Source organism: Manis pentadactyla, chromosome 6 (genome assembly GCF_030020395.1).
Source record: "Manis pentadactyla isolate mManPen7 chromosome 6, mManPen7.hap1, whole genome shotgun sequence".
Taxonomy (NCBI): Eukaryota; Metazoa; Chordata; class Mammalia; order Pholidota; family Manidae; genus Manis; species Manis pentadactyla.
The window spans coordinates 71,549,675-71,621,763 of record NC_080024.1 but is presented as its reverse complement, the minus strand read 5'-3'; positions in this window follow the sequence as shown (position 1 = coordinate 71,621,763).

The window sequence follows — 72,089 nt, the reverse complement described above, 5'->3', positions numbered from 1 at the left end:
CACACACACTCACAGACTCATTCGCACTCACACACTCACACACTGCTGCACTCACACATCTACACACACAGAGACACCAACACACATTCACAGAATGTCACACACACACACTCACACACTGGCACAAGCTCTCGCACACCTACTCACACACCAACACACACAGATTCACATGCACTCACACACACTCACACAATGTCACACGCACACTCACACACCTACACACAGAAACACCCACATATTCAGACTGTCAGGCACACACATGCACACACACACAGTCACCCACTCATATACACATTCACTCACTCACTCCCACTCACACACCTGCACGCTCACATACACCCTAACACACTCTCACCGTTACTCACAGACACACACACACTCAGACAGAAATGCACTCCCACATAGACTCACACAATGTCACACACACACCTAAACAAAAACACACTCACACACACACAAACACAATGACACACTCATATATACACTCACACTCATTCCCAATCACACCTACACTCTCACAAACTCACACACACACACAGACACATGAGCACTCACGCACATTGACACAGTGCTATAAACAGTCACACACCTACACACATGTAGACACACCCACAAACACACAGACACACAGACTCACACGCATTCACACACACAATCACCCGGTCACACACACTCACACACCTACTCACACAAACACTTACAGACACACACGCACTAACACTGAAACACTGTCAAACAACCTCGCACACCTACACACACAAACAAACCAACACACAAACACAGGCTCACATGCAATCACACACACACTCACAAATAGTCACACACTCTCTCCTGCACACACAGACACACTCACACCCACTCACAGACAAAAACACTCACACACAATCACACACTCGTATACACACTCTCTCCCACTAACACACCTACACACACACACACTCACATACAGAAATCACACAGGCACTCAGACACTCCTACACTCACACACACTGTCACACACACTCACAAACACACGCAATCACACAGATTTCTGCACAATCACGCACCTACACACACAGACTCACTCACACACATTCTCACACACAATCACACACACACAATCACCCAATCGTATACACATTCACACACTCACTCCCACTCACACAACTACACACACACACTCACAGAGTCACATGCACTCACACCCACACTAAAACTCTCAGACACTCACACCTGCACACAGACGCTCAGAAACTCAACCACAAACACAATCACACACAATAACACACACGTACACACACTCCCACTCTCACTCACACTCACACTTACACACACACACTCACACACACACATATATTAACCACAAAGGCCCTCAAAAAGAAACACCTACACTCAAACGCTCACACACACTCTCACACACCCACACAAAATCACGAAGACTGAGACACTGTTTCACACACTCACACACATACACACAGACACATTCACTCACATTCTCACACACAATCACACAACTCTGACACAATCACACACCCGTATACACACTCACACACACACAAACACTCACACAACTACACTCTCACAAACACACTCACACATTCACACACCTACACACAGAAACACCCACATACTCACACACAATTGCTCACACACAATTACGCACCTACACATAGACACACACACATACTAACACACAATCACACACACTCACACAATCGCACACTTATATACAAACTCACACAATCACTCCCACTCACACAACTAAAATATCACAAAGAAACACACTCACACCCACACACACTCACAGACTCATTCGCACTCACACCCTCACACACTGCTGCACTCACACATATACACACACAGAGACACCAACACACATTCACAGAATGTCACAAACACACACACTCACACACTGCCACAAGCTCTCGCACACCTACTCACACACCAACACACACAGATTCTCATGCACTCACACACACTCACACAATGTCACACACACACTCACACACCTACACACAGAAACACCCACATATTCAGACTGTCAGGCACACACATGCACACACACACAGTCACCCACTCATATACACATTCACTCACTCACTCCCACTCACACAGCTGCACTCTCACAAACACCCTAACACACTCTCACACTTACACACAGACACACACACACTCAGACAGAAATACACTCCCACATAGACTCACACAATGTCACACACACACCTAAACAAAAACACACTCACACACACACAAACACAATGACACACTCATATACACACTCACACACTCATTTCCAATCACACCTACACACTCACAAACTCACACACACACACAAACACATGAGCACTCACGCACATTGACACAGTGCCATAAACAGTCACACACCTACACACATATAGACACACTTCACAAACACACAGACACAAAGACTCACACGCATTCACACACACAATCCCACTGTCACACACACTCACACCCCTACTCACACAAACACTTACAGACACACACGCACTAACACTCACTCAAACACTGTCAAACACACTCGCACACCTACACACACAAACAAAACAACACACAACACAGGCTCACATGCAATCACACACACACTCACAAATAGTCACACACTCTCACCTGCACTCACAGACACACTCACACCCACTCACAGACAAAAACACTGACACACAATCACACAGTCGTATACACACTCTCTCCCACTAACACACCTACACACACACTAACAAACGCATCATCAAACACACACACACTCACATACAGAAATCACACAGGCACTCAGACACTTCTACACTCACACACACTGTCACACACACTCACAAACACACGCAATCACACAGATTTCGGCACAAACACACACCTACACACAGACTCACTCACACACATTCTCACACACAATCACACACACACAATCACCCAATTGTATACACATTCACACACTCACTCCCACTCACACAACTACACACACACACACTCACAGAGTCACATGCACTCACACCCACACTAAAACAGTCAGACACACACACCTGCACACAAAGACGCTCAGAAACTCAACCACAAACACATTCACACACAATAACACACTCGTACACACACTCCCACTCTCACTCACACTCACACTTACACACACACACACTCACACACACACATATATTAACCACAAAGGCCCTCAAAAAGAAACACCTACACTCAAACGCTCACACACACTCTCACACACCCACACAAAATCACGAAGACTGAGACACTGTTTCACACACTCACACACATACACACAGACACATTCACTCACATTCTCACACACAATCACAAAAACTCAGACACAATCACACACCCGTATACACACTCACACACACACAAACACTCACACAACTACACTCTCACAAACACACTCACACATTCACACACCTACACACAGAAACACCCACATTCTCACACACAATTGCACACACACAATTACGCACCTACACATAGACACACACATATAGACACACACACACTAACACACAATCACACACACTCACACACAATCGCACACTTATATACACACTCACACATTCACTCCCACTCACACAACAAATATTTCACAAAGAAACACACTCACACCCACACACTCTCACAGACCCATTCGCACTCACACACTCACACACTGCTGCACTCACTCATCTACACACACAGAGACACCAACACACATTCTCAGAATGTCTCAAACACACACTCTCACACACTGCCACAAGCTCTCGCACACCGACCAACACACAAACACACACAGATTCACATGCACTCACAAACACGCACACAATGTCACACACACACTCACACAATGTCACACACACACTCACACACCTACACACAGAAACACCCACATATTCAGACTGTCAGGCACACACATGCACACACACACAGTCACCCACTCATATACACATTCACTCACTCACTCCCACTCACACACCTGCACTCTCACAAACACCTTAACACACTCTCACACTTACACACAGACACACACACTCAGACAGAAATGCACTCCCACATAGACTCACACAATGTCACACACACACCTAAACAAAAACACACTCACACACACACAAACACAATGACACACTCATATACAATCTCACACACTCATTCCCAATCACACCTACACTCTCACAAACTCACACACACACACAGACACATGAGCACTCACGCACATTGACACAGTGCCATAAACAGTCACACACCTACACACATGTAGACACACCCACAAACACACAGACACACAGACTCACAAGCATTCACACACACAATCAACCGGTCACACACACTCACACACCTACTCACACAAACACTTACAGACACACACGCACTAACACTGAAACACTGTCAAACACACTCGCACACCTACACACACAAACCAACACACAAACACAGGCTCACATGCAATCACACACACACTCACAAATAGTCAAACACACTAAACTGCACACAAAGACACACTCACACCCACTCACAGACAAAAACACTCACACACAATCACACACTCTTATACACACTCTCTCCCACTAACACACCTACACACACACAAACAAACGCATCATCAAACACACACACTCACATACAGAAATCACACAGGCACTCAGACACTCCTACACACACACACAGTCACACACACTCACAAACACACACAATCACACAGGGTTCGGCACAATCACACACCGACACACACAGACTCACTCACACACATTCTCAAACACAATCACACACACTCACACACAGTCACCCAATCGTATACACATTCACACACTCACTCCCACTCACACAACTACACACACACACTCTCACAGAGTCACATGCACTCACACCCACTCTAAAACGGTCAGACACACACACCTGCACACAAAGAGGCTCAGACACTCAACCACAAACACAATCACACTCAATAACACACTCGTACGCACAGTCCCACTCTCACTCCCACTCACACTTACACACACACTTTCACACACACACATATATAATAAACACAAAGGCACTCAAAAAGACACACATACACTCAAACGCTCACACACACTCTCACACACCCACACAAAATCACAAAGACTGAGACTGTTTCACACACTCACACACATACACACAGACACATTCACTCACATTCTCAACACAATCACAAAATCTCAGACACAATCACACACCCGTATACTCACTCACACACACAAACACTCACACAACTACACTCTCACAAACACACTCACACATTCACACACCTACACACAGAAACATCCGCATTCTCACACACAATTGCACACACACAATTACGCACCTACACATAGACACACACACATATAGACACACACACATACTAACACACAATCACACACACTCACACACAATCGCACACTTATATACACACTCACACAATCACTCCCACTCACACAACTAAAATTTCACAAAGAAACACACTCACACCCACACACACTCACAGACTCATTCGCACTCACACACTCACACACTGCTGCACTCACACATCTACACACACAGAGACACCAACACACATTCACAGAATGTCACAAACACACACACTCACACACTGCCACAAGCTCTCGCACACCTACTCACACACCAACACACACAGATTCTCATGCACTCACACACACTCACACAATGTCACACACACACTCACACAATGTCACACACACACTCACACACCTACACACAGAAACACCCACATATTCAGACTGTCAGGCACACACATGCACACACACACAGTCACCCACTCATATACACATTCACTCACTCACTCCCACTCACACCCCTGCACTCTCACAAACACCTTAACACACTCTCACACTTACACACAGACACACACACACTCAGACAGAAATGCACTCCCACATAGACTCACACAATGTCACACACACACCTAAACAAAAACACACTCACACACACACAAACACAATGACACACTCATATACAAACTCACACACTCATTCCCAATCACACCTACACTCTCACAAACTCACACACACACAGACACATGAGCACTCACGCACATTGACACAGTGCCATAAACAGTCACACACCTACATACATGTAGACACACCCACAAACACACAGACACACAGACTCACAAGCATTCACACACACAATCAACCGGTCACACACACTCACACACCTACTCACACAAATACTTACAGACACACACGCACTAACACTCACTCAAACACTGTCAAACACACACGCACACCTACACACACAAACAAACCAACACACAAACACAGGCTCACATGCAATCACACACACACTCACAGTCACGCACCCTCACCTGCACTCACAGACACACTCACAGCCACTCACAGACAAAAACACTCACACACAATCACACACTCGTATTCACACTCACTCCCACTAACACACCTACACACACACAAACAAACGCATCATCAAACACACACACACTCACATACAGAAATCACACAGGCACTCAGACACTCCTACACTCACACACACTGTCACACACCCTCACAAACACACACAATCACACAGGGTTCGGCACAATCACACACCTACACACACAGACTCACACACACATTCTCACACACAATCACACACACTCACACACAGTCACCCAATCGTATACACATTCACACACTCACTCCCACTCACACAACTACACACACACTCTCACAGAGTCACATGCACTCACACCCACACTAAAACCGTCAGACACACACACCTGCACACAAAGACGCTCAGACACTCACCCACAAACACAATCACACACAATAACACACTCGTACACACAGTCCCACTCTCACTCCCACTCACACTTACACACACACTTTCACACACACACATATAATAACCACAAAGGCACTCAAAAAGACACACCTACACTCAAACGCTCACACACACTCTCACACACCCACACAAAATCACGAAGACTGAGACACTGTTTCACACACTCACACACATACACACAGACACATTCACTCACATTCTCACACACAATCACAAAAAAACAGACACAATCACACACCCGTATACTCACTCACACACACAAACACTCACACAACTACACTCTCACAAACACACTCACACATTCACACACCTACACACAGAAACAACCGCATTCTCACACACAATTGCACACACACAATTACGCACCTACACATAGACACACACACATATAGACACACACACATACTCACACACAATCACACACACTCACACACAATCGCACACTTATATACACACTCACACAATCACTCCCACTCACACAACTAAAATTTCACAAATAAACACACTCACACCCACACACACTCACAGACACATTCGCACTCACACACTGCTGCACTCACTCATCTACACACACAGAGACACCAACACCCATTCACAGAATGTCACAATACACACACTCACACACTGCCACAAGCTCTCGCACACCTACTCACACACCAACACACACAGATTCACATGCACTCACACACACACTCACACAATGTCACACACACACTCACACACCTACACACAGAAACACCCACATATTCAGACTGTCAGGCACAAACATGCACACACACACAGTCACCCATTCATATACACATTCACTCACTCACTCCCACTCACACACCTGCACGCTCACATACACCCTAACACACTCTCACCGTTACTCACAGACACACACACACTCAGACAGAAATGCACTCCCACATAGACTCACACAATGTCACACACACACCTAAACAAAAACACACTCACACACACACACAAACACAATGACACACTCATATACACACTCACACTCATTCCCAATCACACCTACACTCTCACAAACTCACACACACACAGACACATGAGCACTCACGCACATTGACACAGTGCTATAAACAGTCACACACCTACACACATGTAGACACACCCACAAACACACAGACACACAGACTCACACGCATTCAAACACACAATCACCCGGTCCCACACACTCACACACCTACTCACACAAACACTTACAGACACACACGCACTAACACTGAAACACTGTCAAACACACTCGCACAACTACACACACAAACAAACCAACACACAAACACAGGCTCACATGCAATCACACACACACTCACAAATAGTCACACACTCTCACCGGCACTCACAGACACACTCACACCCACTCACAGACAAAAACACTGACACACAATCACACAGTCGTATACACACTCACTCCCACTAACACACCTACACACACGCTAACAAACGCATCATCAAACACACACACACTCACATACAGAAATCACACAGGCACTCAGACACTCCTACACTCACACACACTGTCACACACACTCACAAACACACGCAATCACACAGATTTCGGCACAAACACACACCTACACACAGACTCACTCACACACATTCTCACACACAATCACACACACACAATCTCCCAATCGTATACACATTCACACACTCACTCCCACTCACACAACTACACACACACACTCACAGAGTCACATGCACTCACACCCACACTAAAACAGTCAGACACACACACCTGCACACAAAGACGCTCAGAAACTCAACCACAAACACAATCACACACAATAACACACTCGTACACACACTCCCACTCTCACTCACACTCACACTTACACACACACACACTCACACACACACATATATTAACCACAAAGGCCCTCAAAAAGACAAACCTAAACTCAAACGCTCACACACACTCTCACACACCCACACAAAATCACGAAGACTGAGACACTGTTTCACACACTCTCACACATACACACAGACACATTCACTCACATTCTCAAACACAATCACACAAACTCAGACACAATCACACACCCTAATACTCACTCACACACACACAAACACTCACACAACTACACTCTCACAAACACACTCACACATTCACACACCTACACACAGAAACACCCACATACGCACACACAATTGCTCACACACAATTACGCACCTACACATAGACACACACACATATAGACACACACACATACGCACACACAATCACACACACTCACACACAATCGCACACTTATATACACACTCACACAATCACTCCCACTCACACAACTAGAATTTCACAAAGAAACACACTCACACCCACACACACTCACAGACTCATTCCACTCACACACTCACACACTGCTGCACTCTCACATAGACACACACAGAGACACCAACACACATTCACAGAATGTCACAAACACACACACTCACACACTGCCACAAGCTCTCGCACACCTACTCACACACCAACACACACAGATTCACATGCACTCACACACACTCACACAATGTCACACACACACTCACACACCTACACACAGAAACACCCACATATTCAGACTGTCAGGCACACACATGCGCACACACACAGTCACCCACTCATATACACATTCACTCACTCACTCCCACTCACACACCTGCACTCTCACAAACACCGTAACACACTCTCACACTCACACACTGACACACACACACTCAGACAGAAATGCAATCCCACATAGACTCATACAATGTCACACACACAACTAAACAAAAACACACTCACGCACACAAACACAATGACACACTCATATACACACTCACACACTCATTTCCAATCACACCTACACTCTCACAAACTCACACACACACACAGACACATGAGCACTCACGCACATTGACACAGTGCCATAAACAGTCACACACCTACACACATGTTGACACACCCACAAACACACAGACACACAGACTCACAAGCATTCACACACACAATCACCCGGTCACACACACTCACACACCTACTCACACAAACACTTACAGACACACACGCACTAACACTGAAACACTGTCAAACACACTCGCACACCTACACACACAAACAAACCAACACACAAACACAGGCTTACATGCAATCACACACACACTCACAAATAGTCACACACACTAACCTGCACACAAAGACACACTCACACCCACTCACAGACAAAAACACTCACACGCAATCACACACTCGTATACACACTCACTCCCACTAACACACTTACACACACACAAACAAACGCATCATCAAACACACACACTCACATACAGAAATCACACAGGCACTCAGACACTCCTACACTCACACACACTGTCACACACACTCACAAACACACACAATCACACAGGGTTCGGCACAATCACACACCGACACACACAGACTCACTCACACACAATCACACACACTCACACACAGTCACCCAATCGTATACACATTCACACACTCACTCCCACTCACACAACTACACACACACACTCTCACAGAGTCACATGCACTCACACCCACTCTAAAACGGTCATACACACACACCTGCACACAAAGACGCTCAGACACTCAACCACAAACACAATCACACTCAATAACACACTCGTACACACAGTCCCACTCTCACTCCCACTCACACTTACACACACACTTTCACACACACACACATATAATAACCACAAAGGCACTCAAAAAGACACACCTACACTCAAACGCTCACACACACTCTCACACCCACACAAAATCACGAAGACTGAGACACTGTTTCACACACTCACACACATACACACAGACACATTCACTCACATTCTCACACACAATCACAAAAAAACAGACACAATCACACACCCGTATACTCACTCACACACACACAAACACTCACACAACTACACTCTCACAAACACACTCACACATTCACACACCTACACACAGAAACAACCACATTCTCACACACAATTGCACACACACAATTACGCACCTACACATAGACACACACACATATAGACACACACACATACTAACACACAATCACACACACTCACACACAATCGCACTTATATACACACTCACACATTCACTCCCACTCACACAACAAAAATTTCACAAAGAAACACACTCACACCCACACACACTCACAGACCCATTCGCACTCACACACTCACACACTGCTGCACTCACTCATCTACACACACAGAGACACCAACACACATCCTCAGAATGTCTCAAACACACACTCACACACTGCCACAAGCTCTCGCACACCTACTCACACAGCAACACACACAGATTCACATGCACTCACACACACACTCACACAATGTCACACACACTCGCACACCTACACACACAAACAAACCAACACACAAACACAGGCTCACATGCAATCACACACACACCCACAAATAGTGACACACTCTCACCTGCACACACAGACACACTCACACCCACTCACAGACAAAAACACTCACACACAATCACACACTCGTATACACACTCTCTCCCACTAACACACCTACACACACACAAACAAACGCATCATCAAACACACACACACTCACATACAGAAATCACACAGGCACTCAGACACTCCTACACTCACACACACTGTCACACACACTCACAAACACACGCAATCACACAGATTTCTGCACAATCACACACCTACACACACAGACTCACTCACACACATTCTCACACACAAACACACACACTCACACACAATCGCACACTTATATACACACTCAAACAATCACTCCCACTCACACAACTAGAATTTCACAAAGAAACACACTCACACCCACACACACTCACAGACTCATTCCACTCACACACTCACACACTGCTGCACTCTCACATAGACACACACAGAGACACCAACACACATTCACAGAATGTCACAAACACACACACTCACACACTGCCACAAGCTCTCGCACACCTACTCACACACCAACACACACAGATTCACATGCACTCACACACACTCACACAATGTCACACACACACTCACACACCTACACACAGAAACACCCACATATTCAGACTGTCAGGCACACACATGCGCACACACACAGTCACCCACTCATATACACATTCACTCACTCACTCCCACTCACACACCTGCACTCTCACAAACACCGTAACACACTCTCACACTCACACACTGACACACACACACTCAGACAGAAATGCAATCCCACATAGACTCATACAATGTCACACACACAACTAAACAAAAACACACTCACGAACACAAACACAATGACACACTCATATACACACTCACACACTCATTTCCAATCACACCTACACTCTCACAAACTCACACACACACACAGACACATGAGCACTCACGCACATTGACACAGTGCCATAAACAGTCACACACCTACACACATGTTGACACACCCACAAACACACAGACACACAGACTCACAAGCATTCACACACACAATCACCCGGTCACACACACTCACACACCTACTCACACAAACACTTACAGACACACACGCACTAACACTGAAACACTGTCAAACACACTCGCACACCTACACACACAAACAAACCAACACACAAACACAGGCTTACATGCAATCACACACACACTCACAAATAGTCACACACACTAACCTGCACACAAAGACACACTCACACCCACTCACAGACAAAAACACTCACACGCAATCACACACTCGTATACACACTCACTCCCACTAACACACTTACACACACACAAACAAACGCATCATCAAACACACACACTCACATACAGAAATCACACAGGCACTCAGACACTCCTACACTCACACACACTGTCACACACACTCACAAACACACACAATCACACAGGGTTCGGCACAATCACACACCGACACACACAGACTCACTCACACACAATCACACACACTCACACACAGTCACCCAATCGTATACACATTCACACACTCACTCCCACTCACACAACTACACACACACACTCTCACAGAGTCACATGCACTCACACCCACTCTAAAACGGTCATACACACACACCTGCACACAAAGACGCTCAGACACTCAACCACAAACACAATCACACTCAATAACACACTCGTACACACAGTCCCACTCTCACTCCCACTCACACTTACACACACACTTTCACACACACACACATATAATAACCACAAAGGCACTCAAAAAGACACACCTACACTCAAACGCTCACACACACTCTCACACCCACACAAAATCACGAAGACTGAGACACTGTTTCACACACTCACACACATACACACAGACACATTCACTCACATTCTCACACACAATCACAAAAAAACAGACACAATCACACACCCGTATACTCACTCACACACACACAAACACTCACACAACTACACTCTCACAAACACACTCACACATTCACACACCTACACACAGAAACAACCACATTCTCACACACAATTGCACACACACAATTACGCACCTACACATAGACACACACACATATAGACACACACACATACTAACACACAATCACACACACTCACACACAATCGCACTTATATACACACTCACACATTCACTCCCACTCACACAACAAAAATTTCACAAAGAAACACACTCACACCCACACACACTCACAGACCCATTCGCACTCACACACTCACACACTGCTGCACTCACTCATCTACACACACAGAGACACCAACACACATCCTCAGAATGTCTCAAACACACACTCACACACTGCCACAAGCTCTCGCACACCTACTCACACAGCAACACACACAGATTCACATGCACTCACACACACACTCACACAATGTCACACACACTCGCACACCTACACACACAAACAAACCAACACACAAACACAGGCTCACATGCAATCACACACACACCCACAAATAGTGACACACTCTCACCTGCACACACAGACACACTCACACCCACTCACAGACAAAAACACTCACACACAATCACACACTCGTATACACACTCTCTCCCACTAACACACCTACACACACACAAACAAACGCATCATCAAACACACACACACTCACATACAGAAATCACACAGGCACTCAGACACTCCTACACTCACACACACTGTCACACACACTCACAAACACACGCAATCACACAGATTTCTGCACAATCACACACCTACACACACAGACTCACTCACACACATTCTCACACACAAACACACACACTCACACACAATCACACAAATCATATACACATTCTCACACTCACTCCCACTCACACAACTACACACACTCACAGAGTCACATGCACTCACGCCCTCAATAAAACGGTCAAAAACACACACCTTCACACAAAGACGCTCAGAATCTAACCCTCAAACACAATCACACACAATAACACACACGTACACACACTCCCACTCTCACTCCCACTCACACTTACACACACACACTCACACACACACATATAATAACCACAAAGGCCCTCAAACAGAAACACCTACACTCAAACGCTCACACACACTCTCACACACCCACACAAAATCACGAAGACTGAGACACTGTTTCACACACTCACACACATACACACAGACACATTCACTCACATTCTCACACACAATCACAAAAACTCAGACACAATCACACACCCGTATACACACTCACACACACACAAACACTCACACAACTACAGTCTCACAAACACACACATTCACACACCTACACACAGAAACACCCACATTTTCACACACAAATGCACACACACAATTACGCACCTACACATATTCACACACACATATAGGCACACACACATACTCACACACAATCACACACACTCACACACAATCGCACACTTATATACACACTCACACAATCACTCCCACTCACACAACTAGAATTTCACAAAGAAACACACTCACACCCACCACACTCACAGACACATTCGCACTCACACACTGCTGCACTCACTCATCTACACACACAGAGACACCAACACACATTCACAGAATGTCACAAATACACACACTCACACACTGCCACAAGCTCTCGCACACCTACTCACACACCAACACACACAGATTCACATGCACTCACACACACACTCACACAATGTCACACACACACTCACACACCTACACACAGAAACACCCACATATTCAGACTGTCAGGCACACACATGCACACACACACAGTCACCCATTCATATACACATTCACTCACTCACTCCCACTCACACACCTGCACGCTCACATACACCCTATCACACTCTCACCGTTACTCACAGACACACACACACTCAGACAGAAATGCACTCCCACATAGACTCACACAATGTCACACACACACCTAAACAAAAACACAGTCACACACACACACAAACACAATGACACACTCATATACACACTCACACTCATTCCCAATCACACCTACACTCTCACAAACTCACACACACACAGACACATGAGCACTCACGCACATTGACACAGTGCTATAAACAGTCACACACCTACACACATGTAGACACACCCACAAACACACAGACACACAGACTCACACGCATTCAAACACACAATCACCCGGTCACACACACTCACACACCTACTCACACAAACACTTACAGACACACACGCACTAACACTGAAACACTGTCAAACACACTCGCACACCTACACACACAAACAAACCAACACACAAACACAGGCTCACATGCAATCACACACACACTCACAAATAGTGACACACTCTCACCTGCACACACAGACACACTCACACCCACTCACAGACAAAAACACTCACACACAATCACACACTCGTATACACACTCTCTCCCACTAACACACCTACACACACACAAACAAACGCATCATCAAACACACACACACTCACATACAGAAATCACACAGCCACTCAGACACTCCTACACTCACACACACTGTCACACACACTCACAAACACACGGAATCACACAGATTTCTGCACAATCACGCACCTACACACACAGACTCACTCACACACATTCTCACACACAATCACACACACACAATCACCCAATCGTATACACATTCACACACTCACTCCCACTCACACAACTACACACACACACTCTCACAGAGTCACATGCACTCACACCCACACTAAAACTCTCAGACACTCACACCTGCACACAGACGCTCAGAAACTCAACCACAAACACAATCACACACAATAACACACACGTACACACACTCCCACTCTCACTCACACTCACACTTACACACACACACACTCACACACACACATATATTAAACACAAAGGCCCTCAAAAAGAAACACCTACACTCAAACGCTCACACACACTCTCACACACCGACACAAAATCACGAAGACTGAGACACTGTTTCACACACTCACACACATACACACAGACACATTCACTCACATTCTCACACACAATCACAAAACTCTGACACAATCACACACCCGTATACACACTCACACACACACAAACACTCACACAACTACACTCTCACAAACACACTCACACATTCACACAGCTACACACAGAAGCACCCACATTCTCACACACATTTGCACACACACAATTACGCACCTACACATAGACACACACACCTATAGACACACACACATACTCACACACAATCACACACACTCACAAACAATCGCACACTTATATACACACTTACACAATCACTCCCACTCACACAACTAGAATTTCACAAAGAAACACACTCACACCCACACACACTCACAGACACATTCCCACTCACACACTCACACACTGCTGCACTCACACATCTACACACACAGAGACACCAACACACAATCACAGAATGTCACAAACACACACACTCACACACTGCCACAAGCTCTCGCACACCTACTCACACACCAACACACAGATTCACATGCACTCACACACACTCACACAATGTCACACACACACTCACACACCTACACACAGAAACACCCACATATTCAGACTGTCAGGCACACACATGCACACACACACAGTCACCCACTCATATACACATTCACTCACTCACTCCCACTCACACAGCTGCACTCTCACAAACACCCTAACACACTCTCACACTTACACACAGACACACACACACTCAGACAGAAATACACTCCCACATAGACTCACACAATGTCACACACACACCTAAACAAAAACACACTCACACACACACAAACACAATGACACACTCATATACACACTCACACACTCATTTCCAGTCACACCTACACACTCACAAACTCACACACACACACAGACACATGAGCACTCACGCACATTGACACAGTGCTATAAACAGTCACACACCTACACACATGTAGACACACCCACAAACACACAGACACACAGACTCACACGCATTCACACACACAATCACCCAGTCACACACACTCACACACCTACTCACAGAAACACTTACAGACACACACGCACTAACACTGAAACACTGTCAAACACACTCACACACCTATACACACAAACAAACCAACACACAAACAGGCTCACATGCAATCACACACACACACACAAATAGTCACACACTCTCACCTGCACACACAGACACACTCACACCCACTCACAGACAAAAACACTCACACACAATCACACACTCGTATACACACTCACTCCCACTAACACACCTACACAAACACAAACAAACGCATCATCAAGCACACACACACTCACATACAGAAATCACACAGGCACTCAGACACTCCTACACTCACACACACTGTCACACACCCTCACAAACACACACAATCACACAGAGTTCGGCACAATCACACACCTACACACACAGACTCACTCACACACATTCTCACACACAAACACACACACTCACACAAGTCACCCAATCGTATACACATTCACACACTCACTCCCACTCATACAACTACACACACACACTCTCACAGAGTCACATGCACTCACACCCACACTAAAACCGTCACACACACACACCTGCACACAAGGACGCTCAGACACTCACCCACAAACCCAATCACACACAATAACACACTCGTACACACACTCCCACTCTCACTCCCACTCACACTTACACACACACTTTCACACACACAAATATAATAACCAAAAAGTCACTCAAAAAGACACACCTACACTCAAACGCTCACACACACTCTCACACACCCACACAAAATCACGAAGACTGAGACACTGTTTCACACACTCACACACATACACACAGACACATTCACTCACATTCTCACACACAATCACAAAAACTCAGACACAATCACACACCCGTATACTCACTCACACACACACAAACCCTCACACAACTACACTCTCACAAACACACTCACACATTCACACACCTACACACAGAAACAACCACATTCTCACACACAATTGCACACACACAATTACGCACCTACACAGACACACACACATATAGACACACACATACTAACACACAATCACACACACTCACACACAATCGCACACTTATATACACACTCACACAATCACTCCCACTCACACAACTAAACTTTCACAAAGAAACACACTCACACCCACACACACTCACAGACTCATTCGCACTCACACACTCACACACTGCTGCACTCACACATCTACACACACAGAGACCCCAACACACATTCCCAGAATGTCACAAACACACACACTCACACACTGCCACAAGCTCTCACACACCTACTCACACACCAACACACACAGATTCACATGCACTCACACACACACTCACACAATGTCACACACACACTCACACAATGTCACACGCACACTCACACACCTACACACAGAAACACCCACATATTCAGACTGTCAGGCACAAACATGCACACACACACAGTCACCCACTCATATACACATTCACTCACTCACTCCCACTCACACCCCTGCACTCTCACAAACACCCTAACACACTCTCACACTTACACACAGACACACACACACTCAGACAGAAATGCACTCCCACATAGACTCACACAATGTCACACACACACCTAAACAAAAACACACTCACACACACACACAAACACAATGACACACTCATATACACACTCACACTCATTCCCAATCACACCTACACTCTCACAAACTCACACACACACACAGACACATGAGCACTCACGCACATTGACACAGTGCTATAAACAGTCACACACCTACACACATGTAGACACACCCACAAACACACAGACACACAGACTCACACGCATTCAAACACACAATCACCCGGTCCCACACACTCACACACCTACTCACACAAACACTTACAGACACACACGCACTAACACTGAAACACTGTCAAACACACTCGCACACCTACACACACAAACAAACCAACACACAAACACAGGCTCACATGCAATCACACACACACTCACAAATAGTGACACACTCTCACCTGCACACACAGACACACTCACACCCACTCACAGACAAAAACACTCACACACAATCACACACTCGTATACACACTCTCTCCCACTAACACACCTACACACACACAAACAAACGCATCATCAAACACACACACTCACATACAGAAATCACACAGGCACTCAGACACTCCTACACTCACACACACTGTCACACACACTCACAAACACACGCAATCACACAGATTTCTGCACAATCACGCACCTACACACACAGACTCACTCACACACATTCTCACACACAATCACACACACACAATCACCCAATCGTATACACATTCACACACTCACTCCCACTCACACAACTACACACACACACTCTCACAGAGTCACATGCACTCACACCCACACTAAAACTCTCAGACACTCACACCTGCACACAGACGCTCAGAAACTCAACCACAAACACAATCACACACAATAACACACACGTACACACACTCCCACTCTCACTCACACTCACACTTACACACACACACACTCACACACACACATATATTAAACACAAAGGCCCTCAAAAAGAAACACCTACACTCAAACGCTCACACACACTCTCACACACCGACACAAAATCACGAAGACTGAGACACTGTTTCACACACTCACACACATACACACAGACACATTCACTCACATTCTCACACACAATCACAAAACTCTGACACAATCACACACCCGTATACACACTCACACACACACAAACACTCACACAACTACACTCTCACAAACACACTCACACATTCACACAGCTACACACAGAAGCACCCACATTCTCACACACATTTGCACACACACAATTACGCACCTACACATAGACACACACACCTATAGACACACACACATACTCACACACAATCACACACACTCACAAACAATCGCACACTTATATACACACTTACACAATCACTCCCACTCACACAACTAGAATTTCACAAAGAAACACACTCACACCCACACACACTCACAGACACATTCCCACTCACACACTCACACACTGCTGCACTCACACATCTACACACACAGAGACACCAACACACAATCACAGAATGTCACAAACACACACACTCACACACTGCCACAAGCTCTCGCACACCTACTCACACACCAACACACAGATTCACATGCACTCACACACACTCACACAATGTCACACACACACTCACACACCTACACACAGAAACACCCACATATTCAGACTGTCAGGCACACACATGCACACACACACAGTCACCCACTCATATACACATTCACTCACTCACTCCCACTCACACAGCTGCACTCTCACAAACACCCTAACACACTCTCACACTTACACACAGACACACACACACTCAGACAGAAATACACTCCCACATAGACTCACACAATGTCACACACACACCTAAACAAAAACACACTCACACACACACAAACACAATGACACACTCATATACACACTCACACACTCATTTCCAGTCACACCTACACACTCACAAACTCACACACACACACAGACACATGAGCACTCACGCACATTGACACAGTGCTATAAACAGTCACACACCTACACACATGTAGACACACCCACAAACACACAGACACACAGACTCACACGCATTCACACACACAATCACCCAGTCACACACACTCACACACCTACTCACAGAAACACTTACAGACACACACGCACTAACACTGAAACACTGTCAAACACACTCACACACCTATACACACAAACAAACCAACACACAAACAGGCTCACATGCAATCACACACACACACACAAATAGTCACACACTCTCACCTGCACACACAGACACACTCACACCCACTCACAGACAAAAACACTCACACACAATCACACACTCGTATACACACTCACTCCCACTAACACACCTACACAAACACAAACAAACGCATCATCAAGCACACACACACTCACATACAGAAATCACACAGGCACTCAGACACTCCTACACTCACACACACTGTCACACACCCTCACAAACACACACAATCACACAGAGTTCGGCACAATCACACACCTACACACACAGACTCACTCACACACATTCTCACACACAAACACACACACTCACACAATTCACCCAATCGTATACACATTCACACACTCACTCCCACTCATACAACTACACACACACACTCTCACAGAGTCACATGCACTCACACCCACACTAAAACCGTCACACACACACACCTGCACACAAGGACGCTCAGACACTCACCCACAAACCCAATCACACACAATAACACACTCGTACACACACTCCCACTCTCACTCCCACTCACACTTACACACACACTTTCACACACACAAATATAATAACCAAAAAGTCACTCAAAAAGACACACCTACACTCAAACGCTCACACACACTCTCACACACCCACACAAAATCACGAAGACTGAGACACTGTTTCACACACTCACACACGTACACACAGACACATTCACTCACATTCTCACACACAATCACAAAAACTCAGACACAATCACACACCCGTATACTCACTCACACACACACAAACCCTCACACAACTACACTCTCACAAACACACTCACACATTCACACACCTACACACAGAAACAACCACATTCTCACACACAATTGCACACACACAATTACGCACCTACACAGACACACACACATATAGACACACACATACTAACACACAATCACACACACTCACACACAATCGCACACTTATATACACACTCACACAATCACTCCCACTCACACAACTAAACTTTCACAAAGAAACACACTCACACCCACACACACTCACAGACACATTCCCAATCACACACTCACACACTGCTGCACTCACACATCAACACACACAGAGACACCAACACACAATCACAGAATGTCACAAACACAAACACTCACACACTGCCACAAGCTCTCACACACCTACTCACACACCAACACACACAGATTCACATGCACTCACACACACACTCACACAATGTCACACACACACTCACACAATGTCACACGCACACTCACACACCTACACACAGAAACACCCACATATTCAGACTGTCAGGCACAAACATGCACACACACACAGTCACCCACTCATATACACATTCACTCACTCACTCCCACTCACACCCCTGCACTCTCACAAACACCCTAACACACTCTCACACTTACACACAGACACACACACACTCAGACAGAAATGCACTCCCACATAGACTCACACAATGTCACACACACACCTAAACAAAAACACACTCACACACACACACAAACACAATGACACACTCATATACACACTCACACTCATTCCCAATCACACCTACACTCTCACAAACTCACACACACACACAGACACATGAGCACTCACGCACATTGACACAGTGCTATAAACAGTCACACACCTACACACATGTAGACACACCCACAAACACACAGACACACAGACTCACACGCATTCAAACACACAATCACCCGGTCCCACACACTCACACACCTACTCACACAAACACTTACAGACACACACGCACTAACACTGAAACACTGTCAAACACACTCGCACACCTACACACACAAACAAACCAACACACAAACACAGGCTCACATGCAATCACACACACACTCACAAATAGTGACACACTCTCACCTGCACACACAGACACACTCACACCCACTCACAGACAAAAACACTCACACACAATCACACACTCGTATACACACTCTCTCCCACTAACACACCTACACACACACAAACAAACGCATCATCAAACACACACACTCACATACAGAAATCACACAGGCACTCAGACACTCCTACACTCACACACACTGTCACACACACTCACAAACACACGCAATCACACAGATTTCTGCACAATCACGCACCTACACACACAGACTCACTCACACACATTCTCACACACAATCACACACACACAATCACCCAATCGTATACACATTCACACACTCACTCCCACTCACACAACTACACACACACACTCTCACAGAGTCACATGCACTCACACCCACACTAAAACTCTCAGACACTCACACCTGCACACAGACGCTCAGAAACTCAACCACAAACACAATCACACACAATAACACACACGTACACACACTCCCACTCTCACTCACACTCACACTTACACACACACACACTCACACACACACATATATTAAACACAAAGGCCCTCAAAAAGAAACACCTACACTCAAACGCTCACACACACTCTCACACACCGACACAAAATCACGAAGACTGAGACACTGTTTCACACACTCACACACATACACACAGACACATTCACTCACATTCTCACACACAATCACAAAACTCTGACACAATCACACACCCGTATACACACTCACACACACAAACACTCACACAACTACACTCTCACAAACACACTCACACATTCACACAGCTACACACAGAAGCACCCACATTCTCACACACATTTGCACACACACAATTACGCACCTACACATAGACACACACACCTATAGACACACACACATACTCACACACAATCACACACACTCACAAACAATCGCACACTTATATACACACTTACACAATCACTCCCACTCACACAACTAGAATTTCACAAAGAAACACACTCACACCCACACACACTCACAGACACATTCCCACTCACACACTCACACACTGCTGCACTCACACATCTACACACACAGAGACACCAACACACAATCACAGAATGTCACAAACACACACACTCACACACTGCCACAAGCTCTCGCACACCTACTCACACACCAACACACAGATTCACATGCACTCACACACACTCACACAATGTCACACACACACTCACACACCTACACACAGAAACACCCACATATTCAGACTGTCAGGCACACACATGCACACACACAGTCACCCACTCATATACACATTCACTCACTCACTCCCACTCACACAGCTGCACTCTCACAAACACCCTAACACACTCTCACACTTACACACAGACACACACACACTCAGACAGAAATACACTCCCACATAGACTCACACAATGTCACACACACACCTAAACAAAAACACACTCACACACACACAAACACAATGACACACTCATATACACACTCACACACTCATTTTGAGTCACACCTACACACTCACAAACTCACACACACACACAGACACATGAGCACTCACGCACATTGACACAGTGCTATAAACAGTCACACACCTACACACATGTAGACACACCCACAAACACACAGACACACAGACTCACACGCATTCACACACACAATCACCCAGTCACACACACTCACACACCTACTCACAGAAACACTTACAGACACACACGCACTAACACTGAAACACTGTCAAACACACTCACACACCTATACACACAAACAAACCAACACACAAACAGGCTCACATGCAATCACACACACACACACAAATAGTCACACACTCTCACCTGCACACACAGACACACTCACACCCACTCACAGACAAAAACACTCACACACAATCACACACTCGTATACACACTCACTCCCACTAACACACCTACACAAACACAAACAAACGCATCATCAAGCACACACACACTCACATACAGAAATCACACAGGCACTCAGACACTCCTACACTCACACACACTGTCACACACCCTCACAAACACACACAATCACACAGAGTTCGGCACAATCACACACCTACACACACAGACTCACTCACACACATTCTCACACACAAACACACACACTCACACAAGTCACCCAATCGTATACACATTCACACACTCACTCCCACTCATACAACTACACACACACACTCTCACAGAGTCATATGCACTCACACCCACACTAAAACCGTCACACACACACACCTGCACACAAGGACGCTCAGACACTCACCCACAAACCCAATCACACACAATAACACACTCGTACACACACTCCCACTCTCACTCCCACTCACACTTACACACACACTTTCACACACACAAATATAATAACCAAAAAGTCACTCAAAAAGACACACCTACACTCAAACGCTCACACACACTCTCACACACCCACACAAAATCACGAAGACTGAGACACTGTTTCACACACTCACACACATACACACAGACACATTCACTCACATTCTCACACACAATCACAAAAACTCAGACACAATCACACACCCGTATACTCACTCACACACACACAAACCCTCACACAACTACACTCTCACAAACACACTCACACATTCACACACCTACACACAGAAACAACCACATTCTCACACACAATTGCACACACACAATTACGCACCTACACAGACACACACACATATAGACACACACATACTAACACACAATCACACACACTCACACACAATCGCACACTTATATACACACTCACACAATCACTCCCACTCACACAACTAAACTTTCACAAAGAAACACAGTCACACCCACACACACTCACAGACTCATTCGCACTCACACACTCACACACTGCTGCACTCACACATCTACACACACAGAGACCCCAACACACATTCCCAGAATGTCACAAACACACACACTCACACACTGCCACAAGCTCTCACACACCTACTCACACACCAACACACACAGATTCACATGCACTCACACACACACTCACACAATGTCACACACACACTCACACAATGTCACACGCACACTCACACACCTACACACAGAAACACCCACATATTCAGACTGTCAGGCACAAACATGCACACACACACAGTCACCCACTCATATACACATTCACTCACTCACTCCCACTCACACCCCTGCACTCTCACAAACACCCTAACACACTCTCACACTTACACACAGACACACACACACTCAGACAGAAATGCACTCCCACATAGACTCACACAATGTCACACACACACCTAAACAAAAACACACTCACACACACACACAAACACAATGACACACTCATATACACACTCACACACTCATTTCCAATCACACCTACACTCTCACAAACTCACACACACACACAGACACATGAGCACTCACGCACATTGACACAGTGCTATAAACAGTCACACACCTACACACATGTAGACACACCCACAAACACACAGACACACAGACTCACACGCATTCAAACACACAATAACCCGGTCCCACACACTCACACACCTACTCACACAAACACTTACAGACACACACGCACTAACACTGAAACACTGTCAAACACACTCGCACACCTACACACACAAACAAACCAACACACAAACACAGGCTCACATGCAATCACACACACACTCACAAATAGTGACACACTCTCACCTGCACACACAGACACACTCACACCCACTCACAGACAAAAACACTCACACACAATCACACACTCGTATACACACTCTCTCCCACTAACACACCTACACACACAAATCAAACGCATCATCAAACACACACTCACATACAGAAATCACACAGCCACTCAGACACTCCTACACTCACACACACTGTCACACACACTCACAAACACACGCAATCACACAGATTTCTGCACAATCACGCACCTACACACACAGACTCACTCACACACATTCTCACACACAATCACACACACACAATCACCCAATCGTATACACATTCACACACTCACTCCCACTCACACAACTACACACACACACACTCACAGAGTCACATGCACTCACACCCACACTAAAACGGTCAGACACACACACCTGCACACAAAGACGCTCAGAAACTCAACCACAAACACAATCACACTCAATAAAACACTCGTACACAGTCCCACTCTCACTCCCACTCACACTTACACACACACTTTCACACACACACATATAATAACCACAAAGGCACTCAAAAAGACACACCTACACTCAAACGCTCACACACACTCTCACACACCCACACAAAATCACGAAGAATGAGACACTGTTTCACACACTCACACACATACACAGACACATTCACTCACATTCTCACACACAATCACAAAAACTCAGACACAATCACACACCTGTATACTCACTCACACACACACAAACCCTCACACAACTACACTCTCTCAAACACACTCACACATTCACACACCTACACACAGAAACAACCACATTCTCACACACAATTGCACACACACAATTACGCACCTACACATAGACACACACACATATAGACACACACACATACTAACACACAATCACACACACTCACACACAATCGCACACTTATATACACACTCACACAATCACTCCCACTCACACAACTAAACTTTCACAAAGAAACACACTCACACCCACACACACTCACAGACTCATTCGCACTCACACACTCACACACTGCTGCACTCACACATCTACACACACAGAGACACCAACACACATTCACAGAATGTCACAAACACACACACTCACACACTGGCACAAGCTCTCGCACACCTACTCACACACCAACACACACAGATTCACATGCACTCACACACACTCACACAATGTCACACGCACACTCACACACCTACACACAGAAACACCCACATATTCAGACTGTCAGGCACACACATGCACACACACACAGTCACCCACTCATATACACATTCACTCACTCACTCCCACTCACACACCTGCACGCTCACATACACCCTAACACACTCTCACCGTTACTCACAGACACACACACACTCAGACAGAAATGCACTCCCACATAGACTCACACAATGTCACACACACACCTAAAAAAAACACACTCACACACACACACAAACACAATGACACACTCATATATACACTCACACTCATTCCCAATCACACCTACACTCTCACAAACTCACACACACACACAGACACATGAGCACTCACGCACATTGACACAGTGCTATAAACAGTCACACACCTACACACATGTAGACACACCCACAAACACACAGACACACAGACTCACACGCATTCACACACACAATCACCCGGTCACACACACTCACACACCTACTCACACAAACACTTACAGACACACACGCACTAACACTGAAACACTGTCAAACACCCTCGCACACCTACACACACAAACAAACCAACACACAAACACAGGCTCACATGCAATCACACACACACTCACAAATAGTCACACACTCTCTCCTGCACACACAGACACACTCACACCCACTCACAGACAAAAACACTCACACACAATCACACACTCGTATACACACTCTCTCCCACTAACACACCTACACACACACACACACTCACATACAGAAATCACACAGGCACTCAGACACTCCTACACTCACACACACTGTCACACACACTCACAAACACACGCAATCACACAGATTTCTGCACAATCACGCACCTACACACACAGACTCACTCACACACATTCTCACACACAATCACACACACACAATCACCCAATCGTATACACATTCACACACTCACTCCCACTCACACAACTACACACACACACTCACAGAGTCACATGCACTCACACCCACACTAAAACTCTCAGACACTCACACCTGCACACAGACGCTCAGAAACTCAACCACAAACACAATCACACACAATAACACACACGTACACACACTCCCACTCTCACTCACACTCACACTTACACACACACACTCACACACACACATATATTAACCACAAAGGCCCTCAAAAAGAAACACCTACACTCAAACGCTCACACACACTCTCACACACCCACACAAAATCACGAAGACTGAGACACTGTTTCACACACTCACACACATACACACAGACACATTCACTCACATTCTCACACACAATCACAAAACTCTGACACAATCACACACCCGTATACACACTCACACACACACAAACACTCACACAACTACACTCTCACAAACACACTCACACATTCACACACCTACACACAGAAACACCCACATACTCACACACAATTGCTCACACACAATTACGCACCTACACATAGACACACACACATACTAACACACAATCACACACACTCACACAATCGCACACTTATATACAAACTCACACAATCACTCCCACTCACACAACTAAAATATCACAAAGAAACACACTCACACCCACACACACTCACAGACTCATTCGCACTCACACCCTCACACACTGCTGCACTCACACATATACACACACAGAGACACCAACACACATTCACAGAATGTCACAAACACTCACACTCACACACTGCCACAAGCTCTCGCACACCTACTCACACACCAACACACACAGATTCTCATGCACTCACACACACTCACACAATGTCACACACACACTCACACACCTACACACAGAAACACCCACATATTCAGACTGTCAGGCACACACATGCACACACACACAGTCACCCACTCATATACACATTCACTCACTCACTCCCACTCACACAGCTGCACTCTCACAAACACCCTAACACACTCTCACACTTACACACAGACACACACACACTCAGACAGAAATACACTCCCACATAGACTCACACAATGTCACACACACACCTAAACAAAAACACACTCACACACACACAAACACAATGACACACTCATATACACACTCACACACTCATTTCCAATCACACCTACACACTCACAAACTCACACACACACACAAACACATGAGCACTCACGCACATTGACACAGTGCCATAAACAGTCACACACCTACACACATATAGACACACTTCACAAACACACAGACACAAAGACTCACACGCATTCACACACACAATCCCACTGTCACACACACTCACACCCCTACTCACACAAACACTTACAGACACACACGCACTAACACTCACTCAAACACTGTCAAACACACTCGCACACCTACACACACAAACAAAACAACACACAACACATTCTCACATGCAATCACACACACACTCACAAATAGTCACACACTCTCACCTGCACTCACAGACACACTCACACCCACTCACAGACAAAAACACTGACACACAATCACACAGTCGTATACACACTCTCTCCCACTAACACACCTACACACACACTAACAAACGCATCATCAAACACACACACACTCACATACAGAAATCACACAGGCACTCAGACACTTCTACACTCACACACACTGTCACACACACTCACAAACACACGCAATCACACAGATTTCGGCACAAACACACACCTACACACAGACTCACTCACACACATTCTCACACACAATCACACACACACAATCACCCAATTGTATACACATTCACACACTCACTCCCACTCACACAACTACACACACACACACTCACAGAGTCACATGCACTCACACCCACACTAAAACAGTCAGACACACACACCTGCACACAAAGACGCTCAGAAACTCAACCACAAACACATTCACACACAATAACACACTCGTACACACACTCCCACTCTCACTCACACTCACACTTACACACACACACACTCACACACACACATATATTAACCACAAAGGCCCTCAAAAAGAAACACCTACACTCAAACGCTCACACACACTCTCACACACCCACACAAAATCACGAAGACTGAGACACTGTTTCACACACTCACACACATACACACAGACACATTCACTCACATTCTCACACACAATCACAAAAACTCAGACACAATCACACACCCGTATACACACTCACACACACACAAACACTCACACAACTACACTCTCACAAACACACTCACACATTCACACACCTACACACAGAAACACCCACATTCTCACACACAATTGCACACACACAATTACGCACCTACACATAGACACACACATATAGACACACACACACTAACACACAATCACACACACTCACACACAATCGCACACTTATATACACACTCACACATTCACTCCCACTCACACAACAAATATTTCACAAAGAAACACACTCACACCCACACACTCTCACAGACCCATTCGCACTCACACACTCACACACTGCTGCACTCACTCATCTACACACACAGAGACACCAACACACATTCTCAGAATGTCTCAAACACACACTCTCACACACTGCCACAAGCTCTCGCACACCGACCAACACACAAACACACACAGATTCACATGCACTCACAAACACGCACACAATGTCACACACACACTCACACAATGTCACACACACACTCACACACCTACACACAGAAACACCCACATATTCAGACTGTCAGGCACACACATGCACACACACACAGTCACCCACTCATATACACATTCACTCACTCACTCCCACTCACACCCCTGCACTCTCACAAACACCCTAACACACTCTCACACTTACACACAGACACACACACACTCAGACAGAAATGCACTCCCACATAGCCTCACACAATATCACACACACACCTAAACGAAAACACACTCACTCACACACTCAAACACAATGACACACTCATATACACACTCACACACTCATTCCCAATCACAACTACACACTCACAAACTCACACACACACAGAAAAAAAAACTCATACACACACACAAACACAATGACACACTCATATACACACTCACACACTCATTCCCAATCACACCTACACACTCACAAACTCACACACATACACAAACACAATGACACACTCATATACACACTCACACACTCATTCCCAGTCACACCTACACACTCACAAACTCACACACATACACAAACACAATGACACACTCATATACACACTCACACACTCATTCCCAGTCACACCTACACTCTCACAAACTCACACACACAGTCACATGAGCACTCAGGCACATTGACACAGTGCCATAAACAGTCACACTCCTACACACATGTAGACACACCCACAAACACACAGACACAGAGACTCACGCATTCACACTCACAATCACCCGGTCACACACACTCACACACCTACTCACACAAACACTTACAGACACACCCACTAACACTGAAACACTGTCAAACACACTCACACACCTACACACACAAACAAACCAACACACAAACACAGGCTCACATGCAATCCATAACACACTCACAAATAGTGACACACTCACTCCTGCACACACAGACACACTCACACCCACTCACAGACAAAAACACTCACACACAATCACACACTCGTATACACACTCTCTCCCACTAACACACCTACACACACACAAACAAACGCATCATCAAACACACACACACTCACATACAGAAATCACACAGGCACTCAGACACTCCTACACTCACACACACTGTCACACACACTCACAAACACACGCAATCACACAGATTTCGGCACAATCACGCACCTACACACACAGACTCACTCACACACATTCTCACACACAATCACCCAATCGTATACACATTCACACACTCACTCCCACTCACACAACTACACACACACACTCTCACAGAGTCACATGCACTCACACCCACACTAAAACCGTCAGACACACACACCTGCACAGAAAGACGCTCAGAAACTCACCCACAAACACAATCACACACAATAACACACTCGTACACACACTCCCACTCTCACTCACACTCACACTTACACACACACATACATATATTAACCACAAAAGCCCTCAAAAAGAAGCACCTACACTCAAACGCTCACACACACTCCCACACACCCACACAAAATCACGAAGACTGAGACACTGTTTAACACACTCACACACCTACACACAGACACATTCACTCACATTCTCACACACAATCACAAAAACTCAGACACAATCACAAACCCGTATACACACTCACACACACACAAACACTCACACAACTACACTCTCACAAACACACTCACACATTCACACACCTTCACACAGAATCAGCCACATTTTCACACACAATTGCACACACACAATTACACACCTACACATAGACACACACACATATAGGCACACACACATACTCACACACAATCACACACACTCACACACAATCGCACACTTATATACACACTCACACAATCACTCCCACTCACACAACTGAAATTTCACAAAGAAACACACTCACACCCACACACACTCACAGACTCATTCGCACTCACACACTCACACACTGCTGCACTCACTCATCTACACACACAGAGACACCAACACACATTCTCAGAATGTCTCAAACACACACACTCACACACTGCCACAAGCTCTCGCACACGTACTCACACACCAACAAACATAGATTCACATGCACTCACACACACTCACACAATGTCACAGACACACTCACACACCTACACACAGAAACACCCACATATTCAGACTGTCAGGCACACACATGCACACACACACAGTCACCCACTCATATACACATTCACTCACTCCCACTCACACACCTGCACTCTCACAAACACCCTAACACACTCTCACCCTTACTCACAGACACACACACACTCAGACAGAAATGCACTCCCACATAGACTCAAAGAATATCACACACAGACCTAAACCAAAACACACTCACACACACACAAACACAATGACACTCTCATATACACCCTCACACACTCATTCCCAATCACACCTACACTCTCACAATCTCACACACACACACAGACTCAGGCGCACTCACGCACATTGACACTGTGCCATAAAGAGTCACACACCTACACACATATAGACACACTTCACAATCACCCAGACACACAGACTCACACGCATTCACACACACAATCACACTGTCACACACACTCACACACCTACTCACACAAACACTTACAGACACACACGCACTAACACTCACTCAAACACTGTCAAACACACTCGCACACCTACACACACAAACAAAACAACACACAAACACAGGCCCACATGCAATCACACACACACTCACAAATAGTCACACACTCTCACCTGCACACACAGACACACTCACACCCTCTCACAGACAAAAACACTCACACACAATCACACACGTATACACACTCACTCCCACTAACACACCTACACACACACAAACAAACGCATCATCAAACACACACACTCACATACAGAAATCACACAGGCACTCAGACACTCCTACACTTACACACTGTCACACACCCTCACAAACAAACACAATCACACAAGGTTCGGCACAATCACACACCTACACACACAGACTCAATCACACACATTCTCACACACAATCACACACACTCACACACAATCACTATATCGTATACACATTCACACACTCACTCCCACTCACAGAACTACACACACACACTCTCACAGATTCTCATGCACTCACACACACTCACACAATGTCACACACACACTCACACAATGTCACACACACACTCACACACCTACACACTGAAACACCCACATATTCAGACTGTCAGGCACACACATGCACACACACACAGTCACCCACTCATATACACATTCACTCACTCACTCCCACTCACACCCCTGCACTCTCACAAACACCCTAACACACTCTCACACTTACACACAGACACACACACACTCAGACAGAAATGCACTCCCACATAGCCTCAAACAATGTCACACACACACCTAAACGAAAACACACTCACTCACACACACAGACACAATGACACACTCATATACACACTCACACACTCATTCCCAATCACAACTACACACTCACAATCTCACACACACACAGAAAAAAAAACTCACACACACACACAAACACAATGACACACTCATATACACAATCACACACTCATTCCCAATCACACCTACACACTCACAAACTCACACACATACACAAACACAATGACACACTCATATACACACTGACACACTCATTCCCAATCACACCTACACTCTCACAAACTCACACACACACAGACACATGAGCACTCAGGCACATTGACACAGTGCCATAAACAGTCACACACCTACACACATGTAGACACACCCACAAACACACAGACACACAGACTCACGCATTCACACTCACAATCACCCGGTCACACACACTCACACACCTACTCACACAAACACTTACAGACACACACGCACTAACACTGAAACACTGTCAAACACACTCGCACACCTACACACACAAACAAACCAACACACACAGGCTCACATGCAATCACAAACACACTCACAAATAGTGACACACTCACTCCTGCACACACAGACACACTCACACCCACTCACAGACAAAAACACTCACACACAATCACACACTCGTATACACACTCTCTCCCACTAACACACCTACACACACACACACACTCACATACAGAAATCACACAGGCACTCAGACACTCCTACACTCACACACACTGTCACACACACTCACAAACACACGCAATCACACAGATTTCTGCACAATCACGCACCTACACACACAGACTCACTCACACACATTCTCACACACAATCACACACACACAATCACCCAATCGTATACACATTCACACACTCACTCCCACTCACACAACTACACACACACACTCACAGAGTCACATGCACTCACACCCACACTAAAACTCTCAGACACTCACACCTGCACACAGACGCTCAGAAACTCAACCACAAACACAATCACACACAATAACACACACGTACACACACTCCCACTCTCACTCACACTCACACTTACACACACACACTCACACACACACATATATTAACCACAAAGGCCCTCAAAAAGAAACACCTACACTCAAACGCTCACACACACTCTCACACACCCACACAAAATCACGAAGACTGAGACACTGTTTCACACACTCACACACATACACACAGACACATTCACTCACATTCTCACACACAATCACAAAACTCTGACACAATCACACACCCGTATACACACTCACACACACACAAACACTCACACAACTACACTCTCACAAACACACTCACACATTCACACACCTACACACAGAAACACCCACATACTCACACACAATTGCTCACACACAATTACGCACCTACACATAGACACACACACATACTAACACACAATCACACACACTCACACAATCGCACACTTATATACAAACTCACACAATCACTCCCACTCACACAACTAAAATATCACAAAGAAACACACTCACACCCACACACACTCACAGACTCATTCGCACTCACACCCTCACACACTGCTGCACTCACACATATACACACACAGAGACACCAACACACATTCACAGAATGTCACAAACACTCACACTCACACACTGCCACAAGCTCTCGCACACCTACTCACACACCAACACACACAGATTCTCATGCACTCACACACACTCACACAATGTCACACACACACTCACACACCTACACACAGAAACACCCACATATTCAGACTGTCAGGCACACACATGCACACACACACAGTCACCCACTCATATACACATTCACTCACTCACTCCCACTCACACAGCTGCACTCTCACAAACACCCTAACACACTCTCACACTTACACACAGACACACACACACTCAGACAGAAATACACTCCCACATAGACTCACACAATGTCACACACACACCTAAACAAAAACACACTCACACACACACAAACACAATGACACACTCATATACACACTCACACACTCATTTCCAATCACACCTACACACTCACAAACTCACACACACACACAAACACATGAGCACTCACGCACATTGACACAGTGCCATAAACAGTCACACACCTACACACATATAGACACACTTCACAAACACACAGACACAAAGACTCACACGCATTCACACACACAATCCCACTGTCACACACACTCACACCCCTACTCACACAAACACTTACAGACACACACGCACTAACACTCACTCAAACACTGTCAAACACACTCGCACACCTACACACACAAACAAAACAACACACAACACATTCTCACATGCAATCACACACACACTCACAAATAGTCACACACTCTCACCTGCACTCACAGACACACTCACACCCACTCACAGACAAAAACACTGACACACAATCACACAGTCGTATACACACTCTCTCCCACTAACACACCTACACACACACTAACAAACGCATCATCAAACACACACACACTCACATACAGAAATCACACAGGCACTCAGACACTTCTACACTCACACACACTGTCACACACACTCACAAACACACGCAATCACACAGATTTCGGCACAAACACACACCTACACACAGACTCACTCACACACATTCTCACACACAATCACACACACACAATCACCCAATTGTATACACATTCACACACTCACTCCCACTCACACAACTACACACACACACACTCACAGAGTCACATGCACTCACACCCACACTAAAACAGTCAGACACACACACCTGCACACAAAGACGCTCAGAAACTCAACCACAAACACATTCACACACAATAACACACTCGTACACACACTCCCACTCTCACTCACACTCACACTTACACACACACACACTCACACACACACATATATTAACCACAAAGGCCCTCAAAAAGAAACACCTACACTCAAACGCTCACACACACTCTCACACACCCACACAAAATCACGAAGACTGAGACACTGTTTCACACACTCACACACATACACACAGACACATTCACTCACATTCTCACACACAATCACAAAAACTCAGACACAATCACACACCCGTATACACACTCACACACACACAAACACTCACACAACTACACTCTCACAAACACACTCACACATTCACACACCTACACACAGAAACACCCACATTCTCACACACAATTGCACACACACAATTACGCACCTACACATAGACACACACATATAGACACACACACACTAACACACAATCACACACACTCACACACAATCGCACACTTATATACACACTCACACATTCACTCCCACTCACACAACAAATATTTCACAAAGAAACACACTCACACCCACACACTCTCACAGACCCATTCGCACTCACACACTCACACACTGCTGCACTCACTCATCTACACACACAGAGACACCAACACACATTCTCAGAATGTCTCAAACACACACTCTCACACACTGCCACAAGCTCTCGCACACCGACCAACACACAAACACACACAGATTCACATGCACTCACAAACACGCACACAATGTCACACACACACTCACACAATGTCACACACACACTCACACACCTACACACAGAAACACCCACATATTCAGACTGTCAGGCACACACATGCACACACACACAGTCACCCACTCATATACACATTCACTCACTCACTCCCACTCACACCCCTGCACTCTCACAAACACCCTAACACACTCTCACACTTACACACAGACACACACACACTCAGACAGAAATGCACTCCCACATAGCCTCACACAATATCACACACACACCTAAACGAAAACACACTCACTCACACACTCAAACACAATGACACACTCATATACACACTCACACACTCATTCCCAATCACAACTACACACTCACAAACTCACACACACACAGAAAAAAAAACTCATACACACACACAAACACAATGACACACTCATATACACACTCACACACTCATTCCCAATCACACCTACACACTCACAAACTCACACACATACACAAACACAATGACACACTCATATACACACTCACACACTCATTCCCAGTCACACCTACACACTCACAAACTCACACACATACACAAACACAATGACACACTCATATACACACTCACACACTCATTCCCAGTCACACCTACACTCTCACAAACTCACACACACAGTCACATGAGCACTCAGGCACATTGACACAGTGCCATAAACAGTCACACTCCTACACACATGTAGACACACCCACAAACACACAGACACAGAGACTCACGCATTCACACTCACAATCACCCGGTCACACACACTCACACACCTACTCACACAAACACTTACAGACACACACGCACTAACACTGAAACACTGTCAAACACACTCGCACACCTACACACACAAACCAACACACAAACACAGGCTCACATGCAATCACACACACACTCACAAATAGTCAAACACACTAAACTGCACACAAAGACACACTCACACCCACTCACAGACAAAAACACTCACACGCAATCACACACTCGTATACACACTCACTCCCACTAACACACCTACACACACACAAACAAACGCATCATCAAACACACACTCACATACAGAAATCACACAGGCACTCAGACACTCCTACACACACACACACTGTCACACACACTCACAAACACACACACTCACACAGGGTTCGGCACAATCACACACCTACACACACAGACTCACTCACACACATTCTCACACACAATCACACACACTCACACACAGTCACCCAATCGTATACACATTCACACACTCACTCCCACTCACACATCTACACACACACACTCTCACAAAGTCACATGCACTCACACCCACACTAAAACGGTCAGACACACACACCTGCACACAAAGAGGCTCAGACACTCACCCACAAACACAATCACACTCAATAACACACTCGTACACACAGTCCCACTCTCACTCCCACTCCCACTTACACACACACTTTCACACACACACACATATAATAACCACAAAGGCACTCAAAAGACACACCTACACTCAAACGCTCACACACACTCTCACACACCCACACAAAATCACGAAGACTGAGACACTGTTTCACACACTCACACACATACACACAGACACATTCACTCACATTCTCACACACAATCACAAAAACTCAGACACATTCACACACCCGTATACTCACTCACACACACACAAACACTCACACAAGTACACTCTCACAAACACACTCACACATTCACACACCTACACACAGAAACACCCACATTCTCACACACAGTCGCACACACACAATTACGCACCTACACATAGACACAAACACATATAGGCACACACACATACTCACACACAATCACACACACTCACACACTATCGCACACTTATATACACACTCACACAATCACTCCAACTCACGCAACTGAAATTTCACAAAGAAACACACTCACACCCGCACACACTCACAGACTCATTCGCACTCACACACTCACACACTGCAGCACTCACACAACTACACACACAGAGACACCAACACACATTCACAGAATGTCACAAACACACACACTCACACACTGCCACAAGCTCTTGCACACCTACTCACACACCAACACACACAGATTCACATGCACTCACACACACTCACACACTGTCACACACACACTCACACACCTACACACAGAAACACCCACATATTCAGACTGTCAGGCACACACATGCACACACACACAGTCACCCACTCATATACACATTCACTCACTCACTCCCAATCACACACCTGCACTCTCACAAACACCCTAACACACTCTCACCCTTACTCACAGACACACACACACTCAGACAGAAATGCACTCCCACATAGACTCACACAATGTCACACACACACCTAAACAAAAACACACTCACACACACACACAAACACAATGACACACTCATATACACACTCACACACTCATTCCCAATCACACCTACACTCTCACAAACTCACACACACACACACACAGAAACATGAGCACTCACGCACATTGACACAGTGCTATAAACAGTCACACACCTACACACATGTAGACACACCCACAAACACACAGACACACAGACTCACACGCATTCACACACACAATCACCCAGTCACACACACTCACACACCTACTCACAGAAACACTTACAGACACACACGCACTAACACTGAAACACTGTCAAACACACTCACACACCTATACACACAAACAAACCAACACACAAACAGGCTCACATGCAATCACACACACACACACAAATAGTCACACACTCTCACCTGCACACACAGACACACTCACACCCACTCACAGACAAAAACACTCACACACAATCACACACTCGTATACACACTCACTCCCACTAACACACCTACACAAACACAAACAAACGCATCATCAAGCACACACACACTCACATACAGAAATCACACAGGCACTCAGACACTCCTACACTCACACACACTGTCACACACCCTCACAAACACACACAATCACACAGAGTTCGGCACAATCACACACCTACACACACAGACTCACTCACACACATTCTCACACACAAACACACACACTCACACAAGTCACCCAATCGTATACACATTCACACACTCACTCCCACTCATACAACTACACACACACACTCTCACAGAGTCACATGCACTCACACCCACACTAAAACCGTCACACACACACACCTGCACACAAGGACGCTCAGACACTCACCCACAAACCCAATCACACACAATAACACACTCGTACACACACTCCCACTCTCACTCCCACTCACACTTACACACACACTTTCACACACACAAATATAATAACCAAAAAGTCACTCAAAAAGACACACCTACACTCAAACGCTCACACACACTCTCACACACCCACACAAAATCACGAAGACTGAGACACTGTTTCACACACTCACACACATACACACAGACACATTCACTCACATTCTCACACACAATCACAAAAACTCAGACACAATCACACACCCGTATACTCACTCACACACACACAAACCCTCACACAACTACACTCTCACAAACACACTCACACATTCACACACCTACACACAGAAACAACCACATTCTCACACACAATTGCACACACACAATTACGCACCTACACAGACACACACACATATAGACACACACATACTAACACACAATCACACACACTCACACACAATCGCACACTTATATACACACTCACACAATCACTCCCACTCACACAACTAAACTTTCACAAAGAAACACACTCACACCCACACACACTCACAGACTCATTCGCACTCACACACTCACACACTGCTGCACTCACACATCTACACACACAGAGACCCCAACACACATTCCCAGAATGTCACAAACACACACACTCACACACTGCCACAAGCTCTCACACACCTACTCACACACCAACACACACAGATTCACATGCACTCACACACACACTCACACAATGTCACACACACACTCACACAATGTCACACGCACACTCACACACCTACACACAGAAACACCCACATATTCAGACTGTCAGGCACAAACATGCACACACACACAGTCACCCACTCATATACACATTCACTCACTCACTCCCACTCACACCCCTGCACTCTCACAAACACCCTAACACACTCTCACACTTACACACAGACACACACACACTCAGACAGAAATGCACTCCCACATAGACTCACACAATGTCACACACACACCTAAACAAAAACACACTCACACACACACACAAACACAATGACACACTCATATACACACTCACACTCATTCCCAATCACACCTACACTCTCACAAACTCACACACACACACAGACACATGAGCACTCACGCACATTGACACAGTGCTATAAACAGTCACACACCTACACACATGTAGACACACCCACATACACACAGACACACAGACTCACACGCATTCAAACACACAATCACCCGGTCCCACACACTCACACACCTACTCACACAAACACTTACAGACACACACGCACTAACACTGAAACACTGTCAAACACACTCGCACACCTACACACACAAACAAACCAACACACAAACACAGGCTCACATGCAATCACACACACACTCACAAATAGTGACACACTCTCACCTGCACACACAGACACACTCACACCCACTCACAGACAAAAACACTCACACACAATCACACACTCGTATACACACTCTCTCCCACTAACACACCTACACACACACAAACAAACGCATCATCAAACACACACACTCACATACAGAAATCACACAGGCACTCAGACACTCCTACACTCACACACACTGTCACACACACTCACAAACACACGCAATCACACAGATTTCTGCACAATCACGCACCTACACACACAGACTCACTCACACACATTCTCACACACAATCACACACACACAATCACCCAATCGTATACACATTCACACACTCACTCCCACTCACACAACTACACACACACACTCTCACAGAGTCACATGCACTCACACCCACACTAAAACTCTCAGACACTCACACCTGCACACAGACGCTCAGAAACTCAACCACAAACACAATCACACACAATAACACACACGTACACACACTCCCACTCTCACTCACACTCACACTTACACACACACACACTCACACACACACATATATTAAACACAAAGGCCCTCAAAAAGAAACACCTACACTCAAACGCTCACACACACTCTCACACACCGACACAAAATCACGAAGACTGAGACACTGTTTCACACACTCACACACATACACACAGACACATTCACTCACATTCTCACACACAATCACAAAACTCTGACACAATCACACACCCGTATACACACTCACACACACACAAACACTCACACAACTACACTCTCACAAACACACTCACACATTCACACAGCTACACACAGAAGCACCCACATTCTCACACACATTTGCACACACACAATTACGCACCTACACATAGACACACACACCTATAGACACACACACATACTCACACACAATCACACACACTCACAAACAATCGCACACTTATATACACACTTACACAATCACTCCCACTCACACAACTAGAATTTCACAAAGAAACACACTCACACCCACACACACTCACAGACACATTCCCACTCACACACTCACACACTGCTGCACTCACACATCTACACACACAGAGACACCAACACACAATCACAGAATGTCACAAACACACACACTCACACACTGCCACAAGCTCTCGCACACCTACTCACACACCAACACACAGATTCACATGCACTCACACACACTCACACAATGTCACACACACACTCACACACCTACACACAGAAACACCCACATATTCAGACTGTCAGGCACACACATGCGCACACACACAGTCACCCACTCATATACACATTCACTCACTCACTCCCACTCACACAGCTGCACTCTCACAAACACCCTAACACACTCTCACACTTACACACAGACACACACACACTCAGACAGAAATACACTCCCACATAGACTCACACAATGTCACACACACACCTAAACAAAAACACACTCACACACACACAAACACAATGACACACTCATATACACACTCACACACTCATTTCCAGTCACACCTACACACTCACAAACTCACACACACACACAGACACATGAGCACTCACGCACATTGACACAGTGCTATAAACAGTCACACACCTACACACATGTAGACACACCCACAAACACACAGACACACAGACTCACACGCATTCACACACACAATCACCCAGTCACACACACTCACACACCTACTCACAGAAACACTTACAGACACACACGCACTAACACTGAAACACTGTCAAACACACTCACACACCTATACACACAAACAAACCAACACACAAACAGGCTCACATGCAATCACACACACACACACAAATAGTCACACACTCTCACCTGCACACACAGACACACTCACACCCACTCACAGACAAAAACACTCACACACAATCACACACTCGTATACACACTCACTCCCACTAACACACCTACACAAACACAAACAAACGCATCATCAAGCACACACACACTCACATACAGAAATCACACAGGCACTCAGACACTCCTACACTCACACACACTGTCACACACCCTCACAAACACACACAATCACACAGAGTTCGGCACAATCACACACCTACACACACAGACTCACTCACACACATTCTCACACACAAACACACACACTCACACAAGTCACCCAATCGTATACACATTCACACACTCACTCCCACTCATACAACTACACACACACACTCTCACAGAGTCACATGCACTCACACCCACACTAAAACCGTCACACACACACACCTGCACACAAGGACGCTCAGACACTCACCCACAAACCCAATCACACACAATAACACACTCGTACACACACTCCCACTCTCACTCCCACTCACACTTACACACACACTTTCACACACACAAATATAATAACCAAAAAGTCACTCAAAAAGACACACCTACACTCAAACGCTCACACACACTCTCACACACCCACACAAAATCACGAAGACTGAGACACTGTTTCACACACTCACACACGTACACACAGACACATTCACTCACATACTCACACACAATCACAAAAACTCAGACACAATCACACACCCGTATACTCACTCACACACACACAAACCCTCACACAACTACACTCTCACAAACACACTCACACATTCACACACCTACACACAGAAACAACCACATTCTCACACACAATTGCACACACACAATTACGCACCTACACAGACACACACACATATAGACACACACATACTAACACACAATCACACACACTCACACACAATCGCACACTTATATACACACTCACACAATCACTCCCACTCACACAACTAAACTTTCACAAAGAAACACACTCACACCCACACACACTCACAGACTCATTCGCACTCACACACTCACACACTGCTGCACTCACACATCTACACACACAGAGACCCCAACACACATTCCCAGAATGTCACAAACACACACACTCACACACTGCCACAAGCTCTCACACACCTACTCACACACCAACACACACAGATTCACATGCACTCACACACACACTCACACAATGTCACACACACACTCACACAATGTCACACGCACACTCACACACCTACACATAGAAACACCCACATATTCAGACTGTCAGGCACAAACATGCACACACACACATTCACCCACTCATATACACATTCACTCACTCACTCCCACTCACACCCCTGCACTCTCACAAACACCCTAACACACTCTCACACTTACACACAGACACACACACACTCAGACAGAAATGCACTCCCACATAGACTCACACAATGTCACACACACACCTAAACAAAAACACACTCACACACACACACAAACACAATGACACACTCATATACACACTCACACTCATTCCCAATCACACCTACACTCTCACAAACTCACACACACACACAGACACATGAGCACTCACGCACATTGACACAGTGCTATAAACAGTCACACACCTACACACATGTAGACACACCCACAAACACACAGACACACAGACTCACACTCATTCAAACACACAATAACCCGGTCCCACACACTCACACACCTACTCACACAAACACTTACAGACACACACGCACTAACACTGAAACACTGTCAAACACACTCGCACACCTACACACACAAACAAACCAACACACAAACACAGGCTCACATGCAATCACACACACACTCACAAATAGTGACACACTCTCACCTGCACACACAGACACACTCACACCCACTCACAGACAAAAACACTCACACACAATCACACACTCGTATACACACTCTCTCCCACTAACACACCTACACACACACAAACAAACGCATCATCAAACACACACACTCACATACAGAAATCACACAGGCACTCAGACACTCCTACACTCACACACACTGTCACACACACTCACAAACACACGCAATCACACAGATTTCTGCACAATCACGCACCTACACACACAGACTCACTCACACACATTCTCACACACAATCACACACACACAATCACCCAATCGTATACACATTCACACACTCACTCCCACTCACACAACTACACACACACACTCTCACAGAGTCACATGCACTCACACCCACACTAAAACTCTCAGACACTCACACCTGCACACAGACGCTCAGAAACTCAACCACAAACACAATCACACACAATAACACACACGTACACACACTCCCACTCTCACTCACACTCACACTTACACACACACACACTCACACACACACATATATTAAACACAAAGGCCCTCAAAAAGAAACACCTACACTCAAACGCTCACACACACTCTCACACACTGACACAAAATCACGAAGACTGAGACACTGTTTCACACACTCACACACATACACACAGACACATTCACTCACATTCTCACACACAATCACAAAACTCTGACACAATCACACACCCGTATACACACTCACACACACACAAACACTCACACAACTACACTCTCACAAACACACTCACACATTCACACAGCTACACACAGAAGCACCCACATTCTCACACACATTTGCACACACACAATTACGCACCTACACATAGACACACACACCTATAGACACACACACATACTCACACACAATCACACACACTCACAAACAATCGCACACTTATATACACACTTACACAATCACTCCCACTCACACAACTAGAATTTCACAAAGAAACACACTCACACCCACACACACTCACAGACACATTCCCACTCACACACTCACACACTGCTGCACTCACACATCTACACACACAGAGACACCAACACACAATCACAGAATGTCACAAACACACACACTCACACACTGCCACAAGCTCTCGCACACCTACTCACACACCAACACACAGATTCACATGCACTCACACACACTCACACAATGTCACACACACACTCACACACCTACACACAGAAACACCCACATATTCAGACTGTCAGGCACACACATGCACACACACACAGTCACCCACTCATATACACATTCACTCACTCACTCCCACTCACACAGCTGCACTCTCACAAACACCCTAACACACTCTCACACTTACACACAGACACACACACACTCAGACAGAAATACACTCCCACATAGACTCACACAATGTCACACACACACCTAAACAAAAACACACTCACACACACACAAACACAATGACACACTCATATACACACTCACACACTCATTTCCAGTCACACCTACACACTCACAAACTCACACACACACACAGACACATGAGCACTCACGCACATTGACACAGTGCTATAAACAGTCACACACCTACACACATGTAGACACACCCACAAACACACAGACACACAGACTCACACGCATTCACACACACAATCACCCAGTCACACACACTCACACACCTACTCACAGAAACACTTACAGACACACACGCACTAACACTGAAACACTGTCAAACACACTCACACACCTATACACACAAACAAACCAACACACAAACAGGCTCACATGCAATCACACACACACACAAATAGTCACACACTCTCACCTGCACACACAGACACACTCACACCCACTCACAGACAAAAACACTCACACACAATCACACACTCGTATACACACTCACTCCCACTAACACACCTACACAAACACAAACAAACGCATCATCAAGCACACACACACTCACATACAGAAATCACACAGGCACTCAGACACTCCTACACTCACACACACTGTCACACACCCTCACAAACACACACAATCACACAGAGTTCGGCACAATCACACACCTACACACACAGACTCACTCACACACATTCTCACACACAAACACACACACTCACACAAGTCACCCAATCGTATACACATTCACACACTCACTCCCACTCATACAACTACACACACACACTCTCACAGAGTCACATGCACTCACACCCACACTAAAACCGTCACACACACACACCTGCACACAAGGACGCTCAGACACTCACCCACAAACCCAATCACACACAATAACACACTCGTACACACACTCCCACTCTCACTCCCACTCACACTTACACACACACTTTCACACACACAAATATAATAACCAAAAAGTCACTCAAAAAGACACACCTACACTCAAACGCTCACACACACTCTCACACACCCACACAAAATCACGAAGACTGAGACACTGTTTCACACACTCACACACGTACACACAGACACATTCACTCACATTCTCACACACAATCACAAAAACTCAGACACAATCACACACCCGTATACTCACTCACACACACACAAACCCTCACACAACTACACTCTCACAAACACACTCACACATTCACACACCTACACACAGAAACAACCACATTCTCACACACAATTGCACACACACAATTACGCACCTACACAGACACACACACATATAGACACACACATACTAACACACAATCACACACACTCACACACAATCGCACACTTATATACACACTCACACAATCACTCCCACTCACACAACTAAACTTTCACAAAGAAACACACTCACACCCACACACACTCACAGACTCATTCGCACTCACACACTCACACACTGCTGCACTCACACATCTACACACACAGAGACCCCAACACACATTCCCAGAATGTCACAAACACACACACTCACACACTGCCACAAGCTCTCACACACCTACTCACACACCAACACACACAGATTCACATGCACTCACACACACACTCACACAATGTCACACACACACTCACACAATGTCACACGCACACTCACACACCTACACATAGAAACACCCACATATTCAGACTGTCAGGCACAAACATGCACACACACACAGTCACCCACTCATATACACATTCACTCACTCACTCCCACTCACACCCCTGCACTCTCACAAACACCCTAACACACTCTCACACTTACACACAGACACACACACACTCAGACAGAAATGCACTCCCACATAGACTCACACAATGTCACACACACACCTAAACAAAAACACACTCACACACACACACAAACACAATGACACACTCATATACACACTCACACTCATTCCCAATCACACCTACACTCTCACAAACTCACACACACACACAGACACATGAGCACTCACGCACATTGACACAGTGCTATAAACAGTCACACACCTACACACATGTAGACACACCCACAAACACACAGACACACAGACTCACACGCATTCAAACACACAATCACCCGGTCCCACACACTCACACACCTACTCACACAAACACTTACAGACACACACGCACTAACACTGAAACACTGTCAAACACACTCGCACACCTACACACACAAACAAACCAACACACAAACACAGGCTCACATGCAATCACACACACACTCACAAATAGTGACACACTCTCACCTGCACACACAGACACACTCACACCCACTCACAGACAAAAACACTCACACACAATCACACACTCGTATACACACTCTCTCCCACTAACACACCTACACACACAAACAAACGCATCATCAAACACACACACTCACATACAGAAATCACACAGGCACTCAGACACTCCTACACTCACACACACTGTCACACACACTCACAAACACACGCAATCACACAGATTTCTGCACAATCACGCACCTACACACACAGACTCACTCACACACATTCTCACACACAATCACACACACACAATCACCCAATCGTATACACATTCACACACTCACTCCCACTCACACAACTACACACACACACTCTCACAGAGTCACATGCACTCACACCCACACTAAAACTCTCAGACACTCACACCTGCACACAGACGCTCAGAAACTCAACCACAAACACAATCACACACAATAACACACACGTACACACACTCCCACTCTCACTCACACTCACACTTACACACACACACACTCACACACACACATATATTAAACACAAAGGCCCTCAAAAAGAAACACCTACACTCAAACGCTCACACACACTCTCACACACCGACACAAAATCACGAAGACTGAGACACTGTTTCACACACTCACACACATACACACAGACACATTCACTCACATTCTCACACACAATCACAAAACTCTGACACAATCACACACCCGTATACACACTCACACACACACAAACACTCACACAACTACACTCTCACAAACACACTCACACATTCACACAGCTACACACAGAAGCACCCACATTCTCACACACATTTGCACACACACAATTACGCACCTACACATAGACACACACACCTATAGACACACACACATACTCACACACAATCACACACACTCACAAACAATCGCACACTTATATACACACTTACACAATCACTCCCACTCACACAACTAGAATTTCACAAAGAAACACACTCACACCCACACACACTCACAGACACATTCCCACTCACACACTCACACACTGCTGCACTCACACATCTACACACACAGAGACACCAACACACAATCACAGAATGTCACAAACACACACACTCACACACTGCCACAAGCTCTCGCACACCTACTCACACACCAACACACAGATTCACATGCACTCACACACACTCACACAATGTCACACACACACTCACACACCTACACACAGAAACACCCACATATTCAGACTGTCAGGCACACACATGCACACACACAGTCACCCACTCATATACACATTCACTCACTCACTCCCACTCACACAGCTGCACTCTCACAAACACCCTAACACACTCTCACACTTACACACAGACACACACACACTCAGACAGAAATACACTCCCACATAGACTCACACAATGTCACACACACACCTAAACAAAAACACACTCACACACACACAAACACAATGACACACTCATATACACACTCACACACTCATTTCCAGTCACACCTACACACTCACAAACTCACACACACACACAGACACATGAGCACTCACGCACATTGACACAGTGCTATAAACAGTCACACACCTACACACATGTAGACACACCCACAAACACACAGACACACAGACTCACACGCATTCACACACACAATCACCCAGTCACACACACTCACACACCTACTCACAGAAACACTTACAGACACACACGCACTAACACTGAAACACTGTCAAACACACTCACACACCTATACACACAAACAAACCAACACACAAACAGGCTCACATGCAATCACACACACACACACAAATAGTCACACACTCTCACCTGCACACACAGACACACTCACACCCACTCACAGACAAAAACACTCACACACAATCACACACTCGTATACACACTCACTCCCACTAACACACCTACACAAACACAAACAAACGCATCATCAAGCACACACACACTCACGTACAGAAATCACACAGGCACTCAGACACTCCTACACTCACACACACTGTCACACACCCTCACAAACACACACAATCACACAGAGTTCGGCACAATCACACACCTACACACACAGACTCACTCACACACATTCTCACACACAAACACACACACTCACACAAGTCACCCAATCGTATACACATTCACACACTCACTCCCACTCATACAACTACACACACACACTCTCACAGAGTCACATGCACTCACACCCACACTAAAACCGTCACACACACACACCTGCACACAAGGACGCTCAGACACTCACCCACAAACCCAATCACACACAAAAACACACTCGTACACACACTCCCACTCTCACTCCCACTCACACTTACACACACACTTTCACACACACAAATATAATAACCAAAAAGTCACTCAAAAAGACACACCTACACTCAAACGCTCACACACACTCTCACACACCCACACAAAATCACGAAGACTGAGACACTGTTTCACACACTCACACACGTACACACAGACACATTCACTCACATTCTCACACACAATCACAAAAACTCAGACACAATCACACACCCGTATACTCACTCACACACACACAAACCCTCACACAACTACACTCTCACAAACACACTCACACATTCACACACCTACACACAGAAACAACCACATTCTCACACACAATTGCACACACACAATTACGCACCTACACAGACACACACACATATAGACACACACATACTAACACACAATCACACACACTCACACACAATCGCACACTTATATACACACTCACACAATCACTCCCACTCACACAACTAAACTTTCACAAAGAAACACACTCACACCCACACACACTCACAGACTCATTCGCACTCACACACTCACACACTGCTGCACTCACACATCTACACACACAGAGACCCCAACACACATTCCCAGAATGTCACAAACACACACACTCACACACTGCCACAAGCTCTCACACACCTACTCACACACCAACACACACAGATTCACATGCACTCACACACACACTCACACAATGTCACACACACACTCACACAATGTCACACGCACACTCACACACCTACACACAGAAACACCCACATATTCAGACTGTCAGGCACAAACATGCACACACACACAGTCACCCACTCATATACACATTCACTCACTCACTCCCACTCACACCCCTGCACTCTCACAAACACCCTAACACACTCTCACACTTACACACAGACACACACACACTCAGACAGAAATGCACTCCCACATAGACTCACACAATGTCACACACACACCTAAACAAAAACACACTCACACACACACACAAACACAATGACACACTCATATACACACTCACACTCATTCCCAATCACACCTACACTCTCACAAACTCACACACACACACAGACACATGAGCACTCACGCACATTGACACAGTGCTATAAACAGTCACACACCTACACACATGTAGACACACCCACAAACACACAGACACACAGACTCACACGCATTCAAACACACAATAACCCGGTCCCACACACTCACACACCTACTCACACAAACACTTACAGACACACACGCACTAACACTGAAACACTGTCAAACACACTCGCACACCTACACACACAAACAAACCAACACACAAACACAGGCTCACATGCAATCACACACACACTCACAAATAGTGACACACTCTCACCTGCACACACAGACACACTCACACCCACTCACAGACAAAAACACTCACACACAATCACACACTCGTATACACACTCTCTCCCACTAACACACCTACACACACAAATCAAACGCATCATCAAACACACACTCACATACAGAAATCACACAGCCACTCAGACACTCCTACACTCACACACACTGTCACACACACTCACAAACACACGCAATCACACAGATTTCTGCACAATCACGCACCTACACACACAGACTCACTCACACACATTCTCACACACAATCACACACACACAATCACCCAATCGTATACACATTCACACACTCACTCCCACTCACACAACTACACACACACACTCTCACAGAGTCACATGCACTCACACCCACACTAAAACGGTCAGACACACACACCTGCACACAAAGACGCTCAGAAACTCAACCACAAACACAATCACACTCAATAAAACACTCGTACACAGTCCCACTCTCACTCCCACTCACACTTACACACACACTTTCACACACACACATATAATAACCACAAAGGCACTCAAAAAGACACACCTACACTCAAACGCTCACACACACTCTCACACACCCACACAAAATCACGAAGAATGAGACACTGTTTCACACACTCACACACATACACAGACACATTCACTCACATTCTCACACACAATCACAAAAACTCAGACACAATCACACACCTGTATACTCACTCACACACACACAAACCCTCACACAACTACACTCTCTCAAACACACTCACACATTCACACACCTACACACAGAAACAACCACATTCTCACACACAATTGCACACACACAATTACGCACCTACACATAGACACACACACATATAGACACACACACATACTAACACACAATCACACACACTCACACACAATCGCACACTTATATACACACTCACACAATCACTCCCACTCACACAACTAAACTTTCACAAAGAAACACACTCACACCCACACACACTCACAGACTCATTCGCACTCACACACTCACACACTGCTGCACTCACACATCTACACACACAGAGACACCAACACACATTCACAGAATGTCACAAACACACACACTCACACACTGGCACAAGCTCTCGCACACCTACTCACACACCAACACACACAGATTCACATGCACTCACACACACTCACACAATGTCACACGCACACTCACACACCTACACACAGAAACACCCACATATTCAGACTGTCAGGCACACACATGCACACACACACAGTCACCCACTCATATACACATTCACTCACTCACTCCCACTCACACACCTGCACGCTCACATACACCCTAACACACTCTCACCGTTACTCACAGACACACACACACTCAGACAGAAATGCACTCCCACATAGACTCACACAATGTCACACACACACCTAAAAAAAACACACTCACACACACACACAAACACAATGACACACTCATATATACACTCACACTCATTCCCAATCACACCTACACTCTCACAAACTCACACACACACACAGACACATGAGCACTCACGCACATTGACACAGTGCTATAAACAGTCACACACCTACACACATGTAGACACACCCACAAACACACAGACACACAGACTCACACGCATTCACACACACAATCACCCGGTCACACACACTCACACACCTACTCACACAAACACTTACAGACACACACGCACTAACACTGAAACACTGTCAAACACCCTCGCACACCTACACACACAAACCAACACACAAACACAGGCTCACATGCAATCACACACACACTCACAAATAGTCACACACTCTCTCCTGCACACACAGACACACTCACACCCACTCACAGACAAAAACACTCACACACAATCACACACTCGTATACACACTCTCTCCCACTAACACACCTACACACACACACACACTCACATACAGAAATCACACAGGCACTCAGACACTCCTACACTCACACACACTGTCACACACACTCACAAACACACGCAATCACACAGATTTCTGCACAATCACGCACCTACACACACAGACTCACTCACACACATTCTCACACACAATCACACACACACAATCACCCAATCGTATACACATTCACACACTCACTCCCACTCACACAACTACACACACACACTCACAGAGTCACATGCACTCACACCCACACTAAAACTCTCAGACACTCACACCTGCACACAGACGCTCAGAAACTCAACCACAAACACAATCACACACAATAACACACACGTACACACACTCCCACTCTCACTCACACTCACACTTACACACACACACTCACACACACACATATATTAACCACAAAGGCCCTCAAAAAGAAACACCTACACTCAAACGCTCACACACACTCTCACACACCCACACAAAATCACGAAGACTGAGACACTGTTTCACACACTCACACACATACACACAGACACATTCACTCACATTCTCACACACAATCACAAAACTCTGACACAATCACACACCCGTATACACACTCACACACACACAAACACTCACACAACTACACTCTCACAAACACACTCACACATTCACACACCTACACACAGAAACACCCACATACTCACACACAATTGCTCACACACAATTACGCACCTACACATAGACACACACACATACTAACACACAATCACACACACTCACACAATCGCACACTTATATACAAACTCACACAATCACTCCCACTCACACAACTAAAATATCACAAAGAAACACACTCACACCCACACACACTCACAGACTCATTCGCACTCACACCCTCACACACTGCTGCACTCACACATATACACACACAGAGACACCAACACACATTCACAGAATGTCACAAACACTCACACTCACACACTGCCACAAGCTCTCGCACACCTACTCACACACCAACACACACAGATTCTCATGCACTCACACACACTCACACAATGTCACACACACACTCACACACCTACACACAGAAACACCCACATATTCAGACTGTCAGGCACACACATGCACACACACACAGTCACCCACTCATATACACATTCACTCACTCACTCCCACTCACACAGCTGCACTCTCACAAACACCCTAACACACTCTCACACTTACACACAGACACACACACACTCAGACAGAAATACACTCCCACATAGACTCACACAATGTCACACACACACCTAAACAAAAACACACTCACACACACACAAACACAATGACACACTCATATACACACTCACACACTCATTTCCAATCACACCTACACACTCACAAACTCACACACACACAAACACATGAGCACTCACGCACATTGACACAGTGCCATAAACAGTCACACACCTACACACATATAGACACACTTCACAAACACACAGACACAAAGACTCACACGCATTCACACACACAATCCCACTGTCACACACACTCACACCCCTACTCACACAAACACTTACAGACACACACGCACTAACACTCACTCAAACACTGTCAAACACACTCGCACACCTACACACACAAACAAAACAACACACAACACATTCTCACATGCAATCACACACACACTCACAAATAGTCACACACTCTCACCTGCACTCACAGACACACTCACACCCACTCACAGACAAAAACACTGACACACAATCACACAGTCGTATACACACTCTCTCCCACTAACACACCTACACACACACTAACAAACGCATCATCAAACACACACACACTCACATACAGAAATCACACAGGCACTCAGACACTTCTACACTCACACACACTGTCACACACACTCACAAACACACGCAATCACACAGATTTCGGCACAAACACACACCTACACACAGACTCACTCACACACATTCTCACACACAATCACACACACACAATCACCCAATTGTATACACATTCACACACTCACTCCCACTCACACAACTACACACACACACACTCACAGAGTCACATGCACTCACACCCACACTAAAACAGTCAGACACACACACCTGCACACAAAGACGCTCAGAAACTCAACCACAAACACATTCACACACAATAACACACTCGTACACACACTCCCACTCTCACTCACACTCACACTTACACACACACACACTCACACACACACATATATTAACCACAAAGGCCCTCAAAAAGAAACACCTACACTCAAACGCTCACACACACTCTCACACACCCACACAAAATCACGAAGACTGAGACACTGTTTCACACACTCACACACATACACACAGACACATTCACTCACATTCTCACACACAATCACAAAAACTCAGACACAATCACACACCCGTATACACACTCACACACACACAAACACTCACACAACTACACTCTCACAAACACACTCACACATTCACACACCTACACACAGAAACACCCACATTCTCACACACAATTGCACACACACAATTACGCACCTACACATAGACACACACATATAGACACACACACACTAACACACAATCACACACACTCACACACAATCGCACACTTATATACACACTCACACATTCACTCCCACTCACACAACAAATATTTCACAAAGAAACACACTCACACCCACACACTCTCACAGACCCATTCGCACTCACACACTCACACACTGCTGCACTCACTCATCTACACACACAGAGACACCAACACACATTCTCAGAATGTCTCAAACACACACTCTCACACACTGCCACAAGCTCTCGCACACCGACCAACACACAAACACACACAGATTCACATGCACTCACAAACACGCACACAATGTCACACACACACTCACACAATGTCACACACACACTCACACACCTACACACAGAAACACCCACATATTCAGACTGTCAGGCACACACATGCACACACACACAGTCACCCACTCATATACACATTCACTCACTCACTCCCACTCACACCCCTGCACTCTCACAAACACCCTAACACACTCTCACACTTACACACAGACACACACACACTCAGACAGAAATGCACTCCCACATAGCCTCACACAATATCACACACACACCTAAACGAAAACACACTCACTCACACACTCAAACACAATGACACACTCATATACACACTCACACACTCATTCCCAATCACAACTACACACTCACAAACTCACACACACACAGAAAAAAAAACTCATACACACACACAAACACAATGACACACTCATATACACACTCACACACTCATTCCCAATCACACCTACACACTCACAAACTCACACACATACACAAACACAATGACACACTCATATACACACTCACACACTCATTCCCAGTCACACCTACACACTCACAAACTCACACACATACACAAACACAATGACACACTCATATACACACTCACACACTCATTCCCAGTCACACCTACACTCTCACAAACTCACACACACAGTCACATGAGCACTCAGGCACATTGACACAGTGCCATAAACAGTCACACTCCTACACACATGTAGACACACCCACAAACACACAGACACAGAGACTCACGCATTCACACTCACAATCACCCGGTCACACACACTCACACACCTACTCACACAAACACTTACAGACACACCCACTAACACTGAAACACTGTCAAACACACTCACACACCTACACACACAAACAAACCAACACACAAACACAGGCTCACATGCAATCCATAACACACTCACAAATAGTGACACACTCACTCCTGCACACACAGACACACTCACACCCACTCACAGACAAAAACACTCACACACAATCACACACTCGTATACACACTCTCTCCCACTAACACACCTACACACACACAAACAAACGCATCATCAAACACACACACACTCACATACAGAAATCACACAGGCACTCAGACACTCCTACACTCACACACACTGTCACACACACTCACAAACACACGCAATCACACAGATTTCGGCACAATCACGCACCTACACACACAGACTCACTCACACACATTCTCACACACAATCACCCAATCGTATACACATTCACACACTCACTCCCACTCACACAACTACACACACACACTCTCACAGAGTCACATGCACTCACACCCACACTAAAACCGTCAGACACACACACCTGCACAGAAAGACGCTCAGAAACTCACCCACAAACACAATCACACACAATAACACACTCGTACACACACTCCCACTCTCACTCACACTCACACTTACACACACACATACATATATTAACCACAAAAGCCCTCAAAAAGAAGCACCTACACTCAAACGCTCACACACACTCCCACACACCCACACAAAATCACGAAGACTGAGACACTGTTTAACACACTCACACACATACACACAGACACATTCACTCACATTCTCACACACAATCACAAAAACTCAGACACAATCACAAACCCGTATACACACTCACACACACACAAACACTCACACAACTACACTCTCACAAACACACTCACACATTCACACACCTTCACACAGAATCAGCCACATTTTCACACACAATTGCACACACACAATTACACACCTACACATAGACACACACACATATAGGCACACACACATACTCACACACAATCACACACACTCACACACAATCGCACACTTATATACACACTCACACAATCACTCCCACTCACACAACTGAAATTTCACAAAGAAACACACTCACACCCACACACACTCACAGACTCATTCGCACTCACACACTCACACACTGCTGCACTCACTCATCTACACACACAGAGACACCAACACACATTCTCAGAATGTCTCAAACACACACACTCACACACTGCCACAAGCTCTCGCACACGTACTCACACACCAACAAACATAGATTCACATGCACTCACACACACTCACACAATGTCACAGACACACTCACACACCTACACACAGAAACACCCACATATTCAGACTGTCAGGCACACACATGCACACACACACAGTCACCCACTCATATACACATTCACTCACTCCCACTCACACACCTGCACTCTCACAAACACCCTAACACACTCTCACCCTTACTCACAGACACACACACACTCAGACAGAAATGCACTCCCACATAGACTCAAAGAATATCACACACAGACCTAAACCAAAACACACTCACACACACACAAACACAATGACACTCTCATATACACCCTCACACACTCATTCCCAATCACACCTACACTCTCACAATCTCACACACACACACAGACTCAGGCGCACTCACGCACATTGACACTGTGCCATAAAGAGTCACACACCTACACACATATAGACACACTTCACAATCACCCAGACACACAGACTCACACGCATTCACACACACAATCACACTGTCACACACACTCACACACCTACTCACACAAACACTTACAGACACACACGCACTAACACTCACTCAAACACTGTCAAACACACTCGCACACCTACACACACAAACAAAACAACACACAAACACAGGCCCACATGCAATCACACACACACTCACAAATAGTCACACACTCTCACCTGCACACACAGACACACTCACACCCTCTCACAGACAAAAACACTCACACACAATCACACACGTATACACACTCACTCCCACTAACACACCTACACACACACAAACAAACGCATCATCAAACACACACACTCACATACAGAAATCACACAGGCACTCAGACACTCCTACACTTACACACTGTCACACACCCTCACAAACAAACACAATCACACAAGGTTCGGCACAATCACACACCTACACACACAGACTCAATCACACACATTCTCACACACAATCACACACACTCACACACAATCACTATATCGTATACACATTCACACACTCACTCCCACTCACAGAACTACACACACACACTCTCACAGATTCTCATGCACTCACACACACTCACACAATGTCACACACACACTCACACAATGTCACACACACACTCACACACCTACACACTGAAACACCCACATATTCAGACTGTCAGGCACACACATGCACACACACACAGTCACCCACTCATATACACATTCACTCACTCACTCCCACTCACACCCCTGCACTCTCACAAACACCCTAACACACTCTCACACTTACACACAGACACACACACACTCAGACAGAAATGCACTCCCACATAGCCTCAAACAATGTCACACACACACCTAAACGAAAACACACTCACTCACACACACAGACACAATGACACACTCATATACACACTCACACACTCATTCCCAATCACAACTACACACTCACAATCTCACACACACACAGAAAAAAAAACTCACACACACACACAAACACAATGACACACTCATATACACAATCACACACTCATTCCCAATCACACCTACACACTCACAAACTCACACACATACACAAACACAATGACACACTCATATACACACTGACACACTCATTCCCAATCACACCTACACTCTCACAAACTCACACACACACAGACACATGAGCACTCAGGCACATTGACACAGTGCCATAAACAGTCACACACCTACACACATGTAGACACACCCACAAACACACAGACACACAGACTCACGCATTCACACTCACAATCACCCGGTCACACACACTCACACACCTACTCACACAAACACTTACAGACACACACGCACTAACACTGAAACACTGTCAAACACACTCGCACACCTACACACACAAACAAACCAACACACACAGGCTCACATGCAATCACAAACACACTCACAAATAGTGACACACTCACTCCTGCACACACAGACACACTCACACCCACTCACAGACAAAAACACTCACACACAATCACACACTCGTATACACACTCTCTCCCACTAACACACCTACACACACACACACACTCACATACAGAAATCACACAGGCACTCAGACACTCCTACACTCACACACACTGTCACACACACTCACAAACACACGCAATCACACAGATTTCTGCACAATCACGCACCTACACACACAGACTCACTCACACACATTCTCACACACAATCACACACACACAATCACCCAATCGTATACACATTCACACACTCACTCCCACTCACACAACTACACACACACACTCACAGAGTCACATGCACTCACACCCACACTAAAACTCTCAGACACTCACACCTGCACACAGACGCTCAGAAACTCAACCACAAACACAATCACACACAATAACACACACGTACACACACTCCCACTCTCACTCACACTCACACTTACACACACACACTCACACACACACATATATTAACCACAAAGGCCCTCAAAAAGAAACACCTACACTCAAACGCTCACACACACTCTCACACACCCACACAAAATCACGAAGACTGAGACACTGTTTCACACACTCACACACATACACACAGACACATTCACTCACATTCTCACACACAATCACAAAACTCTGACACAATCACACACCCGTATACACACTCACACACACACAAACACTCACACAACTACACTCTCACAAACACACTCACACATTCACACACCTACACACAGAAACACCCACATACTCACACACAATTGCTCACACACAATTACGCACCTACACATAGACACACACACATACTAACACACAATCACACACACTCACACAATCGCACACTTATATACAAACTCACACAATCACTCCCACTCACACAACTAAAATATCACAAAGAAACACACTCACACCCACACACACTCACAGACTCATTCGCACTCACACCCTCACACACTGCTGCACTCACACATATACACACACAGAGACACCAACACACATTCACAGAATGTCACAAACACTCACACTCACACACTGCCACAAGCTCTCGCACACCTACTCACACACCAACACACACAGATTCTCATGCACTCACACACACTCACACAATGTCACACACACACTCACACACCTACACACAGAAACACCCACATATTCAGACTGTCAGGCACACACATGCACACACACACAGTCACCCACTCATATACACATTCACTCACTCACTCCCACTCACACAGCTGCACTCTCACAAACACCCTAACACACTCTCACACTTACACACAGACACACACACACTCAGACAGAAATACACTCCCACATAGACTCACACAATGTCACACACACACCTAAACAAAAACACACTCACACACACACAAACACAATGACACACTCATATACACACTCACACACTCATTTCCAATCACACCTACACACTCACAAACTCACACACACACACAAACACATGAGCACTCACGCACATTGACACAGTGCCATAAACAGTCACACACCTACACACATATAGACACACTTCACAAACACACAGACACAAAGACTCACACGCATTCACACACACAATCCCACTGTCACACACACTCACACCCCTACTCACACAAACACTTACAGACACACACGCACTAACACTCACTCAAACACTGTCAAACACACTCGCACACCTACACACACAAACAAAACAACACACAACACATTCTCACATGCAATCACACACACACTCACAAATAGTCACACACTCTCACCTGCACTCACAGACACACTCACACCCACTCACAGACAAAAACACTGACACACAATCACACAGTCGTATACACACTCTCTCCCACTAACACACCTACACACACACTAACAAACGCATCATCAAACACACACACACTCACATACAGAAATCACACAGGCACTCAGACACTTCTACACTCACACACACTGTCACACACACTCACAAACACACGCAATCACACAGATTTCGGCACAAACACACACCTACACACAGACTCACTCACACACATTCTCACACACAATCACACACACACAATCACCCAATTGTATACACATTCACACACTCACTCCCACTCACACAACTACACACACACACTCACAGAGTCACATGCACTCACACCCACACTAAAACAGTCAGACACACACACCTGCACACAAAGACGCTCAGAAACTCAACCACAAACACATTCACACACAATAACACACTCGTACACACACTCCCACTCTCACTCACACTCACACTTACACACACACACACTCACACACACACATATATTAACCACAAAGGCCCTCAAAAAGAAACACCTACACTCAAACGCTCACACACACTCTCACACACCCACACAAAATCACGAAGACTGAGACACTGTTTCACACACTCACACACATACACACAGACACATTCACTCACATTCTCACACACAATCACAAAAACTCAGACACAATCACACACCCGTATACACACTCACACACACACAAACACTCACACAACTACACTCTCACAAACACACTCACACATTCACACACCTACACACAGAAACACCCACATTCTCACACACAATTGCACACACACAATTACGCACCTACACATAGACACACACATATAGACACACACACACTAACACACAATCACACACACTCACACACAATCGCACACTTATATACACACTCACACATTCACTCCCACTCACACAACAAATATTTCACAAAGAAACACACTCACACCCACACACTCTCACAGACCCATTCGCACTCACACACTCACACACTGCTGCACTCACTCATCTACACACACAGAGACACCAACACACATTCTCAGAATGTCTCAAACACACACTCTCACACACTGCCACAAGCTCTCGCACACCGACCAACACACAAACACACACAGATTCACATGCACTCACAAACACGCACACAATGTCACACACACACTCACACAATGTCACACACACACTCACACACCTACACACAGAAACACCCACATATTCAGACTGTCAGGCACACACATGCACACACACACAGTCACCCACTCATATACACATTCACTCACTCACTCCCACTCACACCCCTGCACTCTCACAAACACCCTAACACACTCTCACACTTACACACAGACACACACACACTCAGACAGAAATGCACTCCCACATAGCCTCACACAATATCACACACACACCTAAACGAAAACACACTCACTCACACACTCAAACACAATGACACACTCATATACACACTCACACACTCATTCCCAATCACAACTACACACTCACAAACTCACACACACACAGAAAAAAAAACTCATACACACACACAAACACAATGACACACTCATATACACACTCACACACTCATTCCCAATCACACCTACACACTCACAAACTCACACACATACACAAACACAATGACACACTCATATACACACTCACACACTCATTCCCAGTCACACCTACACACTCACAAACTCACACACATACACAAACACAATGACACACTCATATACACACTCACACACTCATTCCCAGTCACACCTACACTCTCACAAACTCACACACACAGTCACATGAGCACTCAGGCACATTGACACAGTGCCATAAACAGTCACACTCCTACACACATGTAGACACACCCACAAACACACAGACACAGAGACTCACGCATTCACACTCACAATCACCCGGTCACACACACTCACACACCTACTCACACAAACACTTACAGACACACCCACTAACACTGAAACACTGTCAAACACACTCACACACCTACACACACAAACAAACCAACACACAAACACAGGCTCACATGCAATCCATAACACACTCACAAATAGTGACACACTCACTCCTGCACACACAGACACACTCACACCCACTCACAGACAAAAACACTCACACACAATCACACACTCGTATACACACTCTCTCCCACTAACACACCTACACACACACAAACAAACGCATCATCAAACACACACACACTCACATACAGAAATCACACAGGCACTCAGACACTCCTACACTCACACACACTGTCACACACACTCACAAACACACGCAATCACACAGATTTCGGCACAATCACGCACCTACACACACAGACTCACTCACACACATTCTCACACACAATCACCCAATCGTATACACATTCACACACTCACTCCCACTCACACAACTACACACACACACTCTCACAGAGTCACATGCACTCACACCCACACTAAAACCGTCAGACACACACACCTGCACAGAAAGACGCTCAGAAACTCACCCACAAACACAATCACACACAATAACACACTCGTACACACACTCCCACTCTCACTCACACTCACACTTACACACACACATACATATATTAACCACAAAAGCCCTCAAAAAGAAGCACCTACACTCAAACGCTCACACACACTCCCACACACCCACACAAAATCACGAAGACTGAGACACTGTTTAACACACTCACACACATACACACAGACACATTCACTCACATTCTCACACACAATCACAAAAACTCAGACACAATCACAAACCCGTATACACACTCACACACACACAAACACTCACACAACTACACTCTCACAAACACACTCACACATTCACACACCTTCACACAGAATCAGCCACATTTTCACACACAATTGCACACACACAATTACACACCTACACATAGACACACACACATATAGGCACACACACATACTCACACACAATCACACACACTCACACACAATCGCACACTTATATACACACTCACACAATCACTCCCACTCACACAACTGAAATTTCACAAAGAAACACACTCACACCCACACACACTCACAGACTCATTCGCACTCACACACTCACACACTGCTGCACTCACTCATCTACACACACAGAGACACCAACACACATTCTCAGAATGTCTCAAACACACACACTCACACACTGCCACAAGCTCTCGCACACGTACTCACACACCAACAAACATAGATTCACATGCACTCACACACACTCACACAATGTCACAGACACACTCACACACCTACACACAGAAACACCCACATATTCAGACTGTCAGGCACACACATGCACACACACACAGTCACCCACTCATATACACATTCACTCACTCCCACTCACACACCTGCACTCTCACAAACACCCTAACACACTCTCACCCTTACTCACAGACACACACACACTCAGACAGAAATGCACTCCCACATAGACTCAAAGAATATCACACACAGACCTAAACCAAAACACACTCACACACACACAAACACAATGACACTCTCATATACACCCTCACACACTCATTCCCAATCACACCTACACTCTCACAATCTCACACACACACACAGACTCAGGCGCACTCACGCACATTGACACTGTGCCATAAAGAGTCACACACCTACACACATATAGACACACTTCACAATCACCCAGACACACAGACTCACACGCATTCACACACACAATCACACTGTCACACACACTCACACACCTACTCACACAAACACTTACAGACACACACGCACTAACACTCACTCAAACACTGTCAAACACACTCGCACACCTACACACACAAACAAAACAACACACAAACACAGGCCCACATGCAATCACACACACACTCACAAATAGTCACACACTCTCACCTGCACACACAGACACACTCACACCCTCTCACAGACAAAAACACTCACACACAATCACACACGTATACACACTCACTCCCACTAACACACCTACACACACACAAACAAACGCATCATCAAACACACACACTCACATACAGAAATCACACAGGCACTCAGACACTCCTACACTTACACACTGTCACACACCCTCACAAACAAACACAATCACACAAGGTTCGGCACAATCACACACCTACACACACAGACTCAATCACACACATTCTCACACACAATCACACACACTCACACACAATCACTATATCGTATACACATTCACACACTCACTCCCACTCACAGAACTACACACACACACTCTCACAGATTCTCATGCACTCACACACACTCACACAATGTCACACACACACTCACACAATGTCACACACACACTCACACACCTACACACTGAAACACCCACATATTCAGACTGTCAGGCACACACATGCACACACACACAGTCACCCACTCATATACACATTCACTCACTCACTCCCACTCACACCCCTGCACTCTCACAAACACCCTAACACACTCTCACACTTACACACAGACACACACACACTCAGACAGAAATGCACTCCCACATAGCCTCAAACAATGTCACACACACACCTAAACGAAAACACACTCACTCACACACACAGACACAATGACACACTCATATACACACTCACACACTCATTCCCAATCACAACTACACACTCACAATCTCACACACACACAGAAAAAAAAACTCACACACACACACAAACACAATGACACACTCATATACACAATCACACACTCATTCCCAATCACACCTACACACTCACAAACTCACACACATACACAAACACAATGACACACTCATATACACACTGACACACTCATTCCCAATCACACCTACACTCTCACAAACTCACACACACACAGACACATGAGCACTCAGGCACATTGACACAGTGCCATAAACAGTCACACACCTACACACATGTAGACACACCCACAAACACACAGACACACAGACTCACGCATTCACACTCACAATCACCCGGTCACACACACTCACACACCTACTCACACAAACACTTACAGACACACACGCACTAACACTGAAACACTGTCAAACACACTCGCACACCTACACACACAAACAAACCAACACACACAGGCTCACATGCAATCACAAACACACTCACAAATAGTGACACACTCACTCCTGCACACACAGACACACTCACACCCACTCACAGACAAAAACACTCACACACAATCACACACTCGTATACACACTCTCTCCCACTAACACACCTACACACACACAAACAAACGCATCATCAAACACACACACACTCACATACAGAAATCACACAGGCACTCAGACACTCCTACACTCACACACACTGTCACACACACTCACAAACACACGCAATCACACAGATTTCAGCACAATCACACACCTACACACACGGACACACTCACACTCATTCTCACACACAATCACACACACACACAATCACCCAATCTTATACACATTCACACACTCACTCCCACTCACACAACTACACACACACACTCTCACAGTCACATGCACTCACACCCACACTAAAACCGTCAGACACACACACCTGCACACAAAGACGCTCAGAAACTCACCCACAAACACAATCACGCACAATAACACACTCGTACACACACTCCCACTCTCACTCCCACTCACACCTACACACACACGCACTCACACACACACACATATAATAACCACAAAGGCCCTCAAACAGACACTCCTACACTCTAATGCTCACACACACTCTCACACACCCACACAAAATCACGAAGACTGAGACACTGTTTCTCACATTCACACACATACAAAAAAAAAATCACTCACATTCTCACACACAATCACACAGAATCAGACAAAATCACACACCCGTATACACACTCACACACACACAAACTCTCACACAACTACACTCTCACATACACACTCACACATTCACACACCTACACACATAAACACCCACATTCTCACACACAATTGCACACACACATTTACGCACCTACACATAGACACACGCACATATAGGCACACACACAATCACACACACTCACACACAATCGCACACTTATATACACACTCACACAATCACTCCCACTCACACAACTGAAATTTCACAAAGAAACACACTCACACCCACACACACTCACAGACTCATTCACACTCACACACTCACACACTGCTGCACTCACACATCTACACACACAGAGACACCAACACACATTCACAGAATGTCACAAACACACACACTCACACACTGCCAAAAGTTCTCGCACACCTACTCACACACCAACACACACAGATTCACATGCACTCACACACACTCACACAATGTCACACACACACTCACACACCTACACACAGAAACAACCACATATTCAGACTGTCAGGCACACACATGCACACACACAGTCACCCACTCATATACACATTCACTCACTCCCACTCACACACCTGCACTCTCACAAACATCCTAACAGCCTCTCACACTTACACACAGACACACACACTCAGACAGAAATGCCCTACCACATAGACTCACACAATGTCACACACACCTAAACAAAAACACACTCACACACACACAAACACAATGACACACTCATATACACACTCACACACTCATTCCCAATCACACATACACTCTCAAAAACTCACACACACACAGACACGAGCACTCACGCACTTTGACACAGTGCCATAAACAGTCACACACCTACACACATGTAGACACACCCACAAACACACAGACACACAGACTCACACGCATTCACACACACAATCACCCGGTCACACACACTCACACACCTACTCACACAAACACTTACAGACACACACGCACTAACACTCACTCAAACACTGTCAAACACACACGCACACCTACACACACAAACAAATCAACACACAAACACAGGCTCACATGCAATCGCACACACACTCACAAATAGTCACGCACACTCACCTGCACTCACAGACACACTCACAGAAACTCACAGACAAAAACACTCACACACAATCACACACTCGTATTCACACTCACTCCCACTAACACACCTACACACACACAAACAAACGCATCATCAAACACACACACACTCACATACAGAAATCACACAGGCACTCAGACACTCCTACACTCACACACACTGTCACACACCCTCACAAACACACACAATCACACAGGGTTCGGCACAATCACACACCTACACACACAGACTCACACACACACATTCTCACACACACTCACACACACACAGTCACCCAATCGTATACACATTCACACACTCACTCCCACTCACACAACTACACACACACACTCTCACAGAGTCACATGCACTCACACCCAGACTAAAACCGTCAGACACACACACCTGCACACAAAGACGCTCAGAAACTCACCCACAAACACAATCACACACAATAACACACTCGTACACACTCTCCCACTCTCACTCCCACTCTCACTTACACACTCACACACTCATTCCCAATCACACCTACACTCTCACAATCACACACACACAGACTCATGCGCACTCACGCACATTGACACAGTGCCATAAAGAGTCACACACCTACACACATGTAGACACATTTCACAAACACACAGACACACAGACTCACACGCATTCACACACACAATCACCCGGTTACACACACTCACACACCTACTCACACAAACACTTACAGACACACACGCAATAACACTGAAACACTGTCAAACACACTCGCACACCTACACACACAAACAAACCAACACACAAACACAGGCTCACATGCAATCACAAACACACTCACAA